The sequence below is a fragment of the Ceratotherium simum genome, chromosome 6 (assembly GCF_057802395.1).
Source record: "Ceratotherium simum simum isolate JZ-2026a chromosome 6, ASM5780239v1, whole genome shotgun sequence".
Lineage (NCBI taxonomy): Eukaryota > Metazoa > Chordata > Mammalia > Perissodactyla > Rhinocerotidae > Ceratotherium > Ceratotherium simum.
The window spans coordinates 69,676,674-69,748,762 of record NC_141905.1 but is presented as its reverse complement, the minus strand read 5'-3'; the positions used below and the strand labels follow the sequence as shown (position 1 = coordinate 69,748,762).

The 72,089-nt window shown below is 38.6% G+C and overlaps 1 protein-coding gene across 1 annotated transcript; it reads right to left on the bottom strand.

Moving 5' to 3' along the window:
* Window positions 1-19,695: 19,695 nt before the first annotated feature.
* SMC3 (structural maintenance of chromosomes 3) lies at window positions 19,696-54,726 on the bottom strand. Its single transcript, XM_087432574.1, has 29 exons — window positions 54,581-54,726; window positions 53,392-53,467; window positions 47,277-47,315; window positions 45,690-45,757; window positions 43,458-43,529; window positions 43,003-43,082; window positions 42,651-42,729; window positions 40,696-40,813; window positions 39,551-39,726; window positions 38,685-38,765; window positions 38,282-38,446; window positions 37,857-37,978; window positions 36,456-36,669; window positions 32,967-33,070; window positions 32,683-32,782; window positions 32,093-32,253; window positions 31,599-31,740; window positions 29,852-30,002; window positions 27,783-27,937; window positions 26,223-26,372; window positions 25,297-25,455; window positions 24,319-24,426; window positions 23,711-23,819; window positions 22,911-23,158; window positions 22,585-22,797; window positions 22,049-22,240; window positions 21,713-21,890; window positions 20,724-20,830; window positions 19,696-20,108 (listed from the first exon to the last, which is right to left on the bottom strand). The coding sequence occupies exons 1-29, from the start codon at window positions 54,593-54,595 to the stop codon at window positions 20,037-20,039; spliced, it is 3,654 nt and encodes a 1,217-aa protein (XP_087288700.1). The 5' UTR covers window positions 54,596-54,726; the 3' UTR covers window positions 19,696-20,036.
* Between the last annotated feature and the right edge of the window lie 17,363 nt (window positions 54,727-72,089).

The following is a 72,089-nucleotide window of genomic DNA, read 5'->3' as shown; positions in this document are numbered from 1 at the left end:
AAGTCCGTGTGGGGCTGTCCCTGACTTCAGAGAGGCAGGGCACCAGGGCTGGAGAGGAGCTGGTGAGCAAGCCCAGGGGAGAGGGTATCCACAAAAAGAACCTTAGAATGACGGGGAAGTGGAGACAAATCCGTGGTGCTGGGTCCTGGGTTTGGAAGGGCTCAAGAAAATGACATCAAGACCCAGAAATGTAAAAAATATATAAATACCAAAGGAGGGCAGCCCCAGACCCTCACCAGTGCTCCTCTGTGGCATTTCTTCACTCAAAACTTGCTCTAGCTTCCCACCTCCCACACCTAAACCTCCAATAGCCCCCATTTATTATTATTACTGGCTGTTTGAATCTGAATGACAGGAGATTTTGACTTTATCTTCCCAGGCTGAGAAAGATATAGGTCTTGCCTAGTCAATTTCTGCAAATTACCAGAGCCCCAGCAACCAATCAGCACCAGGAAGGTTATTCCTGCTACTGGATTTGTCACTTTCTGGCTCCAGCAATAGCACTTATTCCAGCCTCTGTGTATTCTGCTTATTACCTCTGGAAACTCACAGACAGAAATTGGATTAAGAAACCACTCATACTTAATGTAAACAGTCACAAATATTTGGAGTCCTTTCCTTTTAAAAGTCCAGCAGCCTCCTTTGCTCCTGTTGGCAGAATATCAACTTTCTCTGTTTCATTCATGCTGCATGGGAGAGGCAATCGTAGTTTCAATTACAAAGTGAACAATATTTGGGAAGATCTGCCAGGCACCTTCACTTAATTCTCACAAAACTCTGCAAGGTAGGTGTTATTATGCCCATTTTTTGGACAAGAGAACGAGGTCTCAAAGAAGTTCAGAAACCTGAACAAGATCACACAGCACAACTAGGATTTAAAACAACGGCTCTGGCCTGCTGAGAGCCTGGCTCTTTCTACTAAACCAGAGCACAGACATAGAATGTTGGACTTTAAAGATTGCTCTGTAAGCTCATATTTTAAGGCATTACTGCTGCTCCAAGCTCATTAGAATAATAGATAAAATACGAAAAGAATTAATCTTTGCTCCAAAGCACAATGGACGTCTCCAGAGACTAGTGAAAATGAGCCTAAAAACCAAAATTCTTAAGCACATAAAGAAATCTAACCCGAAGAAAGACAGCTAATAAAATCAAACAGTAGGAAGGAAAATTTAATACAGATTACATTAAAATAATAGGATTGTTTGACAAAAATTTTTAAATAATATGTTTAGATTGCATTTTTCTCTGCATCTTATCAAGTGGTGCATGGTTTCAATTGACCCCATTAACAATGACGTTCATTCTGATCGCTTGATTAAGATGGCATCTGCCAGGCTTCTCTACTATACAGTCACTCTTTTCCCCTTTGTAACTAATAAGAATTTTGTGTGGAGGCTATTAGGATGCTCCTGTACTTGTGCAAACTAGAGTCAATGGTAGCTTTAACTGAAATGATGGCAAAATGGTAAAGGAGGGGAGCATATTTCATAAAACTCAGGAAATAAAAGCCATAAGCCATGGTAGTTGTTTCATATGAGGAATGAGAGCGAGAGAGAAGCTAATGATGATGTTAGGTATTCTGGTCTGGGCAGCTGGGTGGGTGGAGGTGAGCTATGGCACACGGGAGAGAGAGCAGTCAGGGGAAGGCGGAAAGTTAAGTCTGTGGGTAGGTTCTCACTGCCAGCTTGAAAGTCATTATTCTTATATTAAATGATTTTTTATTTAATTTTTGAATAGGTAATATTCACAAGGTATGAAAATATTAAAAATATACAGAATATTTTATTTGGAAATTAAACAACACACTTCTAAATAATCCATGGGTCAAAGTAGAAATCACAAGGGAAATTAGAGTATATTTGGAACTGAATGAAAATAAAAGCACCACATATCAAAATTTGTGGGATATAGTTAAAGTGCTGCTTAGAGGGATATTTATAGCTTTAAATGGTCATATTATAAAAAAGAAAGATCTCAAATCAATTATCTAAGCTTTCATCTTAAGAATCTACTAAAAGAAGAGCAAGTTAAATTCAAGGTAAATAAATAGAAGGAAGGAAATAATAAAGACAGGAGGAGAAATCAAAGAAATAAGAAATGGTCAAATGGCTAAAAATCAATTAAACCAAAAGCTACTACTTTGAAACGATCAATAAAATTGACAAAAATCTAGCTTGAATAATAAAGAAAGAGAGAGAACACAAATTATCAATGTTGGGAATGAAAGAGAAGATATCACTACAGATGCTACAGACACTAGAAGGAGAATAAAGAAACATCATAAACAATATGACAATTTATGACAATAAATTGACAACATATATGAAATAGATAAATTCTATTAAAGACACAAATTACCTAAATTGACTCAAGAAGAGATAAAATATCTAAATAACCCTTTATCTATTAAAGAATTTGAATTCATAATTAGACATCTTCCCATAAAAGAAATTCCAAGTTTAGATGGCTTTGCTAGTTAATTCCAGCAAACATTTAAGAAAGAAATAACAGCTACCCTCACAAACTCTTAAAATAGAGAATAAAGAAAAACTTCACAGCTTATATTATGAGGCTAACATTACCCTGATGCGAAAGCCACATAAAGACATTACAAGAAAAGAAAGCTACGAACAAACATCCCTCATGAATATAGATGCAAAAATCCTTAACAATGTCCTGGAGGTCCTAGCAAGTTCAATAAGCAAGAAAAAAAACAGGCATATAAATTGTAAATAAAGAAATAAAATTATTTAAGGAGAACATGATTGTGCGTTTAGAAAATTGTTAAGAATCTACACAGGGCCAGCCCCGTGGCTTAGCGGTTAAATGCGTGCGCTCCGCTGCTGGCGGCCCGGGTTCGGATCCCGGGTGTGCACCGACGCACCGTTTCTCCGGCCATGCTGAGGCCGTGTCCCACATACAGCAACTAGAAGGATGTGCAACTATGATGTACAACTATCTACTGGGGCTTTGGGGGAAAAAATAAATAAATAAAATTAAAAAAAGAATCTACACAAAAGCTACTAGAACTAGTGGCCACAGGATACGTCAATACACAAAATTCAACTGTGTTTTTATATACCAGCAAAAAAAAATCAGAAAATGAAATTCTAAAAATAACGTTTGCAATAGCATTGAAAACATAAAATACTTAGTGATAAACTAAACAAAATATGTGCAAGACAGGTACACAGAAAATTTAAACATTACTGAAATTAAAGAAGACAAATAAATGGAGAGATATGGATCAGAAGACTCAACAGTCTTTTAAGATGTCAATTATCCCCAAATTGATCTGTAGATTCAATGCAATTCCAATCAAACTTCCAGGAGAGTTTTTTTCAGAAATTGACATTCTGATTGTAAGATGTATGTGGAAATTAAAAGGACTTAGAATAGACAAATACAATTTTGACAAAGGAACAAATTTGGAGGACTGACTCCTAGATTTCAAGAGTTACTGTTAGGTTACAATAATCATGACAGTGTGGTATTGGTGTAAGGATAGACAGATAGATCAATGGATGAGAAAAGAGTGAGAAATAGGCCCATTTGTATAGGGTCAATTGATTTTTAATGGTGCCAAGATAGTTCAATGAGAAGAAAATACAGTCTTTTCAACGAATGGTTAGCTGTACTGAAAAACATCAAACTATTAACTTGATAGCTGTATGAAAAAATAATAAACCTTGACTCTCACTTCATACCATACACAAAGATTAACTCAAAATGAATCACATACCTAAATGTAAATAAAGATTATAAAACTTCAAACAGAAAACATAGGAAAAATCTGCACAAACTTTATAAATTGATAAATTAGACTTCATAAAAATTAAAACCTCAGCTTTTCAAAAAGAACCATTAAGGAAATGAAAAAGCAAGACACAGCCAGGAAGAAGATGTTCACAACACATATATCTAATAAACGACTCACATTTAGAATAGATCAAGAACTCTTACAACTCAGTAATAGGAAAGCAAACAAGCCATTTTTTTAATGGACAAAAGATTTAAACATGAAAGAAGATATGCAAATGGCCAATAAGTAACGAAAAAATGCTCATCATCATCAGTTATAAGGGATATGCAAAGTAAAACCACAATGAGATAGCATGGTACACTCACTAGAGCAGCTTAAACTTAAAAGACTGATTATATCAAGCAGTTAGTGAGGATACAGAGGAACTGGAACTCTCATACACTGCTGGTGGGAATTTAAAACGATGCAACCACTTGGAAAGCAGTTTAGCAATTTCTTATAAAGTTAAAATACACTTACCTTACAAACCCTACAACCCAGCAATTGTTCACCCAGAGAATTAAATTTCTCCAGAAGAATTTAAAATATGTCCACACGAAGATCAGTACACAAATGCTCATAGAAGCTTTATTCATGATAGTCAAAAAGTGGAAACAATCCAAGTAAATGAATAAACAAAACTGTAGTATGTCTATACAATGGAATATTGCTTAGCAATAAAAAGGAATTTATTACAACAGCATAAATGAATCTCAGACACATTATGTTGAGCAAAAGAAGTCAGACACAGAAGAATACATAAAGTATGATTCTGTTTATTTGAAATTTTAGAAAAGGTAAATCTAATTTATAGTGACAGAAAACAGATCAGTGGTTTCCTGGGACCAGGGTTTGGAGGACTGACTACAAAGGGGCATGAGAGAACTCTTTGGGGATGATAAAAATGTATTAATTTCTCTGAGGTATATAACTATGAGTAGAATTGCTGATCTTAGGATGGTTTATGTCTTAGTTTTATGAGACCATCAGGCCTTTTCCCAGAGTGGTTATACCAATTACACTCCCAACAGCAATATATGAGAATCTCAGTTGCCCTCTGTCCTCACCAACACTTGGTATTGTGAGTCTTTTTCATTGTAGCTATACTGGTGGGTGTGTAGTGGTGACTCCTTAAATGATTTGAATTTACATTCTCTGAAGACTTTTCAATGTGGATTGGCATTTGTGAAGTGCCTGTTGACGTCTTTTGCTAATTCTTAAAATTAAAATTGGATTGCCTGTCTTTTTCTGATTATATTGTTGGATTTCTTTGTATATTGGAATTGAGTCATTTGTTGGACATAAATATCAGTATATATTAAATTTATATTATTCTTTTTATAAGAGAGGTTGAGCATCCTTTCATATGCTTAAGATCCTTTTGTACTTCTTTTTACCGAGACTAGTCTTCATCATTTGCCCATTTTTAAATTAGGTTTTGGCCTTTTCTTATAAATGACTAGGAACTCAATACATTATGGAGATTAGCCTTTTGCTTTAATATCAGTAGTAATTTTTCCCCTAGCTTATCATTTGTCTTTGGCTTTGCTTATGATGTATTTTTTGGCCATGCAGGATTTTTTTTAATGCAATTGAATTTATCAATCTTTTCTTTTATGATATATGGTCATTTAAAAAAAATTTTTTATTGAGGTAATATTGATTTATAACATTATATAAATTTCAGATGTACATCGTTATATTTCAACTTCTGCATAGACTACATCATGTTCACCACCAAAAGTCTAGTTTCTGTTCATCACTGTACACATGCGTGCTTTACCCCTTTCACCCTCCTCCTTCCCCCCTTCCCCTCTAGTAACCACTAATCTGTTCTCTGTATCTATGTGTTTGTTTATCTTTGCATGGTCATTTTTAAGGCCAATTTCCCCATTAGATAGCAGAAAGAGGATTTCAGGCCAGGTTTAGCAGCGTTGGACTGAGCCTGGGAAGGGCCTGAGCTGGTGGGGAGGGGACGGGGCTCAAGTCCTCTCTCTGCTACTTACTAGCTACGGGTCTTTTGGCAAGTGAGCTTACCTCATCTTGGTTCAGTCAGTTCCCTTATCTGCAAAACAGGGATAAATGAGGCCCAGCTTAAAGAGTTGTCAGAATTAAGTGAGGTAGCATGTGAAAAGCACCAGGCACGTGCCTGGCACAGAGTACAAACCCTCCATACAAGATACTTCTCCTCCTATCTCTCTGAACGATGTGTGTTCAGATGTGTGTGTGTGTGTGTGTGTGTGTGTGTGTGAGTGTGTAACAGGTATAAGTAACATGCATGTATTTGTGAGTGCGAGGAGGCAGGATTGGCTGTAGGATAGAGCACACAGTTGGCTCAATTACTCATGGCCTCAAAATAAAAAAGCTGCTCCAAGCATTTACAAGTCCCAAGATGACCGTAAATCCCACAGCCCTGGCCCCACGCCAGAACACCCCCAGCCCACCCTCCCCCACCTCCTCTGCTGGAGGCCAGAGCCCTGCTGCCTAACTCACTCCCCCGATGGCCCGGCCCGTGGATGCCCAGGCCCCGGGAGGCCACAGAGCATCAGGGGATCCAGGGTGGTCCTGAAGTATCTGGGGCAGACGCCAGGACCATGGTGGTCTGCTGGGCTTTTTGGAGACCTACCTTGGACTGCTTGCCTGCTCTGGGGACCTCTCTGGGTAAGGAGATCAGTCTAGACCAGTGAGTAGAGGGATGCACTGCCCGGGCCTCTCCACCTTACACCTTGGCTCAGCCAGGGGGGCAAATCCCAAGGCCCTCCCCGCCTGGTGCTCACAAAGCAGGTGGGCGCACTTTAGGCCTCAGCTTTCCTGAGGAAGGGCAAGGAATTCCCGGTTGTGTACACCTGTTGCTGCTCTTGAGCTTTGGGAGAGCTGGCAATTTATTTATTTATTTATTTATTTTTTTTTCCCCCAAAGCCCCAGTAGATAGTCGTATGTCATAGCTGCACATGCTTCTAGTTGCTGTATGTGGGACACGGCCTCAGCATGGCCGGAGAAGCAGTGTGTCGGTGCGCACCCGGGATCCGAACCCGGTCCGCCAGCAGCAGAGCGCACGCACTTAACTGCTAAGCCATGGGGCCGGCCCATGCCCTTGAATTTTATACACTTTGTAAGCATGGATTTCCTTCAAGATCTTAAAGCTAAACTTGGCCCCAAATATTACAAATGTAACTTGGACGCCAACTGGCATAAAAAATTAAACCTAATTCTTATGGAGCAACCACTGTATGCAAGGCATTCTGTTCTCATTTAATTCTAGAACCACCTTTTAAGATAGGTGTCTCCATTGTACAGAGAGGAAATGGAGACAGAGGTTCACAATCTTGCCCAAGACCACACACCTAGCAAATGGTGGGCTGGGATTCAGACCCCTGCTTTTTTCCAGAGTCGACACGTACGGCCTCCTGGATGGTTGGAGCTTCCCCGGGGCCCTCCCCACATATGAGACATGTGTTGTCAGGCTGTGTTGGTGGCACTAGGGACCCTGGAGTAGACGCTGGAGTGAGGGTCCCAGTGGCCCCAGGAGGGCTGCCTCCAGGATGATGAATGAGTATGAACTCCAGGCCCAGCCTTTCTCCACCTGCCCAAGCCCCCTCCTCAGGCCCCTGCCGCAGCTGTCAGCATCACAGCCCCGATCCGATTACAGACCCCAGAGCCCCTAGGCTGCCTCCTCCTCCTGCTGCCAGTGCGCAGGAGGGCAGAGACCCATCCTGCCTGGGAATAACGCTGAAGCCAGAGGATGAATCTGTCAGAGGCACTGCCAGCTGCTGTCATCACTGCGGCCCCCGCCCTCTGAGCTCATTCTCTGGGGTCTTAGGCCGCTGGTGCTGAAGAGGGACGGGAACGAGGGCCCTGCCGTAGGGATGTGTGGAATCCTGCAGTTGGCTTTGTTTAGATGTGTAATACCGCACTAGGCCTCGGCTCTGCACCTGCTGCTGGAGGAAGTCCCCACCTACCTCCCACCCAGTGGCCTCTGTGGCCATGCACACAGGCACACACATACACACATGCAGAGGAAGTCACCTCTACCTCCCACCCAGTGGCCTCTGTGGCCACGCACACATGCACACACATACACACACGCAGAGGAAGTCCCCACCTACCTCCCACCCAGTGGCCTCCGACAGACTATTGGCTCAGGAGACCCAAGCCTGAATTAACTCTGGGCTTCACCATTTATTAATTTGGTAACTCTGGGCCTGTACCTAATCTAAGCTTCAGTTTCATCTGTAAAATGGGTTCACCATAGCACCTGATAGGTTTTTATATCCTAGGCCCTCACCAAATGCTTGTTGAATAAAATCAGTCATCCCCAAATCTACCCATTCATTCCCTGACCCCACTCTCCTCCACAATTCCCCTCCTCCCATCACCCCACACCTACGCAACTGGGCTTAACCTGAGCTGCTCTTTATTAGGCCTGCCCCCTTCCATCCCTGACAGTCACGAGTTACTTTCCCCGTGGTCACACTCCTGAGGGCTGGAGTGGGTAGTCAGAGAAGCTTCAGATATTTAGAAAATGTATCCAATACTTAGAAATAAGGTGACAAGCCTATTGGATGCTCTTTCAAAGCCACACTAGAGCATCGTCCAACAGGGCCCCTAAGGATCATCTGACTCTCTAAGGGAAGATTATTTTGTTCGACCCACTATTTTCTACTGATTAGAGTCCAGACTTTGTAGAATTAGATGTTAACTTACAAAGAAATAGAGGATTGGGTAGTTGGAAGTGATTTTTGTAGGCTAGAAGGATAACCCCAAAGGTTATGGTTTTATTGACCTATAGAACTTTTGTCATCCTGCTGGTTCCCTCATTAATGAGATAAATAAATCTCTGATACATGCTCACTATATTGTGTATGAGAATCAACTTTCCAAAAATTATGCTTCAACACAGATCTTACCTTTTAAGACGAGGCCCGAGTTGGGGAGGGAGGACTCCTGAGGGTGGAAATGGGGAAGAAGAAGGTTGAAAGCACTGTGGATGATGACAGGCCATAGGATGGAGAGGGAGGCTGAGCTCTAGGCGGGGAAGTGCACCTGTGTCCTGAGTAGATGGTAATGCTTAGGATGCTGGTGGTAATGTGTGTGTGGAGGAGGGTAGGAAGGAGGGTAGACAGAACTACAGAGGAGTGATTGCTGAACAACAGTGGTGAAACAAAGCAGCAATGGAGAGCCAGGAGCTCACTGGTTCCTCTTCCTAAACCGGAGAGAGGAGGTAGATGAGAAAATGTGGTCTCCATCAAAAGGGTTTGGAGGATGAGAGACCCTAGAGGAAATCCTCAGGGAGTAAAAGGAAGGTTTCAGGTGTTGAGATTGAGGCTGAAGTTTCCAGAAGGCTTAATGATGTAAGGGGTTTTTGGAGGAGGTGGGACAAGTATGGAAGATGGAAGACTGCAAGGACCTGCTCAGGTCCAGGAATGAGGGCAGCAGGGGCGGCAAGCAGAGTCATAATGAGGCCTGTGACAGACTAGGCAGGCCTGGGGCTTCCTACCAGAACAGGGCCTGGTGCGGCTTCAGAGGTCAGAGATGCTTCCAGGTCTGGATTCTCGCTGCCAGGCAAGAGCCATTGGGGGTTTTCTTGGTGGCTGGACTCACACCGGCTGGGCTAGAGGAGATGACCACTGAGTTGGTCACCTTCATCTTGGATCCTGGCTGTTGGCTTTCGACAAAAGCCTCCTAGAGACATCAGGTGTACAAGAAAGGTATCAGGGCGGCAGGGAGCAGCTGTCAGTTCCTCCAGCTGCACACACTGTAACACCAGGGCTGCGATTCTCCCCCAAATTCCACCCTCAGAACTGCCGGCAGGCACCTACCCTCAGCTGGGAGCCTCCAGGTCCCTTCTATGGTGGAAAGTTTAAAACTACTCTCTCCTCAAGATAGGAATTCATCTAAAGCCCCCAAGTAAAATGAAGGAAGTGGCACACTTCTGTGGCTGGCCAGGATGGAGGTGACTCTGGTTTGCCTTTCTCAGTGACCCCAGCCCTCTAGCTCAGAGGCCTTTCCGTCTAAAGTTCTGCCAGTTGTGGGGACCGTCCCCTCCTCCCTTGGGATCCAGCCACTGCCTGCCCCACTATTTACCTTAGTTCAGATGCAAGTTTCACTTTCCTCTTTGGATAAAAACAAAATCAATAAAGTCTGGTGCTTCCTTTGCATAGATGCCTCAGAGAGGATTTCTCCCAGGTTCACAGACCATCCTTGGTCCCAAAGGTCAAAGGTTTCAACAGGCTTGACCCAACTCCTTGAGGCCAATAGATTTCCCTGGTTAACAGGCTATTACCTGTGGCTTCCCTGGGCCCTGCCCCAGACCTGCTGATTTAGAATCCCCAGGGGGAAAGGCTAAAGAAACTGCACCTTCAACAACCACTCCATGGAATTTGAGGATGAGGCAAGGCCTGGGTAACATAGGTTTAAATTAGAACCCCTCCGGTTTGCTAACCAGATAGTACATGGGCATACATTTCTCATCAAAGTTGTGGCTAAATTATTCCAGATTCTTACCTATCACCAGCTTCATCACTAGGGTGGAGCAAAGTGGGCCCCACAGAGTGCAGCTTCCCTCTGGCGTCTGCTCCCCCTCTCTATGGGGAGAATCTAGCCAAAGAGAACCATGGCGAAGACAGAGTCTTGGGGAGAAGTCTGAGGGAGGAGCAGCCTGGGGTGTCACAGGACACGGCCCAGTGGCAGCTGGAGGAGGCTCACTGATGGGGAGGCACCTTGTCACACTGGAGGAGGACAGGCCTGTGCTGGGGTCTGGCTGCCACTACTTGGAGCTGCGTGGCCCGGGGTGGGTAAATAGCCTCTTTGAGGCTCAGCTTTTTTCTTTGGAAAACGAGAAGAACAACAGTTCCTCTCTCAGGGTTGTTGTGAGGCTTGTCTGCTGTAAAGAATATAAATCACTCAGCACAGAGCCTGGCACCTAGTAAGTGCTCAGTGCCAGCTGCTGTTATCAATCATTCATTCAAGAAACACTCATTGATAAAAATGACAAAAACAAACAACAAAACAAAAAATAGGCAGACAGACATGGTCTCAGCGCTCATAGTCTTACAGCGTAGAGGGTCTTAAAGGGATTTTACTCTAAACTAAGATAAAGAAGACAAAGGTTTTTGTTTTTAAAGTGACAGAGGAAAAGAACTATGGGAAAAAGCACAGGTTTGATTCAGAAGATGCAAGTTCTGCCCTTGTCCCTGCTTTAGATCCAGTCTGTTGGGGCAAGAATAGATTGTAGAGGTCCCAGAAAGGGGTGTGACTGAGACTCAGAGACTTGAGCCTTGTAGAACAAATAAAATTGTTAGCACCCCCCAGACTCCCCGGCCCCCGGCCCCTGCCCAAATGTGTCTAATAGCTGGTGACCTGGAACAACTCTTAATTCTACCCACTTCCATATCCTTCTCTACCTCAAATGGCTCTCCTATACCTAACCACAAACTGAACAATAATTAAATGGATTTAAGGACCAAAAGAGAAAAAGGACAGTGGGGGGTGCGGGTGGGGGGTGCAGAATCTCAGTCCTGCTCTTCAGAACTGTGAGATGCATGAAAACTGAGCCCGGGCTCTCCTCCGGAGAGCTGAGCTCAGCGGCACCGTCAGGGAAGAGGGGCGGGTAGTGGCAGTGCTCAGTGAGCAACCTTTGCCTTTTTAAAACTGAGCAGACAATAGGGTTGGGGGAGGTAAAAGGAGCCGAAGGGTAACTGCTAGAGAATTCCAGAATCAAAAGCACTCAGCCAGCATCCTACTCTGCAAAGACGCATGTGGGTCATACAGCGGGAGGGAAAGAGGGGCTCCTGGTCTTGGATTTGCAGGTCCTTCTTGGGTACCATCTGGAGGAGCCTGCACGACCCAGGATCTTGCTACAACAGAGCCTTCTGCTTCTGTGGCCTGGCCTCCCTGGGGGGTGGGGTCGGGGACCCAGGCTGCAGGAAAGAACAAAGCTCCACAAATACACCTCAGATGTGTAGACGGCTCTGAAACCAACTGGTTTAGATGTGCCTTTCACCCCGCATCGAGCTTGGTTGATCTGCAGTGTTGGCACCATCTTCATTTTGAGTTTAAAGGAAGCCAGAGAGGTCTGGGAAGTAGGATAAAGCAGGATTCTCCTCTCAGCTCCACCACTTTCTAACAGGAATTTTTAGGTAAGTTACTTCACCCTCATGGAAGCTCAATCTCCTCTTCTGCAGACTAGGGTTAACACCAGCCACCTCAAAGTTGTTGCCTTTAAGTGAGATGGTAAAGGGCCTGTCTGGTACTTAGGAGATAATTAATAACAATTAAGTCACTTACACAGGTTAACCTGTATAAATCAATACACAGCAAAGACGTTATCTCTGAAAGAGGGTAATCCTCACGCTTCTGCCCCAAGGGATCAAGACAACCACCTGAAACCAAATGTCTCCTTCCACTCAGCCAAGGGCAGAGGTTAGACAGACAGACAGCCACCCTAGGAGTGTGTCCACAAGAAAACACAGGGTCCCTGGAAAGACCTCTTTGGCATCCAGCTTCAACAGTTTCTCTTTCTGGGAGGTTCCTCAAAGCTTTAACCTCACAATTGAGTTGAAAGACAGACACTCTCATCTCAGAACTGAAACATCATATTGCTTATTTATCTACTTGTATCTTAATCTCCAGTCCATCATAAGGCCATGCTCAATACCAGTATTCACATCAGTGTCATAGATGTAGCATCATGGAAGACAAGATTTAGGCCACTCTGTGAGCTCAGTTGAGGAACAGAAGGCAGGGCTGTGTGCACACAGGCCTACACACATGCTCCTACACATCTGCTCAACAAGATGATGAAGCCTTTATTCTTAACCAGTACAGAAACTGGATTTCTAGAACAATCCTAAAGAGGATAATAATGCTTTCTCCAAGGCTACAGGGGTTTTAATAAGGTTTCTAATAAGAAGACAAATCAGCAAGTATTCCTATCACTCTGTGAGAGAATGTAAGAGACCCTAATTCGGACTCAGAGTCTCGTTGGGGAGATGACTTAGAAATGGTAAACTGAAAAGCAACATAATAGGTGAAACTATTTCAATTAAGGGTTGCAGGTGAGAGTCAGAAACAGTAAATAAGGAAAACTAGGACAGTCTCTCTGGGTCTGGATGAGGATTCAGAAGGCACAGGCAGAAAAGACTACTGCTCTGAGGAGAAACAGAGGGCTGTGGCAAGAAACAGCTGTCATTTTGTTAACAAGATCCAATTAAACAGCTGCTGCAGAGCTTTCTCAATAGCAATACAACCTGTTGTCAGCACTAGGTACCTTGGCTAAAAGCATCCAATTTATGACAGGAGCTGCAGGCAGTTAACACTTAGGTCATCAACTCCTGTAACAGAGAAATCTCAAGAGGAGCACATCTCGACCTTCTCATTGCTCCTGGAACTCTAGTAGCAAGGAATCAGAGAAGGAACTAGTTTGAAAACTAGTTTGAAAAAATGGAGGAGGGGTTGGCATGTGTCAAGGGCCCCCTCTAGTGGTTCTGGAAATAAATGAAGTAATTTGGGATTAAGGATATTGGGAGAAAAAAACAGCAGCACAGACAAAGCTGAAGAAAGTCTCAATCTTATAACCTTTGCAGTCATCATTTCTAATTCTAAGGTGGTACGATCGATTCCTGTTTGAAAAACACTCCTAGCAAAGACTTCTGCCTTAGAAGTGGCATGGTCCTTTACTATGTTACACATTAACTGTTTCTATGACCTTAGTCCTAAATGATTTGGCCTTAAACCCATGTCCTTCAAATTCAATTTTCTACTGTTTTTTTTTCTCTCACCTATATATATTTCCATGTTACCAGTCTTTATAACCATCATTTTTAATGGCTGAATAATTTGACTTAATTTATGAGACTGTAAGGCTGGAGTTGGTATCACTGCACACTTGAATTTCGTGTATTATATAATCAACATGCCAGGAACTGGTCTGAACCACACAGAACCCATAAGATAGCATTCAAATGCTAATGTTCTTTTTGCAATAGACTTATACGAACCTATGCGATGACTTGAGAGAGTAAATATAGCCATGTTCTCCTTGCAAACCTAATCTCTATGCTGCCTCACATCCCTGTGCAGTTACTGGCTGCCACAAGGGCTCTTACACCCAGGAGACTCGCTGCCTCTAGGAAGGGGAGACTGAGTGCCACACGGTGGCAGATTTATGGAGCAACACTGGCATCTTCCATGCAGAAGATGGGCAGCCAAGAGTAATCCAGTCCCCATAGGACATTAAGTGAGACAAGTGATCAGAGTGTACCTAAACAGATGAGATCTCAAGAAAAACGGAGGAGGGTGGGGAGGAAAAACATCAAGAAAACTAAAAAGGGTGGTGACTCGCCTTAAAATCTGTTTCTCTGTGTAACGTAGAGGATCAATCAACACTGTACAAATATGACACATCTCCCCCATTTTCATAGTTAACCAGGGAGAACAAAGTGCTAATGTATTGGAAAGTCTGCTCTACTTCAGCAAGAAAGCCAGGGATTGGTTCTGGCTCTGTCAGTTACTAAGCTGTGTGTGCTCACTTAGTCATTTGTGCTCACTTAGTTGTTTGCCTGGGCTTCAGATTTCCTCATCCACAAAATTAAAGTATAAACTAAAAAATCTTGTACCTCTGCATCTAAATATATCCTATGTGGAGAGTCCTGATATTTTTAGCTTAGAGAAAGTGCTGACAAAAAAAGTTGTATTTAAGAAGAGGAAATGCTTTACAAAATCTGAGCTCTTGCCAAACTAACACTCCTTCTACAAATGTAACTGAAAAAACCCACTTTATCAAGAATTACTTAACGTGACCAAAATAAAGGCCATAACACACTCCTAGGCAATAGACAACTGAACTAGATTGTCATTATATTTCCCAGAGGAAAAGGAAGAGTTACCTCTTTCTCCCAGAAGAATGAAACCTAGAGAACAATGATATCCTACTGCTTAATCTTCACACAGAAGTAGAGGATAATTTCTATCTACTTGTATATAATTTAAAAATAAAAAAGGAAAAAAATCCCTCAAGTAGAGACAGACCCTCCTAGTTTCTACATAGCCGGCTAACACTTTGCTGTCACCAACTTTAACTGCATTAATGTGCATATCTGTTTTCCATTTACTCCTCCTCTGCTTAACACACCAGACTCAGCATAAATATGCAAACTTGGATTACTTATTAGTATTCCAGGATAAGGAGATATGCCTGAGTAAAAGGTGAAGAAAGACAAAGAATGAATACTATTTCTATAACAAATCCTTAAGACAGAACACACTTTCTACACCCCTATGGCAAGCATCCTAACAATACGATGCTGCTTCCTGTGTAAAGAGACCATTGCTGGGTGACAGTGAAATCTTAATACGGTTCTCTTCTTCTCAAAACTGGTGTTCTTCCTTTGTGGGAGGCCGAATTAAAGTGTTAGTCCTCTATCAAGCAAATTATTAGGAGAAAAACTCCTTTTAAGAATTAACCATGGCCGGCCCCATGGCTTAGCGGTTAAGTGAGCGCGCTCCGCTGCTGGCTGCCCGGGTTCGGATCCCGGGTGCGCACCGACGCACCACTTCTCCGGCCATGCTGAGGCCGCGTCCCACATGCAGCAACTGGAAGGACGTGCAGCTATGACATACAACTATCTACTGGGGCTTTGGGGGGAAAATAAATAAATAGATAAAATTATTAAAAAAAAGAATTAACCAAATGTTTTCAAAAATAGGGTCGTTATCGAATACTTTAAAAAAGAAAGAAAAACAGAAATCCTCCAAAACTCATCTTTTACCTTTTCTATACTTCTATTATGACTGTTACACTATTCATAATAAACTGTTTCTAGAAATTGCATCATTTTAAAAGTTAGTACTTTTCCACTTTGAGTACACAAACGCTTAACCCATTTATGCTAATCATTCCGTATTTTACATTTTTTTAAAGGTGCAAAAATTAGACAAAAAGCTTTATGAATGTTCATACTCTGATTTCTGGGACTCTATCTTGGGAAAGTAACCCTAAATTTCTAAAGTTTTATGTGTAAAAATGTTCATCAGTTTTTGGGTTTGTTTTTGGTATAGCCAAAAGGAAACAATCTCAGCATCCAACAGGAGATATTTAAGTCAATAGGCTACTTTTATTTGACAGAATTTTGTGGCTATTAAAATCTTGTTTCTGAAGAGATTAAACAAAGGAATATTTTATATTTTATTACTAAGTGAAAGTTCAGGACATAAAATGATACACTTAGTAGAAACATAAAAATAATCATAAAACTTTGTATGAAGATTTGAAGTAAACGCCCCAAAATGTTAATATTGGCAGTCTGGCTGGTAAGGTGATTTAAAAATATTATCTTCTTCAAATCTACTAATATATATACTTCAAATTTACGAATACCTTGTAGCAGTATAACAAAAATCTCAAAGTAGGAAAATCAAGACAGGACTACACAGCCACAGAGAAAGATTTATTTAGATTTTATTCATCACTGGCTAATTCCTTGCATAAATTTCTGTCCTTCCTCTAAGTTTCTGGGTTGACCAAGTATGCCCAGGATTTTCATTTTTCTATTCAATTTCATTAGAATAATTTATGAATAAGATATAGCAAAGAATATGGATTTTAAACAACATTCATATTCTGTTTCATTATTGAGGTGCTTATTGTTACAAATTCACTGGAGTTTCATTATACTAATATTCTTGAGGAGATGCTTAAGAATATTAAGAAGTTCTAGAATGATGCTATTTATATAACATCCCTTGCCAAATTCTGTATTATGGAGGGTTGGTCATATCAGGGCAAAGCTATAGATCATACTATACACCAACAATTTCAAACTCCAAAGCAGTGACTCATATGAATATTCTTGGAGAAATGCTTAAGAAACATTTTAAGAATATTAGAAACATACCATGCTTATATAACCCTTTGAATGGGGTCCTAGATAGGATATTTCTTACACCAAATTCTCTGTTAGGGAAGATCAGTTATATTATGGCAAAATTATAGAGTATAAACAATATACTGAACATTTACCCTACAGAGATTCAGCTAGTCAAAAGAAAAACTCCAAGTGAATGCGTGTGTGTGCATGTGTGTGTGTGTATATATATATATATATAATTTTTTTTTTTTTTTCCTCCCCCTGGGAAAGAGTTGCTCTGAGCTAACATCTGTTGCCAATCTTCCTCTCTCTCTTTTTTTTTCTTCCCACAGCCCCAGTACATAGTTGTATATTCTAGTTGTAAGTCCTTCTAGTTCTTCTATGTGGGCTGCCACCACAGCATGGCTACTGACAGACGAATAGTGTGGTTCCACGCCTGGTAACCAAACCCAGGCCACTGAAACAGTGTGTGCTGAACTTTAACCAATAGGCCATCAGGGCCGGCTCCTGAATATACATTTTTAATTCAGTCATATTACTATGTTCTCATTTTAAAAGTGCCTCTTTAGGGATTTCTGGATTCCACGATTGGAGGAGTAGCTCCTAACAAACCACTCTTCCTGTAGATAACAACTATAAACTCGGGGGGGAAAAAGTCAGCAAGAAAAATAAAAGGTATATGTATTGGAAAGTAAGAAAAAACTGTCTCTATTTGTAGATGACGTGATTTGTCTATATAAAAAATCCCAACGAATCTACAAAAAAACCCCTACTAGAATAAGGGAGATTTCCCAAGGTCAGAGGAGTATCCCAATGTGGCCTGCAATTAGTGACTTTCTTCCAAAGAACAAAGTCAAAGGGGAAAAAATGGAACTTTACAGCGAAGAAACTGGCAAAGGATCTTGGGCAGGTGATCAAGGGAAACAGCACTTGTGATGAAGCATGTTAATAACATGTACTGCTGATATGATATGAGACGGACAATTCACCCCTCTGGTATTATTTAACTCCAGTCTAACTATGAGAAAAATACTGGACAAACCCAAACTAAGGGACATTCTACAAAACATCTGAAAAGTACTCCTCAAAACTGTCGAGGTATGAAAAACATAAACTGAGAAATTGTCCCAGACCAGAGACATGACTACTAAATGTGAGACACTATCATCTTTGGGATCCAAGAAAAAAGGCCATTAGTGGAAAAACTGATAAAATCTGAATAAAATCTAGAGCTTAGTTGATAAACTAAATGTACCCATGTTGGGTGACAAATGTACTATGGTAATTGTTATGGGCTGAATTTTGCCCCAGCCTCCAAATTCATATGTTTAAGCCCCAACCCCCAGGACCTCCAAATGTGACTGCATTTGGAGACAGGGCCTGTAAAGAGGTGATTAAATTAAAATGAGGCCTTAGAATGGGCCCTAATCCAACCTGACTGATGTTCTAATTAGATGAGGAAATTTGAACGTACAAGTTTATTTTTAAAAAACGTTATCCTTCCAAAGACACCATTAAGAAAGTAAAAAGACAACTCACAGGCTGGGACAAAGTATTTGCAAATCATATACCTGATAAGGGGCTTATACTCAGAATATATAAAGAACTCTCACAACTTCTGGGCAAAAGATATGAATAGACATCTCACAAAAGAAGATATGCAAATGACCAATAAGCACACAAAAAGATGCTTAAACACTATTATTCATCAGGAAAATGTAAATCAAAACCATGAGATTCCACTCCTCACAAGAATGGCTATAACTTTAAAGACATAACAATTGTTAGTGAGGATGTGGAAAAATCATAAACCTCATACATTACTGGTAGAAATGTAAAATGGTGCAGCTCCTTTGGAAAAAAGTCTGGCAGTTCCTCAAAATGTTAAACACAGAATTACCATGTGACCCAACAATTCCAATCCTAGGTATATACTCAAGAAAAATGAAAACATATATCCACAGAAAAACTTATTCACAAATGTTCATAGCAGCATTATTTGTAATAGCCAAAAGGTGGGAACAACCCAAATGTCCAACTAATCAAGCGGATAAACAAACCATGGCGTATATTCATACAATGGAATGTTGTTCAGCAATAAAAAGGAGTAAGTACCGATATCTGCTACAACATGAATGAACTCTGAAAACATGCTAAGTGAAAGAAACCAGTCACAAAAGGCCCCATATTGTATGATTCCACGTATATCAAATGTCCAGAACAGGTAAATCCATAGTATGAGACAGAAGGTAGATTTGTGGTTGCCAGGGGATAAGGGAAATGGCAGATGTAGAGTGACTGCTAACAGGTACAGGGTTTCTTTCGGGGGTAATGAAAATGTTCTAAAATTAGATTGTAGGCATGGTTGCACAATTCTGTGAATACACTAAAAAGCACCGAGTTGCACAATTTTAATGGGTGGATTTTACAGTGTGTGAATTATATCTTAAAGCAATTTAAAAAACATAATACACAAACAAAAAACAAAGACCTCATCTGAGGGGGAAAAAAATATTTCAGTAACAAACTTTTCCAAACCTTTTTCCTTATCCAGAAAAACAAGGAAATTTTTTATGGCTCAATTTTTTGGCTTTAGCATTCTCAGTTACTCTTAAAACTACCTTCCCAAATTCCATTAAACACTGACATCTTAAATTAAAAATAATTTTTAAAGGCTTCTTATATTGAGTTTAAAGCTGGGGCTCTAATCCTCACTAAGGGTCAGAATCACCTGGGAGAACTTTAGAACTAGCAATGACCAGGATGTCATCCCCTAAAGATTTTGATTCAACCCATCTAGGAAAGTCTTCAGCAGTGTTACATTTTTTAAAGCTCCCTCATGGATATAAGCATGTAGCCAGGACTGGGAACCACTGACATAATCCAACAAAATATGAAACCATATTTTTAAAATTTTTTTAGGTTAAGGCAGACCTTTTCTTAGGCAAAATAAAAAGTACATATTTAAGAAAAATTTGTTTCTAATCATACAACTATAAATGAAAAGCCACATAAAACACTAAATTAGTCATAAAACCAATTATTTAATTAAAGCTATAAAAAAAGAGGCAATATAATTGATAAAATAATTAGGAAAGAACATTTAGCACGTTTCAAAAGATTTAAAATAGGAGGACACTTTACAAAAAGTTGTGTGGAAAATAAAATTCTGAAACTGTAAGTAGAAATGTAACATTACAGAGTATCTTATAAAACACAATGACAGAAATATAAAAGGACTGTGTATGCTCTAAGTCTGAAAACTATTAATAATGAACAAATATTTAGGTTTAAATTTACAGTTCCTGGGTATGAGAATCATATTACTATACACATCTTCCAAACCAGTGGGCGATATTTTCCAATTAACCATGAGTGGTATCATCTTCTACAAAGTCTTTTGCCATCTCTGCTGTGATCACATCAATATGACTAACCTGAAGAATAAATGTTAAAAACAAAGTCTGTTAAATCTTCAAGAAATATATCAGCGTTCCCACTGTATAGGGTAATATTTAAAATATATAACCTATCACCTATAAATCTTACATACTAAAACACTGACTGTAAAACCTTTATTTATGATGGTGCTTGTTTAATGCGTGAGTTTAAAAGATATAAAAATATTCTGAATTTTAATGCTCTGAAGATATAGATAAGTACTTACATCTAAATATCTGAAGCACATTTTTGTTCAGTTTTTATTTTGCTATTTCAAAGAATCTTAAGGCTGAAAACACCAGGAAGAGCTGTGTGGTCCAGCCAAATATAAATGAATGTATGTAAACAGACTATGTATTAAATAGACTAGACAGGAAGTTGTTCTCTCAATGCCAGTGAAAATAAAATCAATGCTATGAATGCCATGAAAAAATTGCTAAACTTCATAGGCATTTGAAGGAAAAGTTTTTTCTTTACGAAGACATCATCATGAGATAAGCAACAACTTTCTAGGTTTTCTTACCTGATTTAAGTAACATAAAACAATAATTCAACAAATATAATGAATTAAATGCTATATGAACTTAAACTTCATGTAAAAAAAAAATTACCTTATTTCTGAACTTCACACCATAAAATTTGTCAGCTGACTCAAGCAATTCAGGCCTAAAAGTAGTTGTAATAAATTGAGCATGTACAGCAAGTTCCATAATCATATCTGTAAAAAGAAATAGTAATTTAATAAAATCTTTTTCTCAGAAGACCTGAAAACTTAAAAAGCAACTATCTTTACCCTTACCTAAAATTCAAAACAGCCTATGAGTCTTTTATTTTTCATGCGTACATCTGCAAAAATTACCAACTTGATTTATTCAATTAAGAATAAATAACCCCAAATCTGAAAAGTTACAGAATACAAAGAAGCAGCAACGTTTTTGTTTTTTTTTTGGTGAGGAAGATCGGCCCTGAGCTAACATCTGTGCCCATCTTCCTCTATTTTGTATGTGGGATGCCACCGCAGCATGGCTTGATAAGCGGTGCATAGGTCCACGCCCAGGATCCGAACCTGCGAACACCGGGCCGCCGAAGCAGAGCGCATGAACTTAACCACTACTCCACTGGGCCAGTCCCAAGAAGCAGCAACTTCTAACACAGTACTAGAAATAATGTCAGAGCAAAATAAGTGTTCTCACACAAAAAACAATAACAACCTTCCCCTGCTAGCCACTCTCCCAAAGATCTTTTGAACTTACTAAAGATTGGATGAAGGTTCTAAAGAAACACAGAATCAATAGTGTTTATGACAGAGGCTACTCAAACATTGAGAAAAACAAGTTTTAAAATGAGAAACTCTGCATAAAAGTTTAACTGGAGTAGGATTTTCAACTGATACAAAGCGCTATATTTCTCACAGAACTAAAACTTTGTAAAAAAAGTAGTCTAATATTAAAATTTCAAAAACTTGTTAAAAGGGAAATTATTTACTGAATACATATCCTGTCTAGTCCGCCCAAATATCTCAGGCAAGAAGAAATCACTACAAAAGAGGTAAGCTATCATTTTTAAGTTCTCATTGTTAAGTATGAAACCAAAACTGTACCTGACACAGCCTTTCTGTGCTGAGCATCCAGAGCCTGATCAATCTCATCAAACAAGTAAAAAGGAGCTGGGTCACATTTCTGAATGGCAAAAATCAGAGCAAGAGCTACCAAGGATTTTTGTCCACCAGAAAGCTGTTGCATTTCTCTCATTTCACCTTGTTTTCCTGTAAATGACACCTAAGAAAACATTTAATGAATTAATATCCTAAAGGGGTAGAATCACCATCACCTCTTAAAATTAAATTGCATACAGTACACCAATTTACATTTTCAAAATATTCTACAATTTCTACTATGGTAATGCTCTTGGGAAAATTGAATGAAAGGTATTTTACCCTAATGCCAACTCCAGTGAACTGGTCAACTGATGGGACACTGCTTTGTGACCCAGAACCCCTCTCGCTTTCACCACTCCCTTCTCCTTCATCCTGAGACTGACTGCCCTCCACATCTCCTTTCTTCATGACCAAAGTAGCTTTGCCACCAGGTACCAACTTCTGGAATACTTCACTGAAGTTCTTGGATACCTTAAAATGAATGAATGAACGAATGAATAAATAAGTTGGTGTCAACTGGAATATAAATTTTGGTTAGGTAAAATTATACATATTATTGCTTAACAAACGTAAATATTTAAAAGCAATCAAAAGTATTTTTTAAATCTTGTAAGAACAAGAATAACAGATTGGATCCCTTTAAGAGCTATGTAAAACATTCTTGTCACTATGTTAGCAAACTATACGCTGGATTTGTTCACATGTATTAGATCCAACTATCAGTTGAGAAAAAGCTTTAAAATCTTTATAAACTGAGTGATAAACTGAATAATCGCTGAAGCTTTTGTCTTGTATTAACTATAAATAAAACATACCTGTTTGAAAGTTAACTGAATAGCTTCATATTTTCGAAGTTCAAGTACATTCATCAGTTCCATGATTGATTTGTACCCCCTATCCAACTCTTCTTGTCGCTTTATTAACTTCTCTTTCTGCTCAGAGAAATTTACAAACTGATCTAAAGCCTTTTTGTTAACATGGCTGTACTTCTTCAATTCTGTGTTGCATTGTTCAAGTTTTCGAAACAACTATAAAGAGAAAAAAAGTGTATAAATGAATGCATATACAGGGAAATTTGGACAGAGATTTACCTGTTTGAGGCTCTCAAATACTTCAAATTTTTAAATATTTAAAGATTTACCTGTTTGAGGCTCAGTGTCTGATACTTTTCAAATGCTTCCTGGGGAAGTGATCCAAGTTCTCGAATTTTCTTCATACACTCTTCTTTCTTTTTCAGTAGCATGCCTTGTCGATTTGTCATCTTTTCTAGTTCTTTGGTATCATGATTTATAGCATCCATGTGTTCTTTTTCCATATTTTTCCAGCGCTCCATACTCTTCTGAAGCTCCTTAATTCCAGCTTCTGTTTTATCAATGGAATTGTCCAAATCTACAATGGGGAAAAAACTCAAATTAGGCCATAAAACCTATTTTAAAGCCAGAGTGTTATTTAACCAAAAACTTTTTTTAATGGTCAAATCTATCAAAAAAAATAGGCTTTAGGTTTTCTACAGCATATTGTTTAAATTTTACTGTGAAAATTCATGAAACACTGTAATTCAGGACAAAATTAGGAGTGTACATGAGTCACTCAAGTATACAGTTTTCATTATTTCGTGTTCATGTTTATAAAAAACTAAAAAAATAATCTTCTCAGCAACTAGATAAGAAACTTGATTCAGCTATTTCACACTGTCAACAAAATTAATAATTTATGATCTCATAAAATTGTCAAAAATATTTGAACAAAACAAAGGTTATTATTTACAATCAATCCATTAAACTCCATTCACAATAAATTGTTTATGATGATGGAAAACACGTAAAATCATTAGTACATGCTTTTGCCTATTTGGACATTCATTTTGTAGTATAATTTTATAAAATGAATAAGCTCAATTTAACAAAATACCAAAAAAGTGTCCACTAAATAAAAATTCACCTTCTGATCGTGCCATTGTATCTTTTACTCTTTTATTGATGGCTTCAAGTTCTGAGGTTGTAGCAGTGAGAACAGTACCCCCTTCTGTCTCTCTCAGTTCATTAAGTTCCTGCAACACAAAAGGAACTTATGAGCATTAAACTACAAACATGAATTTTATTAGTTTCAAAACATTATGACTGCCAACAGTTTCTGTAGCTGTTGTTATGTTTGAATAAATATTCAAGAAAACCAAAAAACATATTTCACGTAATTACAAATACTTCAAGTATCCATTAAAGGGGAAAAACAATTACCAAAAATTTCTCAGCATCTGACTACTACTGAGAAAATATTAATAACATTTATTGAGTACCTAGAATGCACCAGGATAGTCATACAAAACAGGGATTAACTGTTATGCTTATTCTACACAGGAGAAAACTGAGGCTTAGAAATTTAAACGACTTGCCAATGATCGTACACTAGGTGGCAGTGCATGAACTCCAACCCAGGGCAGGTAGTCAGACTACGAGCCCTTCTGTCCCCAAAGTCCATGCTCTTAATCAGAGCCTCTGTGTACAAACACTTTCAAAAGGTCATCAAGGAAGTGTCAAAAAAGAACATACCTGTTCTACTTGGTCCAAGCGTTTTCTCAAATTCTCATTCAGGTAAGTCTCTACTCGAGTAATAATACCTTCTAATTTAATCCTTTCATTCAGCAACTGTCTGTTTTCCTAGAAGATGAAAAGAAAACTATCTGTCCACATAGGCATGCACACTTCACACAGGAATGCTGTTAATCTGCTGTCCTCTCCACTGTGCTCAAATAAGCTGCAATGAAGTTTTTTTTTTTTTTTGTGAGGAAGATCAGCCCTGAGCTAACATCCGTGCCAATCCTCCTCTTTTTGCTGAGGAAGACTGGCCCTGAGCTAATATCCATGCTGATCTTCCTCCACTTTATGTGGGACGCCGCCACAGCAGGGCCTGACAAGCGGTGCGTCAGGGCGTGACCAGGATCCGAACCCGGGCTGCCAGCAGCGGAACGTGCGCACTTAACCGCTACACCACAGGGTCGGCCCCCTGCAATGAAGTTTTAACCCTTCCAAAAAGCCCTATATTTTCTTCATTTTCTCTCATCTATTCAGAATACTAAATTTTTGTGCCTGATTCTTTTTATAAGGCATGCTGCCAAAAATATTTTTCTTTACCTGCTTTTCATTTTTTTGGACTTAGTGTTGGTTGTTTACATCTCTGTATTCAAAATGAAATGTTATTAAAAGGTTTAATCAAAGCAGTATTATTAAATAAGTAAAGGTGGTCTGATCAATAAATGTAGCAAAGCTAACAAGCTCAATCTTACTAATGATAAACATGCATTAAATAAAATGGAAGAAAATGAAGATTTCTTGTATAATCCCAACATAACCAGAATGGTTTAGAAAAACTTCTTAAAACCTTATTTACTTTTATAGATATTAGAAGTCCAACTCTCATTTTTAAATTTTTTCAATATTCTCTTCTTTTGCATTCCTTTATATCAAAAAAGACATTTTTCACAATAGTCAAATCATCAACGAAAATTTTTTTCAGTCAATTGTACTTGCCTGCTGAAGCTGACGAATTTCATCATTCAGTGCATCTACCCTCTTCTGATCTTCCAGACTAAGTTGAGAAAGCAAATCAGTTCCCAGTTCCGCCTTCAACGATTCTCTGGTGGACTCCATAGCATGCAAACTTGCCTCCAAACTTTGTAAGCTACGTTGCTATATGACAGATTACCCATTTATTAATAAAGGTATAAGGCACTAAATTACTTATAATGGTGAAAAATCGGGAACAATCTATATTTGACATTAAATAATCATATCAACTCAACTATTAAGTATCCGTTAAATTTGATAATTAGAACTACGTAGCAACAAGAAGAATATTTATGATGCAATACTATGGGGAAAACAGATCATATTCCATGATCAAATTATATAAAAATCTACACGCTTATTCATAAGGAAAGAAAAAGTTGCTAAAGTATGTTAGGGTGGTATAATTGTGGACAATTTTTAAACTTTGTTGTTTTTTACTATTATTGATATATTAAATTGACAGTTTTTGTCAACATTACTTCGTTTATGAGACCAATATGTATTAATACTTGTAATATCACGAGTTTGCTCTCTACTCATCTTAATACAACCTGGACAAAATGCAATCAAATATTCAAATAACTCCATAAAGTGCTTTATAGACAAAAATGGTTACTGACTAGTTAGTTATCTACTATCAGTACTATTACACCATAGCTCAAAATACCTATTTGTTCAATGAAGCTGGGAAGTCTGAATGCAATCTACAAAAGGAGACTTTGGGTACCCATGGGTATAAGTGTGGTATAGATAGATGTAGATATTCAAAAGTAGGGGTCTAAACAAAAATGAAACATATGAAATCCAAGGATAACCCATAAAACGTATGGTCCACCATGATTCTATATAATTAAAACAAATCTATAACAAAAAGAATACTTACGAACCTTGGGCATAAAAGTTTTCTCTGACTGCTGTCTCTTCTCTTTTAGCATCTTCATTTCTGATAATATGCTATCTCGAGACGCTTTAAATTTCCTTTGCTGGGTCTCTATCTGCTGCATTTGGTTCATCAACTGATCAATTTCATTATTAATTCATATACAAAGCTAAGGAAAATTCTCTCTCCAAGTCGTAAATACATCTTATGTTCTAAATTCTCTTCAGTTCTTATAAACACAACATTGTGCATTCCCTTTTCTTTACCCCTAAATAAAAGTTATTACCTCAAATTTATGGACCATAACAACGCTGAATTAAATACTACACTGTGTTCAATCAGAAAAGCAGCTTAAAACACATCCCGCCACTTCTTTCTCAAAATAACATATATACTATTTTACTAACAGCTATATCAAAAAAAAAAAGAAAAATTCTTCGGAAACCCTAAAGAAAGCTAATGAAATATTTTAAAATATCTTTTCATTCAACAAATATTTACTGTGTAATCTCTTACGCTTAAAGCACTACATAACGGACTTACGTATGAAGAGGAGGCCTTGCCCAATGTAGAAGCATAATTCTATCTAGCTGGATTATCAAATAGAGCAAAGTAGTTGGTATATGCTGTCAACATCTTCCCTTTTCTTAGCATTTCCCTATGCTTTCTTTGTGCTAACATCTTGTCAAATCTGGGCAGTTTTCAACATGCTATGCAGACCCCTGCAAAGTCAAAACTAAGACGTCTATTTGCCTTTTTCTCCGTGCTGTTGCTTGTACTGATGGCACAGAAGCTATAACTCATGTTAAAAAAAAAAAAGCCAGTTTCAGTTAAGAATATCCTAATGAAGCAGTAGAAATGATTATTCTTGATGCTAAAGTATCTCTGTTTTTAATATTGTGATATAATATGAAGTACACATCAAGTACTTTTGCCTTATACCAAAGTACCATGGCTGTTTTAAGAAAATGCACATGCACAATTGTTTCAGTTGTGAACTGAATTAGCCACTCGTCGTGGAACATCAGTTATATTTGAAAGAACTGAGAGAACTACTGGTTACTAAGACTTGGATTCTGACAGCCATTTCCTCCGCTAATACTAAATTTGCACTGAATGACCTCGAGAGAGTAAAATCTAATGGACATTTTTCAACCCTTATATTTAACTTCTATGTAGTATGTGGCATTACTGATGCCTCCCACCCTTCTTCCTTGAAACACTCTCCTAGTTTTTCTTCTATAATTCTCTGACCAATCTTCCTCAGTTCCCTCTATAACCTTAAATTTTAGTGTTCCTTGGGTTCTTTTCTCTCAGAAGTATTCACTGCTATTAGCTATTTAACAGCCAAGCGAAGAATCAACGTCAAAATAGTTCTTAGTTTTTTCCCTATCTTCACAAGTTAGACAAACAATCTAAGTTCCTGTGCTTAAATAAAAGTCAAAGAAAAACACACGGAATTTTTTTCCCCACTGTACACATGAGAAAACACACCTAAACAGGCAAAAGATTATACATTCCAACCAAAACGCAGTTCTTTCTTCATACTGGCACAAGACAAAAAGATATTTTCAATATTTCTGCGCAGGTTTTCATTGAGCTTTGCTTCAAGTTCACCTAGTTCTTCTTCTGCTTTTCTAACATCTTTTTGTAATTCAAGTCTAGATTTCCTTGTGTCATAATAACCTCCAGTTAGAGCACCCCGATGACTAACTTGGTCACCTATAAACAAAACATAAGAAAGGCAGTAATTCTACATAACTTCTTTATTCAATGACAAATTGACTTATAATCAAATAAATAATCTAAAGGCTTTACCTATTTAATGTGAATTAAAAAGAAAAGAATTTAAGCTGCTCTGAAAAATTTCTGCTTTCCAACACTAAAATTTGCATCTTAAAAATGTTACCTTCTATGTAACCTGAACATCTGCCAGAAAGAAAGGAAGTGCTCAAGACTAATGAGGACATGTCAACAGAACACAGGACCTAGCTTGGAGATCCCACTGGCCACATCTGGCAAAATCTGAACATCAAAAATAATAATGGGGGCCAGCCTGGTGGCGTAGTGGCTAAGTTTGTGCACTCCGCTTCTGGCGGCCTGGGGTTCACAGGTTCAGATCCTGGGCGCAGACCTATACACTGCTCACCAAGCCACACTGTGGCAGGCATCCCACATAAAGTAGAGGAAGATGGGCACGGATATTAGCCTAGGGCCAATCTTCCTCAGCAAAACAGAGGAGGATTGGCAACAGATGTTAGCCCAGGGCTAATCTTCCTCACACACACACAAAATACTAAATAATAATAATGGCAATGTGGTAACACATTGAATAAAAGAACCCATGAATCACAGTGATACTTAAAAAAAAAATTATGAAAGTAGGGTGTTCTTCCTTACAGAAAAGTGACAGTTAATAAACACAGAAGCAATGATAGAATTTAAAAAATAACCACAACCCAGCATATGAACTGAGTCAGGCAAGGGTCAGCAAAGGATGCTAAATCATTGGTAAAAAAGTTGTTGGGGAACCTGATAGGAAGCAACAAGACAATTCCAGAACAAATTGAGAAAGTCAATTTCCTGGGGGTAGGAGGGAAAGCAGGAACTGTCCTATATTAAAAGAATCTAAAGAGAAGACATTGCATGCATCCTTGATAGAAAAATATTTTGGGGCAAATGAGAAAATTTGAATGTAGATACTTTTTAGATGATATTATTGAGTTAATGTTAAATTTCTTAGGTATAACAATGATATCTATAGTTATAAAGGAGAATGTCATTATTCTTAGAAGTACATGCTTAATTTTTAGAGATGAAGTGTCATGACTTTTACAACTTATTCTCAAATGGTTCAAAATAACCAAAAAATTGTATACAGAGTTAAAAGCTGGGGGTGGGTTACCTTCTTTCATCAACAAATAAATTATAAAGAGATGGAAAAAACAAAAAATGAGGGTAGGTAAACCTATACACTAGAGGTTCTTAACCTGGATTCTACAGATAAGAGGAGATCCATGACTTGGCTGGGAAAGAAATTTACATCTTTATTTTTATACTAATCTCAAAATGAAATTTAGCAATTTCTTCTACAACGAATGAGATAAGAACCACAGCAGTATTATCAGTACTTGTGATTTTGTTACCAAGAGAAATAACAGCTATTTTCTATCAGATTATACTTGTTGCAAATCTCAAAATATTGTTTAAATGCATCAGTACTTCAAAATTATGATACTTATTAGACCCACTGCTAAATCTTGTTTTTGAATATCTTAAAGAATGACCATGTCATATTTGAAAAAAACATTGTGATTACCATGCCAATATAATTGGTTTCTTTTGTGATCCAAAGTATTTTATTTTATGCACTTAAAACATTTTGAAAAAGGGTTCACAGGCTTCACCAAAGAGCCAAAGGAGTCTATGGTACAAAAAAGGTTAAGAACTCCTACTATAAACCAAATGATTATACTTAAGGGACATTAACTAAATATAAAGTGTGGACCCTGTTTGGACTTTGACTTGAAGAAATCAACTATTTAAAAAATGAGAAATAATTGGACATGAATTTTCAAATATTCTTAAAACTAAAATGGAATTTATTTGTTCAAAGTAAGAATTACTATTACGAACCTTCCAGGGTAATGCAGTCCATAGTGAAAGCACGGGCCAGCTGGGTTGAAACTTCCATGCTACGACAAATAAGTGTTTTTCCAAATACATGTTTGAAAGCTTTGTCAAATCTGGGGTTGTACCTCAATTTACTTATCATAGGAATAGCATCCTAAAAATGAATATTTTGTCCACAAGCAAAGAGATCACAACACAATTAATTAAAACCGTTAGCAGAATTGTGCATCACATCTTTACGAAATACAAATAAACAGAAATGCCTTTATATTTCAAAACTATTGGTTTTTATACTAAGTCAGAAAAATCATTCCACTGAAATACCCTGGAAATTGTGCTCATGTAGGTTTTCAATAGTAGAGCACAGTGAGACAAAGAGCTTAGTGGCTCTGGATCCAGACTGCTCGAGTTCAAATCCTAGTTCTGCCACTCATCAGATGTGTGCTCTGGACAAGTTGCTCAAATTCTCTACATAAGTTATTTCATCTATAAAACTGAGATAACAGTATCTTCCCAATAAAGCTGTTAAAAACAGCTGAGTTAATATATGTGAAACACTTAGGATAGCATCTGTCATATAAAAGGGCTAAATAAATGTTCTCATTTTATATATATATATATATATATATATACACATTAGATATTCAGGAAAATATTTTTTCAGATAAAATTTATTATCCCTTTTTTCTCTCTTCTAAACTGTTAGAACAAGATTTTTAGAATTTTTAAATTAGAAAATATATCCTACATATAGAAAAATGCAATACATATGTTAAGCTTAAAATAATTACAAAGAGAGCACCAATATAACCAACTATGCAGGACAAGAAACAGAACACTGCTAACACCTGGAGGCCATAAGTGTGCCCCTTTCCTAATCACATGGTGGTTACCTCCAGCGGTGGAGGTGACCACTAACTATTACAACTTTTGTGATAATCACTTCTTTCTACTTCTTTCTAGTTCTGTCATCTAAATTTAGTTTTGTTTATGTAGTGCAAAGGGAACTACACTTCAGACATTCTTTTATGTCTTGCTTAATTTACGTATCACATTTGTGACAATTTTTCCTCCCCAAAACTTCACAGATAATTTGTAGATTTAAAAAAAAGGTGGTCCCTTTAAGGGAGCTTATAAGATTCTCACTGTTCCATTTAAATTGTTGATCATTCTCACAGGGTTTCAGATCTAACCTCAGAGGATAGTACAATAGTTGCTACTACCATCAACATTCTGAAGCCAAATACCTCAAAGCAATTACATTTTTTTCAAGAAGGGTGTCTGAGGAATATTTTTAATCAATTTAAAAGCATATCACCTAGTAACAAAGGCAATATTATGCTTTCAGAGCCTATCATCTTGCTAGGCATTCTTTATTTAATTCATAAACCATTTAAAAAGTATATTCAGAAAACTTAAAAATATTCACTTCAAATGACAGTTCCTCAGGAAATTCTACCCCAACTACCTAACCTTAATTAATTTTGTCACCCTGGGACACACTCTCCAAGTAACCTGCACTTACGTATTTCAACACTTTGCACATTTGCAGTAATTTGTTTCATGTCTTGGCTGTGACCTGTCTTTCTTCCCATCCCTATCCAGCACCAGCTACGCTCTATGAGAAGAAAGCATGTTTATCGCACAGATCAGTGAATCCCAAAGTACACTGCCTGTGCACTATCATGTGCTAAACATGAGAAAAAGTAACTTCATGAAAAGAGAGAGACCTTAACACACATCAACTCACATTGGTTTCAGGATAAGCAGTATCCCTGACATCTAACTTGTTAAGAGGCAGAAAAGTGACCTCTCCAGGAAGATTCATCTTATTGAACTCCATCAAAATCTTCGTGCTGACTTCATCTGAATCAACAATATGATAAAATAACCTACATGTAAACAGAACAAGACATTTTTATTGCTAGACTTTAAAGTGCTATAAAACATCTAAGCCATTTACTTTTTTTCTATGCAACCCAATCTGTATTGCGGGAGGGACTACTTAGAAAATTCCAATGGAGAGAGGGAGAGAAAGACCCAAACGGGAAAGTTTTAGCTTCTACAATCAGGAACAAACACTTAGCATCTACATCTTTAATTAGAAAATTAAATCAGTAACTGGGATAAAAGAAGATAATGGGAGATATATTGCACTAAAACTACAAAAAGCTGTTTCTTATAAGGTTATTCTTATTCTCTCTTCCCTTTAAAAACTCAAAATATCAAGCAAAAAAATCTCACCTGTTTCCAGCAGTGACTTCTACGCATGTGTAAAAAGCAGGCTCACATTCAAAGTTATTCATCACGATGCCATGATAGCCATTTTGAACATGCTGGTTGATTCCTTTTCGACGAAAGTGGTCTAGCACTTTGTTTATGCTATCTATTCCATTTAAAATGGCCTGTTAAATTGTTAGAAGTGAAAAACATTAAAATACTATTAATAGCACTCCTGCTGGTAAGAAGTGAACCCATTACTCTATACATTAGAAAACATACCAGAGATTAAACTAAACTCCCTCCCCAACATCACCCCCTTGAAATATGCCAACTACATGCAACACCTTACATTATGGGTTCTGTTCTATGACACTAGCATTAAAAAATGGGCTCTTCATCTAAAAGTCAAAAGTGCTACCATTAATAGTATGGGTGGTAGGAAGGCTGCTTAGACAATACCTATTGTTTCATATTTATAGGACAAGTGATTTGCACCCTACTCTCTTATTTATTACCTGGAACCAAATGACTTACAGCTTGAAAGCTAATAAATTCTCGTGTAATAATAAGTGACTCAATGTAAACTGAGGTAATGAAAAGAAACTGCCTACCTTTCCTGTTGCTGCTCTAAGAAGTTGCTGTTTCTTTTCAAGATCTTCTCTTTTAGCAGCTAGTGCCTGCTGTTCTGCATTCTCCTCTCTCCACAAGTAACTAATCAATAAAAATTAGACTGTCTTTAATTTTAAAAGCATTAAGAAAATGCACCAATAGTATACAATTTAGCATAAAATACTGAAATCAAACTTGAATAGTTAATTTACAACTGAAAGACCATTTAACAGCCAGTAACTAGCATTACTCAAAAAAATTAAGGCATATTTTAGTCTGTACTAACTTTCTTTCACTTTGTAATTCATCTTTCTTATTTTTTACTTCATAGTATTTTCTGTCCAGTTCTTCTACTCGAGCTTTGACTTCATTGAGATCCTGATCTAGTTTCTATGGAAACAAAAATAATTCAAATTTAGTCAATTTCATGCAAACTAATCCAGTGACAGAAAGCAGATCAGTTGTTGCCAGGGGATGGGGGAGGGAGGCAGAGGAGAGGGAGGGAGCAATTACCAAAGCGTATGGGAAACATTTTGGGGTGATAAATAGGCTCTTTACTACCTTAACTGTGGTGATGACTTTAGAGGTGTATACATATGTGAAAACTTATCAAATTGATACATTTTAAGTTTGTGCAATTTATTATATATAAATTATACCTCAAGGAAGCTGTTAAAAAATCCAATTTCATTTTTAAAAAACTGTCTAGACAAAAGAGAACATCTTCAGGAAACAGCAACCATAAAATAAATTATTCTAGAAAACATTGCTAAAATGAAATTAATTTGTTCATTAGTGATCTAAACCTTACTTCTATAATACATACTCCAGAATTTTAGAAGAAAAAAATACATTCATAAAGTCTCAAAACTGCAGTGCATATGCTTCACACTGCCCTCTCTACACACATACACCAGAACACAGATTTAGAATTATACTCTTTTGTGTAATGCAATTGGCACTGTAAAATCATCTCCATTCAGTATAAAAGACAGACTTCACCTTCATAGGCGGTCATTTTGACCGTAAGGTGTGGCTGAAACACTGGAAAACAATAAACTCTAAGCTTTAGAAAGAATGAATAAAAACTCTCACTGGAAAAATCTTGGTTTATTACCAGACTCTTTCAAAAAGAGCATCTGCTGAGGTTGATGTTTCCATAAACTCAAGACAAAAAGCATTTTATTTCAAGAAAGTACATGTAGCTATCACAGCTGAAACTAAACTAACCAATTTCCAAATAAGTGACTACCTGGATCAACCTGTGTTTTCTGCTCCCTCCATAAAATATCCTGACCAAAGCCCAAAGCACATCGGACTCTCAAGGCCAGTAGGCTGCTGTCTATTACTCCTGGTCACTTTTCCTAGCAGTTGAGTTGTTTATGGTTACAGAGTCAGTTGTGTTTGCTCCCCACTACGTTTCTGTTTTTTGTTTTGGCTGTGGGTGATTACATTAAATATTAAATACACTGAGAATCTGAGTACAAAGGAAAGAGTTGTTTCTTTACAAACATGATTTAGTTTTGGACACATGCAAAGGTGAGTCACTAAAAACTGAATTAAATGGGCAAATCAACTGTAAAAGACTAGGGAGAAATAATTATATAATATATAATACACAAACATGTATATTAATTATATAATACGTACTTTATAACAAAATACAGTAATTCAAAATGTCAAGTCACAAAAAGTCAAGGAAACACTGAGGAACTGGTCCAAATTAAAGGAGTAACAGAAATATGACAACTAAATGTAATATATGATCCTAGATTGAATCCTGAATTCTGTTTCTCACCCAACTTTAAGAAGAAAAGCATTTACATGTGTGGCTAAGGAGAAAGTCCCCTGAGAACTCCAATCACTACTCACACTCAAAAGAAATACCTTGGGCTCTATTATCAAAAGAGTAGTACACACTCTGGTGGGGGATGTTATTAATGGGGGAGGTTATGCATGTGTGGGGCAGGGGGTATATGGAAAATCTCTACCTTCCTCTCCATTTTGCTGTGAACCCACAACACAACTGGTCTAAAGAAATACAGTCTTAAAATAAAAAAAAGATTGGGATGTAAACATACATTTATCTGTTTAAAATAAAATATAGTCACGCTTCGCTTAACAACAGGAATATGTTCTGACAAATGTGTCATTAGGTGATTCTGTCATTATGTGAACATCATAGATTGTACTTACACAAACCTAGATGGTACAGCGCACTACACACCTAAGCTGTATGGTACTAATCTTATGGGACCACTGTTGCGTATGCAGTTCGTCGTCACCAAAATGTTATGTGGCATATAACTGTACTTAAGATACATATAAATACCTGTATGTTTATATGTGTGTAAATAATACACATAAATATTATAATATATAAAATAAGCATACATATATACATACATATATTAAGATTTTATGCTTTTAGTGACTTTTTTTGATAAACCAAGCAATCACCAACTGGTGCAGATCTCACGGGATAAGAGGGTTCCTTCCATGTATGTTCATATATACCTTCCTCACTCTATATCCGTCCTACACACTTCGTCTCATCACTTCTATCATCCTGCAATCACCTATACATAGCCACACATATCACTTAAGAAAGCATTTCTCTCTCCTTTCTCATTTTACATATATGATCTTTCTTACTGTGGAAGTGATGATTTTATCTTCTACTTCGATTTTTAGGGAAATACTAGCTAAACAAGCATAGCAAATAATGTATAGCTAAATATGCACAGTAAATAATGCATAGTAATAATTTACATGCATAAATAAATGTAAAAAACATTTCATTTAGAAAATGTTATAAAATCACCATTGCTTTAACCAAGAAAGAATATATTCTGCAGTAAGTTATTAAACCAACAGAAAATCACATTAGAATAAAAAATAGAAAAATTTTAAATGTTACCATAAAGTTATGTTTTAGACCTGTACATCATGTTAAAATCAAGGATAGTTCAGATACATTCTACCAAGTCATAAAAATATATTTTAAAGTATACTCAATCTACACGGACACTCACTGATAGGGAAAAAAATCTTCCTTAAAAAAGAGAACTACTGAGCCAGCCCTTACAGCCTAGTGGTTAAAGTTTGGGGCACACCGCTTTGGCAGCCTGGGTTTGGTGCCTGGGTGTGGAACTGTACCACTTGTCTGTTAGTAGCTATGCTGTGGCAGTGGCTCACATAGAAGAACCAGATTATACAACTATGTACTGGGGCTTTTGCAGGGGTTGGGGGGGAAGAAGACAGGAAGATTGGCATTACATGTTAGCTCAGGGAGAATCTTTCCCAGGAAACAAAACAAAAAAAGGACCAGGGGCTGGCCTGGTGGCGTAGTGGTTAAGTTCTTGCATTCTGCTTCAGCAGCCCAGGGTTCGAGGGGTCGGATCCCGGGTGTGGACCTACACACCGCTCATCAAGCTATCCTACGGCGGCATCCCACGTACAAAATAGAGGCAGATTGGCACAGATGTTAGCTCAGGGCTAATCTTTCTCAAGTAAAAAGAGGAAGATGGGCAACAGATGTTAGCTCAGGGTCAGTCTTCCTCCCCCAACAAAAAAAGACCAGTTCTTTAAAAAAAAAAAAAACTACCATACGTGTAATATTAAATTGTGCTGGTTTTTTCAAATAAGTACTTCTCTTGCATATTTTAAGAGGAGCATGTAAAGCATTTAAAAATGAAATTTAAAGAAACAGGTAAAACTGTACATGTTTATTTCTTCGGAAAGATTTTCACCAAGGAGCTCTAAAAGTTCTTACGTTATACTGCTCCAGATTTTTCTCTTTATTTGCCTCAGTATCCTCCAAATCCTTATGTATGGCAGCAATCTGTCTTTTCTTGTCATTAATAGCCTGATCTAAAGACTTGAGTTCCTTTTTAATCCACTTATCCCTTTCTTCTTTTGATGTAAACTGGCTTCCTCGACCCTGCTTTGCATAAAGATCCGTTCTTTCCTGGGTAGCTTGGGCCAATCTACAAAAGACAGAAGAGAATGGATTGAAAAGAACAGGAAATAACCAAGTTTAATTGCAATCACTACGTCAAGAGTACATACAGGCAACAGCCATTTTTTAAATTCCATAAAAAAGAATTAAACATACAAGGCAACTGATATCTAATAGAGCTCCTTGGACTAGTTCTATATAATATTAATTTAACTTAGAAATCACAGTTCAAGTCAGGTAAAATAGCCCATACCCTAAGGATTTCAGGCAGACAATGTCTTCACTCCAGGTCTGGGTTAGTCAGTAAATTAAGAGACAGTACTAGTATCCCATCTCAGGAATTTTCAAAAATGCTCCAACTAAATTTAACTATATAAACATTTTCAACTCCTTACAATAAAATACATTATAAAGGTTAAAAGGCAAGAGAGACAGAAAATATTTGCAGCATATAGAACAAATACCAGTGCTCAGGTTACATAAAACAACCCTATAACACAGTAAGAAAATAAATTTTAAAAATATGAGCAAAGGCAATTCACTAAGACAAATGTAAGTGGCATAAAAACATGATAATGCACAAAATGGTGAATTCAGCAAACACTGGCAAGTCCAATCTACAGATAAATACTAAAATGTCTAGATATTAAAATAGCATTAAGGGGTGTCCCAGTGGCGCAAGCAGTTAAGCGCTCTCACTCTCCTGCGGCGGCCCGGGGTTCCTCTTCAGGGCCACTCTTCCTCAAGAAAAAAAACGGGGGGGAGGATTGGCATCGGATGTTAGCTCAGGGCTTGTCCTCCTCACACACACAAAAAATAATAAAATAAAATAGCATTAAGCAGAAAAAAGAAAGTAGCAGGATGATACATACAGTAAGATGTCATTTCGGTAAAAGAACAAACATCATGTGTGTTTTCAAAAGCCCAATAATATCTAGCTACGTTGTCATAGCTAAGTTATTTAACCTCCCAGAGCCTCAAGTATGTTACATTTAAAGTGGGGGTAATGTGCATCTCCTAGGGCTTTTGAGTAGAAAAAATGTAGGCAATATGTATACAATAACACTTGGCCAATAGTAGTTGTTTACCATTGGCTATTGCTTTGAAACAGGCATTTAAATTTTGCCCTTACTTACTGTGCCTTAATCCACAACTATTAGGTTCAAAAGAGGAATTTAGTAGAAAGTTAAAAGTATTGGTGAAAAAATTCCAGACCTAGCAATTCCTCGTTCTTCTTTTTCTTTTACACTGTTGAATTTCGGTTCTGTTTCTGCCAGTTCTTTCTGCTTTTCCTCTATTTTTTCAAGCAGCTTCTGCCTCTCTTTCAATAAGCGTTTCTGTAAATAAAGCAAGACAAGTAAAAATGCAATCTACTTAAAAATTTTTGCTTTATTTATCATCTAGCATAAAATGCTTTCTCATGAAAAAAATTCCTAAGAGAAATGATCCTGCAATATAAAACTAATTTTTAAATGTAAGAAATAAAGCGATAGTACTGAGTTGCTACTTTAGTGCATATTATTTTAATGTGCCAAATCTTTTACAGAAATTCAAGTAGGCACTCTGTCACAGAAGGCCTGTCTTCTGCAGTTCCTACTCAACTTAATGTTTACACCTTTCATTTTCAGCATTTAACTTACCCTCTGTTCACTATTGCCTGCCAGTTCATCTTGTAAATCCTTGGCTTTAAGCTCCAACTTAGTCCTCTGCTTGATCTGTTCTTGTCTTTCGGCACTGAGCTGCTCCTTTTCTTCTTTCATAGCTGAAATTTTTGTTTTCAGTTCTCTAACTTGGCGCTCAATATCCTATTGAAAAAGTATTCAACAGAAATGAGTCAGGCAACTAAAAGTACAACAGCAGAATTATGACACCATTAGTTTTGTCCCTTCTTTTTCTTTCATTTACACTTTCAGTACTACTCTGTCATTCCAATATGCAATCCCAGTGACACCCACTTAAAGTTACTATTCTGTAATTCTGGTACAAAACTGTTTACTGTGGTCAAAAAATATGAGTTAACCTAAGCCTAGTTTATAACCTTACCTCCATTTTATCTCTCGCATCCTGCTGGGCATCTCTTAATTGTCTGGATTTTTCTCCACTAGTCTCGCGCTTAGCAGAAAGCTGGAAAAAAAACCAAGCCACAATTTCTAACTCATTTTATATTTGTTTAATATTTCATAACATCTAGTAAAACTTTTAAATATCTGCCAAAATAAAAAGTAATCATTCACTTAAAATTTTTACTGGTTTTCTTTAAATAGAATACTCCTTTAATTTTAAGCATTACCTAAAACACATTTTTTTTTTTTTTTTTTTTTTTGGTGAGGAAGATTAGCCCTGAGCTAACATCTGTTGCCAATCCTCCTCTTTTTGCTCAGGAAGATTGGCCCTGGGCTAACATCTGTGCCCATCTTCCTCTACTTTATATGTGGGACGCCTGCCACAGCGTGGCTTGGTTAAGTGGTGTGTGGGTCTGAGCCCGGGATCCGAACCTATGAAACCAGGGCCCCCAAAGTGGAGTGTGCGAACTTAACCACTAGGCCACCAGGCAGGCCCCTAAAACAAATTTTTGTACAGGATATCAGCAATACTAATTACAAGGTACATTTTAAAAAGCCAAGAAAAAAATTCATGAAGCTCTAAAAGTGGCTTCCTCTCGTCCTGGTCTGCCTGACATCAGCACCTGATTAAATTTCAGATATAACAACAGCAAGGACCACACAGTTCTAGGCATTGTCCTTGGAGTAAACTGAAAGAACAAATTTGGTGACTAACAAATTCATTAAGTTTAAAAATTTTTAAGTTTCCAGTTAAAAATCATTGAAAAGTAAAAATATAGCATGTGTTTCACATATTTGTAAAAATAAAATTAATCTGAATTTAAGTGGCAAAGGGAAATATTTTACCTCATCAAGTTTAGCACGAGTCTCGTTAAGTTCCTGATTGTAAATGGTATATTCCAGGGCTCGTCTCATTTTATCCCACTTCTGATACTGAGCTAGTTCTTCCTTTTCTTCCTCTAACGTATGTAATCTCTCTTCAATGTATTTTAACAACTCATTGATTTTTTCCCGTTTGCCCTCTTAAAAAAAAATGGGAGGGGTGAAGGAATTGAATAAAATTTTTATGTAATATCATTTCTCAAATATACTATGAGTTAAACTTAATCTTAAGAACTATAGCATTATTTAATATTATGTGGTAACCAAATCTAAGATACTAAAATGGCAATTAAGATGCTTTATTATGAAAAGCATCACAGAACTAACTTACACATGGTGACATTTATTCTCATATTACATGTGGTAAAGGCCTCAGTTTAAGCTTCCTTTAAAAGCCAGTGTGCCTTCGCAAAATACTAAAAAAACCATACTAACATCTCTGGTGTCACTGATACTCAATTTTCATAATAGCATTATCTACAGCTGCCATATATTGAATAGCTACTATATTCCAATCATGGTGCTACTTTGCTCCTCCCTCCTCTACTTACCACCACAACCTATGAAAAAGGATTTTACAGATGGAGAAGCTTTGGATCAGAGAGATAAAGTCTAAAGTCACAATGTCAGTTATATTAGTCTGATTTTGAAGCCAGGACTGTCTGACTCTAAGCCATGACAGGACACAGCACTTGAAAGGCAAAGTAGGGTTTCCACAGTAAATGTACTCATGAAAATCCTAAGTTCAAAGTTTTACATTTACTTGCTCCTGAACAACTTAAAATCTAATGCCAACTGATACTCCAGCAATTTCTTTTTGAGGAATGCATCCAAATTTCTCATCCTCACTAACAATGATGAGGATGTTAGAGGCACAAAGTAGTTGACCTACAAAGGCACTATTATCACACAGGAGCAATTCTTTATTCAAAGAGAGAAATTACTGGAAATCTCAAAACTTAAACTGCCTTAAACCAACTTTCTCTCCCTTCAGTACCTAAGCAAATTATCATACAATATATACCTGAGAATAGATATAACTTGTTTCAACTATCATAACACAATAAAAAGTTCACAACAAAAAGAAGGAAGAATCACATTTATTTTACCTGTTTCTTTCATTAAAGAGATGCTTTCTTCTTTTCGTTCATCATATACTCTAGTACCAGCTACTTCTCTTAATAGCTTCAGTCTCTGAGAATCTGGTGCTGTTGCCATCTGGTTGATCTAAAAATTTTGGAAAAATAATTATTACATAGTTACAGACTGCTCTTTAAAAACTTTACCTTGAGGGGCTGCCCGGTGGCGCAGCGGTTAAGTGCATGTGCTCCGCTGCGGCGGCCCGGGGTTCGCAGGTTCGGATCCTGGGCGCACACCGACGCACCGCTTGTTAAGCCATGCTGTGGTGGTGTCCCATATAAAGTAGAGGAAGATGGGCACAGATGTTAGCCCAGGGCCAGTCTTCCTCAAGAAAAAAGGGGAGGATTAGCATCGGATGTTAGCTCAGGGCTAGTCCTCCTCACAAAAAAAAACAAAAAAAACACTTTACCTTGAAAGAGTATTCACTTGCTAAGTTTTAAGTAGAGTATGAGTTGACTAACGTAATTTGTGTAGTACATATACCTACACACCTGTTATCTCCTTTACTTAAATGAAATGTACCCAATGAAAATCCAAATACAATTGATACAATCATAAATCTAATTTATGAATAAGACTCTCTAAATTACAAATGAAGGAAGAATATCCCACTACCGTTTTCTCTTAGTCAATATGATAAGTTATAAAACATGAAGTCCACTCTAAAAGAACAAGATATTTTTACAAGGGGAAACTATCACCTTACATTTTTTAAAAACTATGATACTATTAAAAGTATAAGAATGGCATGCTTTAAATATAGATAGACAAAAATAAAGCATACAGGACTGGGGTGAAGCCAACGCTCTTTTAGATGAGGTAGTTATGAACGGCTTATATGAAATGACATGTGAGAGGAAATTGAAATGAACGGGCCTATGTTGTATGTGTGCAGGGAAGACTCAGAAAACTGCTCTTTCAAATCTGCCTCCTTTTAAAGAAATTTCTCTCTTGTAAAGACAATCTTTTCAAAAACCTGTTCTTCTGGTACCACATTTCCCAAAAGTGAAAAGCCATACTCTTCCAACTTCTTCTGAATGCTAACTTTACAACACATATCTAAAAAAGCCTCCAATATGAAATAAGTTGAGGGCCGGCTGCGTGGCTTAGCGGTTAAGTGCACGCGCTCCGCTGCTGGTGGCCTGGGTTCGGATCCTGGGAGCGCACCGACGCACCGCTTCTCCGGCCACGCTGAGGCTGCGTCCCACATACAGCAACTAGAAGGATGTGCAACTATGACATACAACTATCTACTGGGGCTTTGGGGGAAAAAAATAAATAAATAAAATTATGAAATAAGTGGACATTTTTAAAGAATTCTCCTCTAGTCCAAAATAACACTACAGAAAAGTATTAGGACATTTCAGGGTACACTGTAATAAAAAGTTATGTTAGACATGGTTTAAAGTATATGAGGAAACTAGAACAATCAGCTAAAGTTTACAGCCACTAAAAACTATAAAGAATATAATCTCTATAATGGAAAATAATACATAGCATTATGGTAGAACGTCTGGTAATATAAGCTTTTTAGCATTTTAATTCTGTGACATACTAACATAGAGTATGAATTTTAGAAAGTAATTTTTTCAAATGTGATTTTCATAGAATTTCTATATTCTTAAATATGATCACTGTAACTTTCACAAACCAAAAATGTCTTTCAGTACAGTGTACCTTAGTAAGCGATACAGGTGAAATACTTTTCACTTACATCACATTATGCACTGGATCTATTTTGTATTTTACGGCCATATAAAAGGTAATACTAACTTCCATAAAAAATAAACCAATGAAAACAGAAGACAATAAGGTCCATTTTCACTTCAACTTAACCACTAGAATCATTGAACCAAATTCATCATTCAAGGGAATATACTCAGAAAACAAATTCTTATAAAAAAGGGACATACAATTTTTTTACCTTTCCTTGTTTAACAATGTAATAAGGATTGCTTCGAGAAAAACCAGCACTTTCAAGGAGATTCATCACATCATTTTTCCTGTTGATAAACATTGAAAAATTCTTTTTCAGGTAACAATCCAACAATAAGCAAACAATGAAGAGACTAACTCCTGGGTTAAGGAGCACGAGGGAGTACAGAACGGTCATTAAACCACCTGTTTTATCAGCCTCAGAGAATCTTCTGGTTCTTATGCTTATGCTTTAATACTGATTTGTTAAACATAAGGCAAACATACCTCACATATGAGGCAAGTAAAAGAACACTTTTACCCTTTTGTAAAGAAATTATAAACGTAAAGAAAATGCTTACGTGACCATTTTCTTGTCTAAGAAATACTGATCCTTTTTGGCACCAATAACTCTTCGAAGTGAAACTTCCTCTTTATCGATCTAAAAAAACGTAAAAGCCCAAAGGTAATTTCATAGTGAAAGAAGAAAACATTTTAGTTAATGAGGTCATTTTAGAGTTCTTAACCATAACAATTATTTTGAAATTTCAATTATCTCACTAAAGATATGCTATGAATATTCAATTCTTATGACAAAGACTTTTTTCCCACAACAGCTTGCACATTCTCATTTGTTTACCAGAATGTTCATTATAATTTTAAGAAAAAATTAGTATGTAAACTATATTTTAAGCATAAACTAAATTATAAAAGCTTAAGTACAGCTACAAATAAATGTTTCAAAGCAAGAAAAAAAATCAGCTGCATGAATTAAATTCTCAACATCATTACTGAAAACAAAAAGCAGTTTACTCACTGGCAACCGGTTGTCCGAATTGTCAAAAATAATCTCCACAAAAGCAGAAATAACACGAGGACCAGTACCCTCCTAAAACATGAGAAAATAAACTTGTCATTTAAGCGGTATTTTCATATTCTTTAAATATTTTTAAAGTTTAGTGCATGGTAACAAGCCTGACTCAATAATGTCAATCAGACTAGTATATACCTCTTTTGCCAAAAGGCAAAAGACACTGGATTAGGATGATAATACTTCTCAACCAAACAGCTTTTGATTCTGAATTAAAAAATGAGAATTACACAAGAGATGTCAAAGTTAGATATACTTAGGCCTTGTTGTGAAGACCACTTTATTAGAGCACAAGATGCCATAGCCACCTAATTCTACCTATTTGCTAATATCTAAAACACTTTGAGGCTTCTCTCTTACAGACTCATCTTAATGCTGGAAAGGGAACTTTAACAAATCATATGATAGTTACTGGAACTCTGTTTTTAGGAAACATTTCATTTGAGCTGCTCTATGTAGTTTTAAATCTGCTATGAAAACACACACATTTAACGTGTCATATTTAGACCAATTTATAAATTTCATAAAATTTCAAAATTCATAAATTTAGACCAATTTATGACCTAGTCCAGATAGTTTCCAGATTCTGAAAACTGTTATTATGTGATGGCACAATACAATGAAGAAACGATACCTAAAGAGGTTATTTTTTTAATGCCAATCTGAGAAACCTAAAAGAGATTTTTCTTTAGAGAATCAGTCCTGATTACTGCGCTAAAAATTCCAATTTAAGAGGGGAAAACAAAGGTAACAGTTAAAAAAAAAAAAAAAAACTTTCTAAGTGTGAGACTGTTGGGATACTGATTATAAGCATAAAACTAATTCTAAGCATATTCAAACCAGAAAGATAAATTATATTATTTTATAATTGCCTTTTATAATTTTTATTCTAAAGTTTCTTTATTTAATTATTCATAATTATCTAACAAAAAATTCTAACAGGGGCTGGCCCCATGGCATAGTGATTAAGTGCATGCACTCTGCTGCTGGCGGCCCGGGGTTCGGATCCCGGGCGTGCAACAACGCACTGTTTGTCAGGCCATGCTGTAGTGGCGTCCCACATAAAGTGGAGGAAGATCAGCACAGATGTTAGCTCAGTGCCAGTCTTCCTCAGCAAAAAGAGGAGGATTGGCACGGATGTTAGCTCAGGGCTGATCTTCCTCACAATAAATAAATAAATAAATAAATAAAATAAAAAAATAAAAATCTTAAAAAAAAAAAGAACAATTCTCATTATTATAAATGAAATTTTCCAATCTTTCATATTGGAAGATGCTACCATTTAAGAACAAATACGGCTAAAAATAACAACTTGTACGTTATTAATTTGCAATGGTTGCTTTGAATATTCCCCATTAACTTCTGGTTCTTAGTCTCAAAGTTCCTAATCCCCCACCTCAAACTCTTCTTTCTCCTCGGCAAACCTGCTTCCAGAGCCTTATCAGATCATACTCTTAATAAAGAATTTATATTGGAGCCGGCCCGGTGGCGCAGGCGGTTAAGTGAGCACGTGCTCCGCTGCAGCGGCCCGGGGTGTGCTGGTTCTGATCCCCGGTGCACACCGAGGCACTGCTTGTCGAGCCATGCTGTGGCGGCGTCCCATATGAAGTAGAGGAAGATGGGCACGGATGTTAGCTCAGGGCCAGTCTTCCTCAGAAAAAAGAGGAGGATTGGCATCGGATGATAGCTCAGGGCTGATCTTCCTCACAAAAAGGAAGAAAAAAAAAAAAAGAATTTAGGGCCAGCCCCATGGCTTAGCAGTTAAGTGCGCGTGCTCCGCTGCTGGCGGCCCAGGTTCGGATCCCGGGCGCGCACCAACGCACCGCTTCTCCGGCCACAGCAACTAGAAGGATGTGCAGCTATGACATACAACTATCTACTGGGGCTTTGGGGGGAAAAAATAAATAAAATCTTAAAAAAAAAAAAAAAAAATTTATATGGAAGACATATCCATCTAGAGGCATATCCTACAATTTGCTTACCATTATATAAAAATTAGGCCTTTATAATGCATTAAATATAGTAGGTTAAATTTCACAACAGAATAACACACTTAAGAGATAGACTGTCATGTTCACAAAAGATATGAAACTTGAACAAATGATTTTGTTTACCAGGATTGACAATGTATTTTTAAAAATATATAATATCAAAATGTCTTAAAGCAGTCGCACTCACATGCAACAAAGCCAATCGCTGCTCTGGACGAAGATGACTAAACTCATCACTGAGAACAAACTGTATTGCTAGAAATACAAAAACATAACTATTAGTACAGTCTAAAAAAGGATTTATGCCTTATTCATAACTTTCCATACCTTTACAGAATACAGTGTATCAGAATACAGTCTTCATTAACAATGCAGATAGAGTGGATTACCTGTTTCATAGAAACAAAAGGGATGCAGAAAATCTGCCTGTACATCAGACTAATTAGCTAGGAAATGCTAATAGAAGAAAAATATTAAGAAGTTTTCACTGAAGCATTTAAGGTGAGAAAATAGAAACACTGAGGTACAGGAAGAAACAAGCAGAACTAAGGTCTAACTCTTGATCAAAGTATACACTAACTGGTGACGTATTTGCTTTTACCCACTAGACATAACTGATATAAATTAAGTATTTATCAAAAGAAATAGAGCTAAGTAGGAAATAGAGGGAAACGCTTCAGATTCCCCCCACTACTGCATTGCTTGCACTGTCCTTATCTTCTCTAAGAAGCCATTCCTACTTCCAAATAGAGTGCCTAACTAGACCACCCTGCCCTAGAAATGGAACTCCTTAGTCAGCTGTCCTGTTCCCGTCCACCCAAGAGACCTCTGACGTTCTAAAATAGTGAGTGTGTGTGTGTGAATGTGTAGGCTGAGAATGGAGGTGGGGACCTGCTGTCTTCGATAATCACCTTGGGCGTGGTGAATTTAAACTGCCCTCATCCTCCTGGAGATTATTAAATACTCATTCCCATTCCCATCCTACTCTCTCACCATCACCAGATTACAACCACTGATAGGTTATAGAATACCCTTTAGATTTGTGAGCTCAGAAGGCATAGAACCTTTGCTCTTACTAAACCCTCCTTTTCCTCAAGCACTACTCAACTAAGAGGTTCAAAATTTTTTCAACTTAGTCTGGTACAATCCAATTCTGTTAAAATGTTTTTTCTCCCCAAAGGATTTGTTAACAAGGCATTACTATACTTAAATGTATTTTATCTTTAGAGAGAATTTTAAAGCTCTATTTACTATCTTCAAACTGACAATAATCTTTGCTGAGTCTATGAAGTTTTTTATACCTTCTATCCTTTATAAAAATAATTGGTTTAGAAAACATTTTCTTAAAGATGAAATAGAAAGATAAGTCATTTTCCAAAACAGTATTAACTATTATGAATTTATATACATTATATATGTGTATTTACGACATTTATATACTGCCCTCAAGTTTAAAAAGCAATTCCATACAAATTGTCTCATTTGATTCTCACAACCCATCTAAGACAGGCAGGGCAAACTTCTCCATTTCTGAAGTAAAAAGAGTAATTTGAGAGGTTAAGTGTTTTGCCCAGTCTCACACAGCTAATTAATCAGTAGGTATAGAGAACTCAGATCCTTACATTCCAAACCCTCTACACTAAAGTGCAACCTTGTATAAAGAAGTATTTATTGCCTTTCATGCAGACATAACCTCCCCAAACCAATTTTTTAAATAAACTACTTTAAGATACCTAGGTCTTAATACATTTAGAATTCAAAAAACAGTACCTACCATAAAAAAAGTTACTTTTTCCAGATCCATTTCTGCCCACTACAAAATATCAAAAAGTACGTTATTTTGTATAAAAACCTATATAATTAAAGCTTTACTGAAAGTATTTGAAAATTTACAAATCCAATTTTCTAACATATCTTAATATTTGAAATTAAATACAACAGAACAGTGGACAAAAAAAATCAATAGCCTTCATCACCAAATGAGTACAATTTTTGTACAGACTTCAGTTTTTTTCTTAAAAGAAATTTATTTCATGCTGATTCTTTTGTTCTTCCAAGTAGTTTAAAATTAAAAGGAATAACTAAATATACTAGCTGGCTTTCATAATTTATAATCATTACAATGGACATGTAATTCTATCTTAATTGTATATAAAAGTATTTTCAACAATTTAAAGACTTACATATTGCTAAAATTTTAAAATACTTAAATAACCATTTTAAATTCTCACACTATTTGCATGTTAAACTACTTATGATCAGCCCTATATATCATGTAGAGTCTCATAAAAACCACAAAAGTATCGACAACTACAAGGCACTTGTTTTTACTACCTGAATTCAGAAATAAGCAATTCTATACATAAAAGGATATTAAATGTTTCAGATTTAATGAATTCATTTGAGATTTTTTGTTTAGCAAAATTTTCATTGTTAAAAGTTATGAATAACTATGCCAAGCTTGACGAAAATATCCTGAACAAATTAGCCCCAGAGTTATCACCTTTAATGCAAAGTAAATCCTAAAGAGATTGCTTGTTATGCCAGAAAGTAATGAGGTGCCTTTAAAAAAACGGCATATAATAGACACAGAGACCAGCTTGAAGGGGGCTTCCACTGGCTAAATCTAGGACAATTTAAGCACTAAAATAATTAGATGAATTATAAATTAGTGCTGGAGGGGAATAATCCAGGAGTCCATACCGATAATAAAAAGACAAATAAGTAGCTAAGGAGGGAGGGCTCTTGCTTACAGTAGAATATCAAGTGGTAAATATGAAAGGAGTGCTAGAAACGGAAAATTATCATTTTGTAACCATCAGAATAAAGGTAAGAATTATCAATGGATGCTAATTCTAGGGGGAAATTGTGATAAGGAGAACAATATTTGCATGGTCCAAGAGTGTCTTTCCATCCCTATATTATTTATTAGTTGCAAGGGAAAAAACTGGACACCACGTTGACTGGGTGATCAAAAGTAACACCATCACCAGGCCGACCTGGTGGCGCAGTGGTTAAGTGCGCATGCTCTGCTTTGGTGGCCTGAGGGTTTGCAGGTTCAGATCCCGGGCACGCACCGACACACTGCTTGTCAAGCCATGCTGTGGCAGTGTCCCTTATAAAGTAGAGGAAGATGGGCACGGTGTTAGCCCAGGGCCAATCTTCCTCAGAAAAAAAGAAGAGGATTGGCATCAGATGTTAGCTCAGGGCTGATCTTCCTCAGCAAAAAAAAAAACAAAAAAAAACCCAACATCATTAGCTCCAACACATGCATAACTGGTATTATTCAATTAAGAGAACAAAACAAGCAAAACAGAATATTTCAAAATTATAAAAAAAGAAAATGGTCCTAAAATAAATGAAAAATTGCATTTGCTGATTAAACTTGTACAATATTTCCCAGAGAAGTAATTATGCAGACTAATCAATACAAAGTAAAAAAAAAAAAAAAAAAGTAACAACATCAATAAGAGGTAGATGGACCTCATGTACCTCCAAATGTAATACCCTGAGAACGAAACATCTTTTATGTAATATTTTTCAAAAACAACATTATAAAAGACAAAGGCTGTGGAAATGATCCAGATTAAAGGAGACTAAAAAGACATGTCAACTAAACGCAGTACCTGATCCTAAACTAGATCCTGTACTGGAAGGGGAAAAAATACTATAAAGAACATTTCTGGGTCAATCAGTATAACTGGAAAATGAATAGCAGATTATTGCTAAATTTACTAAAGTTGATAACTGTACTGTGATTACGTAAAAGAATATCTTTATTCTTAGAAAGTACACATTGAAGTCAGAGGTAAAGAACCATGATGTACATAACTTACTCTAAGAAAAACTGTGAGAATGAGTGCAAACGATAAAGTGGGGAAAATGTTAATAGGTAGATCTGGGGCAGGCCTGGTGGCTTAGCGGTTAAGTGCGTGCGCTCCGCTACTGGCAGCTCGGGTTCGGATCCCGGGCGCGCACCGACGCACCGCTTCTCCGGCCATGCTGAGGCCGCGTCCCACATACAGCAACTAGAAGGATGTGCAACTATGACATACAACTATCTACTGGGGCTTTGGGGGAAAAAAAAAGGAGGAGGATTGGCAACAGATGTTAGCTCAGAGCCGGTCTTCCTCAGCAAAAAGAGGAGGATTAGCATGGATGTTAGCTCAGGGCTGATCTTCCTCACAAAAAAAAAAAAAAAAAGAAAGAAAAACAAAAAATAGGTAGATCTGGGTAAAGGATATATGAGTATTCTTAGCACTGTTCTTATTGATGCAACTTTTCTGTAAACTTTCTGTAAATTTGAAATTATCTCTAAATAAAATTTTAAAAAGGTTATTTCTCATTAAAAGAATTACATAAATAGTTCAAACCATAATTCATTCAAAATAACTGAAAAATTTAAAATTTCCCTTTAAGAATTATTCCTACCCATAAAGTGGAGCACTATATAGCAATTCTAAGGATGTTGAACATTTACTGACAACGAAAGATTCAAGTTTATTCTGAAGGAGGAAAAAATAGCAAATAACGAACAGATTACACTACAAACCCATTTTTATTTAACAAGAGGTAATATAGATGTACACAAACACTGGAAGTGTATTGAGATAGATCCAGTTCATATGTGCCCCCAGATTCACCTATCCCAGGCCTTGACTGCCTTTTAATAGAGAAGCTCAGTCTCCCCACACCTCAGGTTGTTTTAGCCTACCCCAGGGCTGTATTCAGGTCAGGTCTGTGAAAACCCAAAGGAGGCTATCGTTCCCCAGCTACTTCAGAAGGGTTAATCCCCAGAGTAACACAATCCAAAACCATAGGGGAATTAATGCCCTATGTGGTAAATTTTGACCAATGAGAGACAAAGAGCCAGCAGACAAAACCCTCTCCATTCCTCTCCCATCTGATCTTTCCAAGGTATGGTGGGTTCACAAAGTCTGTCTGCAAGTTATCCAGTGTGACCGCAAACCAGCTGTGTCTTCTTCATAAAGCTATGACCAGCGTCCCCCCTCACTCTTATCCTCAGACTGCACCCTCCCATTAAAGCCTTAGTAGCTAAGCAGACCTCAGGTTCTGTTTTCTAGGAAACCATGGCTAATAAAAGTATAGACTGTTAATATTAAGAATGGCTATCTCTGGGTAGAAAGATTATACTTTATTTTTTTTACTTTTAGCTTTTCCATAATGTTCTATAATTAACATATATTTCTTTTATTACAAGGCTAGATAAAAGGTAACCTTAAAAAGGTACATGCTTGGGCCGGCCCCGTGGCTTAGCGGTTAAGTGCGCGCGCTCCGCTGCTGGCGGCCCGAGTTCGGATCCTGGGCGCGCACTGACGCACCGCTTCTCCAGCCATGCTGAGGCAGCGTCCCACATACAGCAACTAGAAGGATGTGCAGCTATGACATACAACTATCTACTGGGGCTTTGGGGGAAAAAGGAGGAGGAGTGGCAATAGATGTTAGCTCAGAGCCGGTCTTCCTCAGCAAAAAGAGGAGGATTAGCGTGGATGTTAGCTCAGGACTGATCTTCCTCACAAAACAAAAAATCAAAAAAAAAAAAAAAAAAAAGGTACATGCTTTGTTCATTCAAACATCCTTCAAATATCCAAACATCAGCACAAGGGATATTTGCCTCCAAATTTTGTTTTTTTAAGGGTCAAAATCATTAAACAATCAAAGTGGTATGCTTTCATAGGATACTTTTAGGGTCAACAGCAGTCTATACCACTTTTGGTCTTTTTTACAATATTAAAGTACCTGTTTTTAAAACACGTTATACCAACAAAATCATATTATGTTTTGTTTTTCAGTTAAAATAAACACAAGAAAGAACACTTAGATCATTTCCTTTGTAACTGTGACTATTAACAATCCTAATGTTGCAATCAAAGTAGTAAAACAGTTGTTTGATAATAGCTACAACAAAAATACTTGATGCCCTATAGACATAATTTAATCATCACAGGCAATAATGGTCATCATTTTACAGCTCATTTATAAAAATCACACAATTGATTTATTTATCTACTTTTAACTTGTAAGTTAAAGAAATAACATATATCTAGTAATTATTCATTTTTCTCCATTTCTAAAGATTTTGATTGATGAAAATCAGAAGGCACTTGCAATCAAAATGTAAGTAAAATCCCAGTACAATCAAGCTACCTTACGGCAAACCACTTCAATTAACAAGTCTTCAGTAGGTATAGCAGGGGGAAAAAGTATGTCTTCTTTACTCCCAACTACAAGGTTGCAGTTGATGTATTAAGGGCAGGTTTTTCCTGCCCTCAATTTTTAAAATTTATCATGTATTACTTTATTTATTTCAAAATAAAGAAAAGTATGATTCTCCCATGTTCTCTGGGAACATCAGCATTCATTCTGATTTCTATACGAATCTCACCTCACCCCATACTATGGACTAAATTGCGTCCTTCTCAAATTCTTATGTTGAGGCCCTAATGCCCAATGTGATGCTTTTTTGGAAATGGGGGTCTTAGGGAGGTAATTAGGATTAGATGAGGCCATGAGGGTGGGGCCTTCATAATGGGATTAGTGCTCTATAAAGAAAAGAGACTCAAACAAAGGAGGTCACATAAGCATGGAGGCCTCTAGAATGTGACCATGCTGGCATCCTGATCACGGACCTGAGTCTCCAAAACAGTGAGAAAATAACCCTGTTGTTTAAGCCATTCAATCTACATTTTGTTAAGGCAGACTTAGCAGACTAATATACCAATATACTCTGTAAGGAGGACACTGTGTAGCAGAAGTCTAACTATGTCAATAGCACATTCTATGTTTTTCTGGTGTCTAGAAGCACTCATTTCATCTATCCTTTAAAAATTCAGCAGAACATCAGCAAACACTTTCAGTGGCTGTATCAACAAAATGGAATATTATCATCTGAAGAACCTACAGACTAAATACTGTATTGTAGGGTAATCACCATTAGCCCTTTATCCTCACACATTCGCTTTCTCCTTTAATCTTTCCACCAGCCCTATGAGGTAGGTACCATTATTGCCACCTTACAAATGAGAAAACTGAAGCCCCTCAGGGAGTAAAGTTTAAAACAGAATACATGCCAGAACTGGTATTTGAACTGCATTCTGTTATGGTTCCCAAGTTTATGCTCTTCCCAAGCTGCATGGTCTGTCCTTAGACATTATAACTGGAAAAAAAAAATCTAAGAGCAATCTAATTTGTGAATAAAGAACAGTCATCTATGAAATAAGGCAATAGCGAGCATTTTAACTAGGAAATGACATACCAAGAACAATAGCTCAAATGCTAAATTTAGTGTCATTCACTATAAACTTAAAGCTATTAAAATACACTACACACAGACAACGCTATCCAAATAAAAATGAGTAACTTAAGATGGTCTTACCCAAGACAATGTATTTTATACATTAAAATACATCTTTTAGGGGCCGGCCCTGTGCGTAGTGGTTAAGTGCGCATGCTCCGCTGCTGGCGGCCTCGGGTTCGAATCCAGGGCACACACTGACACACGGCTTGTCAGGCCATGCTGTGGCGGGGTCCCATATAAAGTAGAGGAAGATGGGCACGAATGTTAGCCCATGGCCAATCTTCCTCAGCAAAAAGAGGAGGATTGGCATGGATGTTAGCTCAGGGCTGATCTTCCTCACAAAAAGAAAAAAAAAAATACATGTTTTATACAGATGTATTTTATACATTTTTAAATGTATAAAATAAGCAATTCATCAGTGCAGATAAGACAGAAATTATTTCATATAGAAAAATATACATAAATTTATGTAATATTCAAAGACAACCCTTGTCTCCTTAAACCTAGATATAGTCAGAATTTAAATGGCTGTAGAGATAGAAATGGGATCTACTAAACCATGAACACTTACCAATAACATTATGTTTTGAACTGAAGGGATCTACAATTGTTTGATCTCTGTAACTTCGAAAACCCTGGATAATAACCTAATAAATAAAAGAGGCATTTTTCAGAACACATACAAAAAGAAAAAACTTTTTAAACTAACATTTTTCTTTTGCACTTCTTCCCTTTCTTTGTTTCCCATTTAATGCAAGGTAGAAAACTTTCAATTTCATATAAGAAAAACTCATTTTGGAAAGTGGTGATTAAAAATCTTCTAAAAACAGCCCGTTTATCAGTAACCATAGCCAGCGCTGCTTTTTTAGGAGTTATAATTAGTAACCCGTTACGGAACTCTCAAAATCCAGTCCACTGTATGAGGCTGGTTGGAACACTAAACACTGCAGTCCTAGAGTACAAGTCTAGCAAGTAGGCGGACTGGCCCCAGCTTTCCTGCCTCCAGGAGCAGTGGGCGCTCCTTTCAAGCAGACACAAGGGCCGGCCAAAAAGAGGAGACGTTCCAAGGATGGAGGAGAGGCCAACATCTCCAACAGAGACACTTTTCCAAAAGGGTGCGAACGGCTCATCTTGGTGGAGGACTCCAGCGCGGGAAGCCCATTTTGACAAAAGTAAACAAGTGAACCAGGAGGCGCTACCCACTCTGCAAGGAGGAGGATCCCTTCCCTTTCCCTTCTCCCGTGAATCCAGGAGATGAAAGGCCGATTAGGCTGACATCCCAGCCTGTGCTCCCAGGGGCGCCCCCGGGCCGGGGCGACCACCTCTGCACACACCCCGCCCGCCAATGACCCGCGCGGGGCTATCCCCGCAGGACAGCAGCTTCTCGCCCGCCTGGCCGCCACCGTCCCCGACGAGGTCCCCCGCCAGCTCCGGGCCCTCGGCCCGCACGCCGGCCTCTCCCGCCCCCAGCCCACCTGCGAAGGCCGGGTCCCTCCAAAGGGCCCGCGCCGCCCGCCGCTCCGCACCCCTCGGAGCTCCTGCGCCCCTCAGACGAGCGCCGTGCGGGGAAGCCCGGGCTGCAGAGGGGCGCCCTAATTCTCAGCAGCCCCCGCGCTCGCGGGGGGGGCCTCTCCCACCCCCTCATCCCCGTGCGGCCCCGAGTCCACCCTCTGTGGAGAGGGGAGAGGCTACGGGTAGCGCCGCAACACCCCCGCCGCAAGGAACGGTCCTCACGGGTGGGAAGGACGCCTAGGCCTCACCTGCTTTATGTACATGGTTCCGCGCCCCTGGCTGGGGAGAAGGCCTTGCCCCCTGACAAACGCAGCAGGGCGGTCAGGCGAGGCGCCAACGGGACCCCTCCCCCAGAGCGCCGCTCGCTCCCCTTCAGCCAAACAAAATGGCGGCGCCCGTGGAGGCGGAGCCCGCGCCTCGGACGGAACCACCCTCACGGGCCCCACAGAGCGTAGGGGGAGTCAGGGTCGAGTCTGCTCTTCTTTTGGACAAAAGGAGGCTTCTACGGCGTCCTGAGGTGGATTTCATTTGATTCCTTAGTTTGTAGCTGAACCTTTCCTGAGACTTCGTCGGAAGCCTCACTCTGAAAGGCCTCGATTGTGAGGTTGGCCCGTGTTCCCTCCGAGCGCGGAGCCAATGGTTGCGTCCACAGGGGGGGGGAAAGGTTGGCGCCAAAGCCGAGGGTGAGAGTCGCAGAGCCAGTAGCGGAGCGGGGCGCTGCCCACGTGGTCTCGGGCTTTATAAAAAGGCGGACTCGGCGCGGGAGGCGTCTGTCCCTGACCCCACAGAGTGCGAGTGACGGCTGGAGTTCGGTGGTCGGAGTCCTTGCCGCTCCATTATTCTTTCTTGCTCTAGGCACTTTTATATCTTATAAACTTAGAATGGCCCCCACTGGCTCCAGACCACCCACTCGCAGGACAGCCCCGAAGGGACTTAACGCTCGAAAATATGTTTTAATAATGTGATGATTAATAACCCGGGAGCTGTTATTCCTCTTCCCTTTGCCATAAATCTAGGCAGACTTGGACAATGGCAACAAAAAGAGATTTAGATAAGATTAAAGCTCCTTTTTTTTTTTTTTTTAAACAATCTGAAAGATATTAGGTGGTAGTGGCAACACTAGGTGTATCTGATCTGTATCAGTTTTAGGGGAAAATTATTTGGTTAGAAATTGGATCCCTGGGTCGCTGTAAAATTATCTGCTGTTCAGCAGCCACTCAAGTCGGTCGGTCCTCGCTGCCCCTCCCGCTGTCGGGGACAATTCCAGCCCTAATATTTCAAGATTGAACTATCTTTAATAGCCTCCTAACTTCAAACCTGTCAGCACCCCTCGGTGCTGGCGGAGTCCTTTATCAAGCCCCGATCAAATCCTATCCAGCCCTTGGCTTAAAAAATATCTCTTTAAAATAAACATTTCTCCAGTATTAGCGTCTCTACACTGTCAATTTCTAACTGTGGGATTGCAGGCATATATGAATATTTAAAGTTTTAAGCCTCCATTTCCTGGGCTATAAAATGAGGATAAAACCACTTCATGTTTAGAATTAAAAACGGGATGTATAAAATAATCCTATTTACCTAAATTATATAGATATGTAGATGAAAGGATGTTTGTCACAGTGATGAGATTTTTATTCCTTAGACTTTCCATATTAAATGAATCTTATACAATTAGTTTATATAATTTATTCAGGCAGAAAAAATAAATATGAGTGAAAACTTAAAATATAAAAAGGTGATTTTGAGAATTTAACATACTTGTCTTATTTATATTTGTGTATTTATTGTCTTTTTCTGCTACAACATAAATCCAAGAGAGAAGGGCCTTTATCTTCTTCCTGCTGTTTCTTTAGTAACTTGTTCCTAGAAAGTACTCATAAATACTTATGAATGAAAACTGTAGGAAAGCAAATTACCTACCACAGAGCCTGGCTCATTTATGCCAGCTCTTGGTATTTCAAGGCTCCACACAACCCCATGCTACCCACCTCCCATCCCCATGGCAGCATCATTCTCCCCTGGGAAGCATTTAACAGTACATCACACGGATCTCCTTTAGCAGGGAGGACAGGTTCAACAAACCCATGCACTATCTGGGGGCAAAGGGACATTCCCAAATGAAATCGACTCCATAAAGCAGACAACTACACAATGCCTACTTGCTCATAGTCAAGCAGGTGAGAACTGCAGGCTCTTTTTTTTACATCAAAACATCCCATGAACACCACATAGCATCACCTCCTTCAGTGTTTTTACTTTTCTCCCTCAGCTCCACCTCAGATTGATTCAACATGATCCTCAGACATACTGAAGTGGAAAAAAACAAAACAAAACAAAAAGAGGCACTAATCATAAATCTCTTTAAGACGAGAATCTCTTAAATATTGAAAGCATAGGCACACAACAATCATAATCCCTTATATTTGTGTAGCTCTTTACCAGCTTCACTGTGCTATCATGAGTGTGGTCTCCCTTATGTTTTCCTCACTATGATGTTGTGAGGAACACGGGTGCTTATTGTTCCACGCTGGACTGGAAACCCAGGGATCTTATGCTGACACCATCTTACTGCATGACCTTAGTTTTCCTGTGTTTAAAATGGGACCACTCTCTGCCCTTCCAGGCAGCAGAGATGCAGACAGAGGTCTGCTTCCACAAAGAGTCCTGCGTGAGTATGCTGAGAGTTGGACTTTGGGAGTCCCATATTACATCCCAGCCCTACCATTTGCTGATTATTTGACCTGGAGAAGAACCTCTTGGAACCTCTGTTTCCTCATCTATAAAATGGAGATTATAATCATACCTACTAAAAATTCTGTGCAGATAAATTAAGATGATTTATGTAAAATAACTCGTACAAGAGATAATGTTAGCTATTTTTGTTCACAGTTTATAACCAAACTCAAATCCAGCAAGTCCCTGGGAAAAGATAACAAACAGCTTATATACATCCCTGGTGTCTAAAATTAGATTGTAATGATGGTTCTACAACTTTTTGAATATAGTAAAAACCACTGAACTGTACACTTTAAATAGGTGAATTTTATTGTCTGTGAAATATATCTTAAAGCTGAAAAAAAGCCTGAAAAATTTTCAACTATGAATGTTTAACCATACCCAGATTTAGACCATGTGCAGATTTATATGATATACAGATTATCTGGGTCATTCTAGAAACATTTCATAAAGGACACCAGTGATGTATATAATTAAAATACATTGTAATTGCAAACATGTTACTAAAATCTCATGTTTACTTTATCTTTACACAAAGCTTTAGTTATTTAGACTAGTGCAGAAATTCAAATTCTGGCATGGAGTCAAGTATGCCATGTTCCAAATTCCCAATTTTGCCTTCTGTAGTAACTGTATCACTATAAAGTTAAACACAAAGTTACATTTTTTAACAATAAGGTATGATGATAATTTTCCAATTTAATTGATATTTTAAAATGATCTTTTACAATTTCAAAGGTATTTAATAGAAAATCACCAAATTTAGTCTAAGAGTTTTTTGGGGGAAAAAGTCACAAAATGCAAAAATGAGTTGTTTACTAAGAAGCAGGAGGTTCACGTCCTCCCCCCACACCTTTTCTAGAACCAGAGTTTTTGCTATAGGCAAGATTTGAAGACCTTAACCTTAGGCCCAAGATTCTTTCTAATTCCAATTTCACTTTCTTGATAATGTCCTTTGAAGTATACAAATTTTAAATTTTAATGTCATCTGATTTATCTATTTTTTTTTTTGGTTGCTTGTGGTTTTGGTGTCATATCTAAGAAATCATTGCCTAACATTTAGTCTAGTTTTTATCATTGGTATCTGTGAAAGGATTTGCCTGACCGCTTCACACTGTCTGGAAAACGCTTCTACCAGAAATCCTCAAGACTCACCCCTCGCTTCATTTAGGCCTTTGCTCAGTTGTCACCTTATCAGGAAGGTCTTCTTTGACCACCCTATCTAAAGTAACACTACCCCTGGGTCACTTACCATGACACTGCTTTGTTTTTCTTTGGAGCATTCCCTATCTGATGTTCTCTCTGCCTCTCTCTCTCTCTCTCTCTCTCCTTTCCTCTCTTTTTCATTTATTGTATACCCCTGTTCCCACGATGGAATGTATGATCCTGGAAAAAAAGAACTTTTGTTTACTTTGTTAACTGCTGGTTACTCAGTGCCCAGCACAGACTCATGATAGGAGATCAGTAATAATTTTTTAAATTAATGATTCCCCAAATCCTCACCAACACAGTGTTTTTGATCTTTGCCAATCTGAAATGTAGACAATGGTATTTTAATGTCTTTTAATTTAATTTGTATTTCTATGAGTAAGGTTTAGCACCTTTTTATCTATTTAAAAATTATCTTTCTTTCTCCGTAAACACCATTGTTTTCAATAGATGTTATAGTAACAAATGAAATGTATACATCCCTTCAAAAGAGTTATAGATGTCATAGTAGCGTTGGCCATTCTGTACTTTATCAAGGTTTAGAATAGTGCCTGTTGAATGAATGAAGAATGAATACCAAGAAGATAACTGCTAGAAGGTGAAGACAAGCTCCATGAAAGTTTTTGATGTTTGAAAGGAGTACTCATAATCAAGGAGGATTCCCTAGGCTAAAAGATGCAGAAGAAATGTTTAGCTTACTTGGCAGCTGCCCTTGGATCTTATTTCGGTTTCCCCCACAAGCAGAGCCTGAGATAAGGATTTGGAGGCAAGAAGTGATCCCAGGGAGCAGAAGTGATGGAGTGGGAAGGGAGAGACAAGGAAGAAAGAAAGGTCAATAACATGCAATATTGAAATTTTCACTTGTGTGGGCACCAGGGATCAATCTACTGGGAAACTGCTGAGGACATGTGTAAAACATACCTCAGAACTGTCACACCAGAGGACAGGGAGACTGAGGTATTCATCCACCAATTCCCGTCTCTCATTGATTGAAGGTTGCCCTTGGAGGCTTAGCTCCCCCATGCTTGGGAATTGACTCATACTTGGCTGCACAGACTTCCTTAGCCTCAGAGAAAGAAAGAAGGCAGAAAACCAGATAGCTGTATTGGCATGCACTTGAGGAGGGAGTCTGTCAACACACGTGGAGCTATCTACAGCCCGCTGCACTGAGGGCATGTGTGTAGGCTTTCTGTTGTTATTCTTTAGTCTTCTATTGCCTTTGAATGTTTCCACATGGTTTTGTCTCTTCTCACCACCTGTATTTCACACTCAAAGGTTGAATATTGGCCACTCTAAGGTGCATCATACAGTCCCTTGGAATTATAGAGTGACTTATGTATACATCTGTGGATTGTTAGCCACAAGATGTGATAATCATGGTTCTCCAAAAAAGGAAGGAAGATATGCTTAAGCACTTTGAGGTTTGTACCCAGCTGACTTTGCCTTTTGTTGCCCAGTGCACTGGATTTGCCTTTGTCCCTACATTTGTGCATCCCAGAGAAGGAAACTAGACAGGTCTCATCAGCCCTGGACCAGATATACAGGTGACCATTAGCTAGAGGGAAGTATTGGGCTCAAGAGTTGGGAGCCATGACATAAAATCTCTGCTGTCTGCAGATCATGTCCAAAGTCACAGTTACCATCTGAACTGATTTGTTAAGGGGGTAAGAGATGGTCATTGGGATCCTGATTATATTGTATTATATTATGTTATATTATGTCATATTATATTACATTACATTACATTACATTACATTATATTACATTATATTATATTATATTATATTATATTATATATCTAAGCTGGTTTTATGGTTGCCATAATAACTTCCCTGAGCGGAAAGCTGATGAGTTTGTTACCTGGAAGGAGACTGTGTCCCAGTGTCAAGTCTTGGCCCTGGCTGGTCTAGACATGTCACCATGTACAACTGTGTAGATTGCACTGCACAGCTCGTGGGAGCACCATTCCCATAGTTGTGTAATACAGAGACCTGTAAATAAAGACCTCAAATAGAAGCTCCTTCTCAAACAGGAAAAGATCAAGAGACAAGAGCATTGGTGAGTATTTGTGCTCATCGAATGGTGCCAGTTGACTGACTCCTCCCCACACGACTTTGTCCTGAGGAAGTCACTGGAGGCTGGGAGTCTGGTTTGTGAGATACCAGTCTCCCTTACACAGTGAGTTAATAATAATAGTCATAGCATCTGCTCTATACCAGACTCTACGCTAAACAATTCATGGATAATCTCATTTAATCCTCTCAACAACCCATTTAATAGATGAAGAAACTGAGTTAGAGAAAAAAATGAAGAGGGCATTAGACTAGGAGGAAGGTGGTCTGCTCCTTACTCACCAGTGGACCCTGGGCAAGCCACTTAGGTCTTCTCGTCAATATTACTCAGCATGTGCTCCATGGATCCCTACGGCCTACGAACTGCTTATTATCAGTTCACAAAGAGAGCAGTACAGAATAGAGAGTTAGATGTTTAGAAACTTTTATAGCAATTTGACATCCAAGTGCACAATCAGGGAACTTGTCTCGTTGAACAAGGGATATGCCAAGTGCTGTCTATGAGTCACGTGTGTTGAGAGCTGTGTATATAGTAGGACCATGTTACCATGTATGATACTTTTTTTTCTTTTTTCTCCCCAAAGCCCCAGTACATAGTTATATATCCTAGTTCTGGGTCCTTCTATAATTTTTTTTTTATAATTTTATTTATTTATTTTTTTCCCCCAAAGCCCCAGTAGATAGTTGTATGTCATAGTTGCACATCCTTCTAGTTGCTGTATGTGGGACGCGGCCTCAGCATGGCTGGACAAGCGGTGCATCGGTGCGCGCCCGGGATCCGAACCTAGGCCGCCAGCAGCGGACAGAGCGCGCGCACTTAACTGCTAAGCCACGGGGCCAGCCCAGTTCTGGGTCCTTCTAGTTCTTCTATGTGGGAAGCTGCCTCAGCATGACTTGATGAGCAGTGAGTAGGTCTGTGTCCAGGATCCGAACCGGTGAACCCCAGGCCGAGGAAGCAGAATGCTCAAACTTAACTGATATACCACCAGCCTGCACCTACTACGTGTGATATTTTAAGGTTAGTTGGTCAACTGTAAACCAAATGCATATAAAAATCTGAGAAAATAAAAGCATTTATTTCTTTTCATAATTTGTTGTTTTTACTTACTAAATATAACATTTTTGAAAAAACTATATTTAAAGTTTATAATTTAAAAATATTAGCTAAATTAGGGAAGAAAATTTTCATAATAATATTTAACTGTAATTTATAGATGTCAGAACAAACTTCACTTGACTTCTTTCAATCAAGAAACGACATACTTTTCCTAACACACAGCAGCAGCAATAATAAAACAAATGATGACTGTGAAAGTGATTCTGAAGAAATTAAAACCAAAGGAACTTGTACTAGTTTTACTTGGAAGTATAATTCCTCATGTGTCGAACTCAGTTTTGTAGCCATAATTGATAATGAAGTGCTAAAACTATAATCTGTTATTTGTAGAGATATACTAGCTAACAAAGCTAATAAATAAAGTCATCAAAGTTAGGTAGCATTTACACAGAAAACGAAAGAAGTAAATTGAAAACCTAAAGAACACTTGGAAAGAAAGACTATTGAATTAAAAAATTGATAGAAGCGGAGATTCAGTATTTCACATATAAACACTGGTAATTTCTGTCTTATAAAGTAGCACTTTGGGATGTTAAAATAGAAAAAATAATAGACATTAGTGCAAGACTATATCAAAGATCTTGGAAATTATGGGTGAGTCTATGGCAAAGGAGGCAGGTCAAGTATTATTTTTCATAACTGGACAAATTCAGTAACTAGCTAATGACGTGGCAGATTAACTCACAAAATAAATACAGCTAGCAAAGCATTTTTCATTGCAAGTTGTTGAACGCATGAATACTGCTAACATGACAGTTAATTTGGTATATATGCAATTTGAATATGGTGAAGATATGAGGAAGAATTTTTTTTCAGCTTCCTTGATGACAAACACAAGTAGCTCTGAACTACATAAAACTATGAAGGATTACACTGTTAAGGAATGCGGTTTGAGGGCCGGCCCTGTGGCTTGGTGGTTAAGTGCGTGCGCTGCAATGCTGGTGGCCCGGGTTCGGATCCCGGGTGCGCATTGAGGCACCACTTCTCTGTCCATCCTGAGGCCGAGTCCCACATACAGCAACTAGAAGGATGTGCAGCTGTGACATACAACTATCTACTGGGGCTTTGGGGGGAAAAAATAAAATAAATAAAATCTTTAAAAAAAAAAAAAAAAAAGGAATGCGGTTTGAGTTTAAGTTTGGTGTAGGAATATGCTCTAATGGTGCAGCTGCATTGACAGAAAAACATTCTGAAGTTATTACCCAAATTAAGGAGCTTGCAAGAGAATGTAAATCAACACACTGCTTCCTTCATCAAGAAACTTTTGCAATGAAAATATTTTAGCTGAACTAAGCAGTGTCTAGTTACACAGTAAAAAATTGTGAATTGTGCAAAAACTATTAAATTTGTGATTATTCTTTTTATTATGTGATAATATGGAAGCTGATCATAAACAACTATTGTTGCCCACTGAGATATGATGCTTACTGAAGGGCAAAATTTGAATATGAAACATACTTTTAGTGTTCTTAGAAACTAAAGAGCCTACGTTTATAAGGTCCCAACCTTTTAAAAATGTAGTGGACATTTGGACAACAGACTTGTTTATTTGTGTGATATTTTTGGCATTTTTGATGATCTTACTACTTCCGAGCGAGGAAAGAATGCAATATAATTTTCTATGACAGATAAGATCAAAGAGCAAAAATGAAAGTTAGAATCTTGGAAGAACAGAGTCTCCACAGACTGTTATAACATGGTCCATAATTTAACAACAGTCATCAATAAAGTAGTTGATGACCTTGATACTGCACATCTGTGAAATGTTATGGCCAAATGCCTTACAGAGTTGACAGAATTGTTTACATTTTATTTCCACTGAAAGACATCCAGGGCCAGCCCCAGTGGCCTAGTGGTGAAGTTTGGCATGCTCTGCTTCGGCAGCCCAGGTTCAGATCCCAGGTGAGAACCTACACCACTTGTCTGTTAGCAGTCATGCTGTGGTGGCAGCTCATGTGAAAAAGAAAAAAAGAGGAAGACTGGCAATGGATGTTTGTTCAGGGCAAATCTTCCTCAGTGAAAGAAAGAAAGAAAGGAAAGAAGGAAGAAAGAAAGAAAGAAAGGTGATCCATGCATGGGAAATTCACAGATCCATAAGCCATTACTTTCATTGAAAGATAATTTGGGGGCTGGCCCCATGGTGTAGTGGTTAAGTTCGGCATGCTTGGCTTTGGTGGCCCAGGTTTGAGGGTTTGGATCCTGGGCTCGGACCTACACCACTCATCAGCCGTGCTGTGGTGGCGACCCACGTGCAAAACAGAGGAACACTGGCACAGATGTTAGCTCGGGGCTAATCTTCCTCAAGGGAAAAAAAAAGATAATTTGATTTAACTTATAACCTTATAGGATAAATTGGTGGAACAGGCAACTGATGGGGAATTGAAGATGGATTTTGAAAATCAGAATCGTTTGCGTCATTTTGGATAAAAGTGAGATATGAAAATCCTGACCTTCTTGAAATTGCTTTAAAATTTCTTCTTCCATTCCATTAACAAACTTCTGTGAGACTCTTTCTCCACTAGAGCTCTTATTAAAACAAAACATAGAGAGAGTTTCAACAGACATCGTACCTTGCGAGTAGCATTATATTCCATTCTGCCTGGATTCAATAGGCTAACAAGCCATAAGCATGTGTATTTTTCCATTAAAAAAAACCCTTAGGGGCCGGCCCCGTGGCTTAGCAGTTAAGTGCTCGCTCTCTGCTACTGGCGGCCCGGGTTCGGATCCTGGGCGCGCACTGACGCACCGCTTGTCCGGCCATGCTGAGGCCACGTCCCACATACAGCAACTAGAAGGATGTGCAACTATGACATACAGCTGTCTACTGGGGCTTTGGTGAGAAAAAGGGAAAAAAAAAAGGAGGAGGATTGGCAACAGATATTAGCTCAGGGCTGATCTTCCTCACAAAAACAAACAAACAAACAAACAAACAAAAAACAAAAACCCTTAGTATTGATGTACATGCTATTCATTAGAAGTTCAAAGGGAAATACTATATTTTACCCATTTTTTTTTGTTTGGTTATGATTGCAGAACAACAAAAACTTATTAGCTTAATAGCAATCCTCTATATTAATCACCTATAATACACACATTCAATGACCAATGCATACAGATTTTGCAATTATTTTATTTTTCCTATGTTATGTTTGTTCTGATTATATTTATTGAAATGTAATTTTGTCTGTTGAATCTGATAATAAAAATTATATTTTTATTTTTTATGTCTGTTTTTTAATGTAATTTATCTAGTAATTCATTTTTATTGTATTTTACAAATAGATTGGTTTACAACAGATTTAAAAAATTTAAAAGCTGGTCCTTCCACTATTTTACACCATACACAAAAATTAACTCAAAGTGGAATAAAGACTTGAATGTAAGACCTGAAACCATAAAACTCCTAGAAGGAAACAGGCAGTGCGCTGTTTGACATTGGTCTTAGCAATATCTTTTAGAATATGTCTCCTCAGGCAAGGGAAACAAAAGAAAAAATAAACAAATGGGACTACATCAAATTAAAAGGATTCTGCACACAAAAGGAAACCACCAACAAAACAAAAAGACAACCTACCAATTGGGAGAAGATTACTCATACAACTCAACAACAAAAGAACAACCACCTGATTAAAAAATGGGCAGAGGATCTGAACAGATTTTTTTGTGTGTGTGAGGAAGACCAGCCCTGAACTAACATCTGCCAATCCCCCCCTCTTTTTTTTGCTGGGCAAGACTGGCCTTGGGCTAACATCCGTGCCCATCTTCCTCCACTTTATATGGGACACCACTACAGCATGGCTGGCCAAGTGGTGCGTTGATGCGCGCCCAGAATCCAAACCGGCGAACCCTGGGCCGCCGCAGCGGAGCATGCGCACTTAGCCGCTTGCACCACCATGCCGGCCTCCAGATATTTTTTTAAAGAAGATATTTAGATGGCCAACAGGCACAGGAAAAGATGTTCAACATCACTAATTATTAGAGAAATACAAATCAAAACCACAATGAGATATTATCTTACGCATGTCAGAATGGCTATTATTAAAAGACAAGAAATAACAAGTGTTGGAGAGGATGTGGAGAAAAGGGAACCATCATACACTGCTGGTGGGAATGTAAACTGGTGCAACCACTATGGAAAACAGTATAAAGTTTCCTCAAAAAATAAAAAACAGAACTATTATATGATCTGGCTATTCTATATCTGGGTATTTATCCAAAGACATGAAAACACTAATTCAAAAAGATATATGCACCCCTATGTTCATTGCAGCATTATTCACAATAGCCAAGACTTGGAAACAACCTAAGTGCCCATCAACCAATGAATGGATAAAGAAGATGTGGTATTTATATTAAAAATATATATGTATAAATACATACACACATACATACACACACACAGTGGAATACTACTCAGCCATAAAAAAGATGAAATCTTGCCATTTGAGACAACGTGGAAGAAACTTGAAGGTATTATGCTAAGCGAAATAAGTCAGACAGAGAAAGACAAATCCCGTGTGATTTCACTCATATGTGGAAGATAAACAAACAAATGCGCAAATAAGGAGAAGATTGGTGGTTACCAGGGAGGGAAGGGGAGTGGGGGGAGGGCAAAAGCGGTAAAGGGGCAAAGGTGTACAGTGAGGGATGACAACTAGACTTTGGTGGGGAACACCATGTAGTCTAAGCAGAAGATGAAATATAATGATGTACATCTGAAATTTATACAATGTTATAAATCAATGTTACCTCAATAAAAATTTTAGAAAAAAAAACTAGTCTTTCACTACAGTTAGTTTGAGAAGCACCATTCTATGGGTCAACTTCATCTGTAAGGTGTGGCTACATTGTCAACTTTGGATCCATCACAATTTTACGTGGTGTGAAGTCCAGCGAGTTAGGGAAAAAAGAGCCCCTTTATTCCAGCGGGAAAGACTAACCGATTGTTCTGAGTGTCACTTCTTCATGTATACCAGTAGAGGGCAGCCAAGAAGTATTTATAATTGTGAGGTGCCTCAAAAAGCAAAAGCCGCTCTTCAACCAAGAGATTGAAGCATGCAGGAGAAAATAAAAGAGGAAGATTAATCACCCAGTGAACACTTATTGAGCACCAGTACTGTCCTGTACTGCACTAAGAATCTATAAAGAGTTCGAAACCCAGTGTCTATGTATTTGCAGCTAAAATCCAAGATAGTGGATGAAAATGGGACAACACAAGGCTGAAGAGACAGTATGGCAAGATAAAAAGAGTTCTGAGATTGGTGGCACAACGTGAATATATGTAGCACTATTGAACTGTACATTTAAAAATGGTTGAGATGGTAAATTTTGTATCATGTGTATTTTACCACAATTAAGAGAGAGAGAGATTCTTCAGGCCAGAAGCCCAGGTGGGCAGGAACCGTCTGCACTGACAGCTCCAGCTCACACGACGTGGAGAGAAGTGGAGGGACACAGGCCAGCACAACACAGGGGTTGTTGAGCCTTCGCTCTGGGGTGAACGCACATGGGTGCACGTGCTTTTGTTCTAGGTTGCCACTACAAATCTTAGCCCATCACTCTACCCCAGTTTTCCAGCTGATTACCTTAGGCAGCCCCTTTTCATCATTAGTTTACCGAGTACCTGCTTTGTTCCAGGCACCTTATAAGGCTCTGGGGTATAGCTGTGAATGGGACAGAGAGCTTCTGTTCTCAAAGTGTTTAGAGAATATAGCTCTTTTTGTTGGAGGCCTTGAAGGTCCTGGGAACTGTTTTTTCCGCAAGTCAGCATCACCTTCAATCACTACAAGTAGGACACACAGCTGCTGTCTCTCAAGTGTTCTCTTGAAAAGGTGAGGGGCTGGCCCAGTGGCATAGTGGTTAAGTTTGGCATGCTCTGCTTTGGCAGCCAGGTTTATGGGTTTGGATCCTGGGCATGGACCTACACCACTCTTCAAGCCATGCTGTGGAGGTGTCCCACATACAAAAAATAGAGGAAGATGGGCACAGATGTTAGCTCAGGGCCACTCTTCCTCAAGCAAAAAGAGGAAGATTGGCAACAGGTGTTATCTCAGGGCCAATCTTCCTCACCAAAAAAAAAAAAAAGAAGAAAGAAAGAAAGAAAAGAAAAGGTGGACGACAAGGAAGCAAAAGGGAGAATAACTACAGAGCCACAGAACAATCTAGGGTTGCCTTGAAAAGATCGGAGACAACGGCCAAGCCCTTGAGGTGCCAAGGCTGGACTTTGAGCCTTGGCCAACTGTCCACGGAAGGATGTCACCTTTTGACTCTAACAAAACTTCAGTGAAGGGAGTCTTTGAAATCCAAAGGAAGAGGGGCCCACGCATTGAGGAACTCATCCCACGTCTCCTCCAGCCTTGTTCCGATTCTGTAGGAACACAGGATGTCCTCACTCCAAATGCTGTCTGAGACTGCTGGAGGCAGTGGAGGGTATGGGCAAGAGTTTGGCTTAAGAATCAAACAAGCTTCAGTTAAAACTGAGGCTGGGCCTCCTGGTAGCTGTGTAACCTTGGACAGTATCTCTATGTCTGAGCCCCAGTTTCTCCATTTGAAAGGTGGAAATAACAATAATATAACGCCTCAGAGGGTGTTGTGAGGATGAAATTACATAATGTATGTGAAGTTCTCAGCACTGTGCGTGGCGTGCAATAAGCACACAATTAATGCTGGCTTTAAAAACATAAGGGGAGCTGGAGCTCCAAGATCATCTCACCCAACTCATTCCTTCTACGGATGAAAGAACTGAGGCCCAGCAGCCTAGTGATGGTGGAAAGATCATGGATTTTGAAGTTAGACAGACCTGGTTTTGAATCTTGGCTCTAACAGTAGACTTTAGAAATGTCTCTTAATTTCTCTACACCTCAGTTTCCTCATCTGTGAAGTGGGATGATAAAGTTGTTCTGAGGACTAAATGGGAAATATTACATAAAGCACCTGGCACCAGAGCCTGGCGTGTAGTGTTGCCCAATAAAATGTTCCTTTGCTTCCTTCCTTCTCTCTGGTTGTCCAGAGTCATACTTGTCCTAACTTTAAAAATGCAGGCCTCGGGGAGTTCTTACTGACCTTCATGATGCAAACGTGGAAGTCAAGCAGATCTCAACTCAGATCCAGTTCCCGACTTTGGGCGAGTTACTTATCCTCTTTCTGCTGCAGTTTACTTGTCTGTAAAATGAGGATAATAATGGTACCTACCTCCCTGTGCTGGCATGAGGATCCTGCTCTCTTTTGAAGTGCCCCATAAATGTTTATTATTATGTCCTGCAACCACGGCTCCGATCTATAGAGATTCTCAGGAGAATAAGTAGTAATGCCCATGTCCACTCATTCATTCGTTCATTCATCATTCATTCATTTTTTCCTTCATTTTTGTGCCAGAACATTATCAGGGCTGGGACTCACAGAATTACACAAGGCTTCTGCTCTCGAGTTGCTCAGTCTAGAAGACTTAAGCAATGGCTACATGACTGTGGTTCAAGGGCTTCGAGGAAAGGCCAGGTCACCAGCTGTTAAGAGTACAAACTGTAGTCAGAAAGCCAAAGTTTGACCTCATCCCTGCCACTCCGTGATCTTGAGCAAGTTACTTAACCTCTCTGTGCCTCTATAAGATAGGGATTACCATCCTACTTCATTCATGAGGTTGTTATGAAGGTTAAATGGTTTCAAAGCTTCAAAGTGCTTAGAAACAAGCCTAGCACATAGAAAGCACTCTATGCTGGCTTGTTCAATTTATAGAAGCCTAAGTGCAAATGACATCAGTAGCATTCAGGGGAGAGGGTAGAGTCATACAGGAAGAAATTAGGGAAACCCAGGAGAAATTCAGTACAGTTCCTACACCTCAGCTAAACTATATTTCACATTTCGAATTATTCCCAAACCTGCAAGGGACCCTGGAGAGCTTTTTGTCAAAGACTCACAGTTTGCAGATAAGAAAACTCAGGCCAGAGAGGGAAAGTGACTTACTCAGGTGAGGTGGACAGAATAATGACCCCAAATACGTCCAGGTCCTAATCCCCAGAATTTATGATGATGGGACCTTACATGGCCAAAGGGACTTTGCTCATGTGATTAAGTTAAGGATTTTGAGATGGGGAGATTGTCCTGGATTATCTGGGTGGGCCCAATGTCGTAATCACAAGGGTCCTTGTAAGGGAAAGAAGGAGGCAGGGGAGTCAGGGAAGCAGGTGTGATGGTGGAAGCGGAGGTTGGAGTGACGTGGGGCCAAAGAGACAAGGAACACACGTGTGGACAGGGGCCTCCACTTTCCCCACACCTCTTTCCCCCATGGGTGCCCTTCCTCTGAGCTGAGCCTTCATTTCCTGCTATTTGTCCTAGGAACCCAATTTGTTACTTTCAGCTTTGATAAAACGCGCTCCTCCCCACCCCTGCCTTTAGAGACAAAGCCAGAGCCTCAGTCTTGGAGGTGGAAACCAGGAGTGTCAACAGAAAATGAGTGATGTTAGCTATCTGTGGCAATCTTCTCAGGAAAGAACTTGCCCTTGATGAGATTTGTGAACAAGGCTGACGAGATTTGGGAAATGTAGACAATAGCAGTTAAATAGTCATTTAACTAATTATCATGGGTCCTCTGTGAGAGAAGACTTGGTGGTGAGGATGAAAAACTGGCAAGAGACAATAGGCAGAGCTTATGTCTCCAGAAGTAGACAGGGCAGAAGAGGCCTTCTGAGGCTGGGAGACCAAACTTATGTATTTGGACAGAAATATCCCTAGAGCACAGAGAAGATAAAATGTTTAGGCTACCGCTGTTGGAGAAAAAAAAAATGACAAAACCCAGAGTTCACCTGTGATCAAGATAATGGACACTGCTGGACTTGGTGGTGGGAACATGATCTGGTAGGAAGGTTCTGGAAGGCTGTTTGTCAGTGTGGACCAACAATCCTCCTTCAGGAAATTCATCATAGGGGAGTAATAAAAGACGTTCAGCTGCTAAGATGTTCATTTCAGCATTGTTTATAATGGTGAAAATACTCAACAATATGGCATTGGTTAAATAAATGACGGTATGGCCGTATGGTAGGACACTATGCCAGACATTTAAAAAAAATGATGCTGGGGCTGGCCCCGTGGCCTAGTGGTTAAGTTTGGCGCGCTTTGCTTTAGCAGCCTGGGTTCAGTTCCCGGGCTCGGACCTACAGCACTCGTCAGTGGCCATGCTGTGGCAGCGACCCATATACAAAATAGAGGAAGACTGGCACAGATGTTAGCTCAGGATGAACATTCCTCAGCAAAAAAAAAAAAAAGATGCTGCAGAAGACCATTTAAAGACATGAGATGGTGTTAATACACACTCAGAAGTGAAAAGAGCGTATTGTAAGACCACCTGGGAGTAGGATCCCATTTTTGTTTTAAAAAATGATAATACATGAAAAGCCTGGAAGGACAAATACTACAATGCTACTAACAGTTCCCTCCGGATGATGGAATTATGGGAGGTTTTAATTTTTTCCTTTTGGTTTATTAATATTTTCCATATTCAATAATTAACATGTATTATCTTTGCAAATGAAAGTTATCTACGAAAAATAGTTAAAAAGGGGGCCGCCCAGTGGTGCAGGCTGTTAAGTGCGCGCGCTGTGCTTCGGTGGCCTGGGGTTTGCAGGTTCGGATCCCTGGTGCGCACCGACGCATTGCTTGTCAGGCCATGCTGTGATGGCGTGCCATATGAAGTGGAGGAAGATGGGCACGGATGTTAGCCCAGGGCCAATCTTCCTCAAAAAAAAGAGGAGGATTGGCATCAGATGTTAGCTCAGGGCTGATCTTCCTCACCAAAAAAAAAAAAAAAAAAAAAAATTAAAAGGAAGGGACCACTTGGTGATATATCTAGTTTGTGCCTGCATCTTCCCATGTATTATCTCATTTACACTCTAAAACAGTATGAGTTAGGTGTAATTGTGCCCAGTTTACTTACAGGGAAACTGACACAGAGACTTTAAGTAACTTGCCCAAGGTCACACAGTGCTAGAGCCAGATTTCAAGCCAATCTTTCTGACTGTAAGGCCACCCTCTTTCTACAACACCACTTGCCTCCTTTAAAGAATTCCCAGGTCCCTCTGTGCTCTTTCTATGTTCTGAGCAACCTTCGGCTTATATAGTAGCCTCGGCTTGCCTTATTCTCAGGAGAGAGAACAATGCTGCTGCTGTCAGACTCAAGCAGTTCCCTTATAAACGAATACATTCGTTTCCTGTTTCATTATTCCCACCCTTGTTGATTATTTAGAACAAATTGGTCCCTCCGCACCTGATTAGGGCTGGGGGACTGGTGGATCAAGGCCAGGGTCCATGCTGGCAGGCTCTGGCTACGCTGGCCGGTTGCCTGCCCAGCTTCCTTCACTCTAACACCCATTGGGTCACTGGAAATAAGCCGTGGCCTCTGTTAATACCAGAAGCTGGGTGATCCTCCAGCACGTGTTAACCCAGGGCATTGAGATAAACGCTCAGTTTCCACTGTGCAAGTTGACCAAGGAGAGGGACGTGTCTAAATAGACTGGGTGTCCACGCTACTTAGCACAGTGCCTGGCATGGAGAAGACTCTCCGACAATCTAGAATGTATCCGTGGCCACAGAAGATCAGCCAGGTCACTCTCCCTGCCAGCACCGCCTTTTTTC

What these genes read in the sequence shown, in the direction of transcription:
- SMC3 (XM_087432574.1), bottom strand. An exon ending in CAGGCAATAGTGAACAGAGG is followed by an intron (nt 37,979 to 38,281) that starts GTAAGTTAAATG and finishes CTTTATTTACAG; the next exon opens with AAACGCTTATTGAAAGAGAG. An exon ending in AAATTCGTCAGCTTCAGCAG is followed by an intron (nt 24,427 to 25,296) that starts GCAAGTACAATT and finishes TTCATCTTCTAG; the next exon opens with GAAAACAGACAGTTGCTGAA.